Genomic DNA, 72089 nt, shown 5'->3' on the forward strand with positions numbered 1-72089 from the left:
AACGCCGGCCAAACTTAAAACTGCCGAAGAAAACCGTGGCGGTTGAAACGTCAAATTATCATGAAAGTGTGACTCATTAAATCAGTATTAACTGTATTCATTTACTGAATTTCGAATACTGTTTTAGAAACCTCGTCTGCCAGTGAACGTTCCTTGTATTTGTGTCATCAGTCTTGTTACGGGTTTCATGCAGCCCGGCACGACACCCTCTGGTTTGCCACCCAATTTATCTCAGAGCAGCAATTACATTCAAAGTCCTGAATTATGTGTTATATGTATTCCAGTTTCTGCCCTCAGTTTTTCCCAACTATGGCTCCCTCCACTATCGTAGAAGTAATCGTCCTGTCTCTCGTTCTACGGAGCGATTTCTCACACATTCTTATTCTTGCCGATACTGCCGATACTTACCATATTTCTCAACATATTATCCTTCTATAGGATCGCTTCTCAAACGCTTTTTTTCTTATATTCCTGCTTTCCCACAGTCCATGATTCACTTGCGTACAATTCTATGGTCGAAATCTATAGTCCCAGGAGTCTCTTTCTCTAGGCTTATGTTTGATACTAGCAAAGCTCCGTAAGCGAGGAGTTCCCTCTATGGTGTACTAATCTCCATCCTAGATCCTCATTGCATCAGGCATTAAATCGCTTCCAAGGTAGCAGAATTCCTTCACTTTGTCTACTTCGTGGTCCCCAATTGGGACGTTAATTAAACAATTACTCTCATTTCTGCTACTGTCTATATTTTCGTCTTACTGTGGTTTACTCTCAGTATATATTCTCTGCTCATTAGCAGGTAATGTAATTTTTCCTCACTTTCGGTGACAGCAGCTTGTCATCACAGAATGTAACGGATAGAGCTTCACCATGAGCTGTATTCCTATTCCTGAACCTCCCTTTTATTTACGTCACTGCTTCTTCGATGTTCTGGTGGAACAGCAGTGGAGAAAGACTGTATCCTTGTGTTACACGCTTTTTAATCCCAGCAGTTCTGTCTTGGTTCTCCAACTCTATTATTTTCTCTTAGATCTTATACGAATTATGTATTACCCACTTTTCTATACAGCTTGTACAATGAGCAGTCGGAACATAGCGATCATCGACCTACTATCGATATAAACTCTTCTAGGCGATAGCAACGTCATACGGCGAGAAATGACTGCTACTCAGACATCAGCACGTTGCATGCAGTATCAGTGAGCGTGCTGTCAGCGGTTAGAATGTGAAGGCGAATGATCTGTCTTTCACCGCGGACAGATTGTGATGGCAGAGGCAGCACAAGAGCAATTTGGTACCTTTTTCATCAAGCCGATTGGAGGGCGCGAATTCGTCGTCTTCCAGGAAAAAGCTTCTTGACACCTGTACTGCGGAACGGAGACAAGTTGGTGGCAGCTCCAGTACGCTCTGGGGAACATCCATGGGTCCAGTGGAGCTCATGTAAGGCACATTGACGGCCAAAGAGGCTCGTACACTGGTTGCAGACCACGCACACCCCTTCATGACGATTATGTTTCCCAACAGCTGTGGCTTTTTCAAAAAGGTAACGCGCCATGTCACAAAGCCAGGACCGCGATGGAGTGCTTCGAGGACCACTGTGGTGAATTGTAATTAATGCGTTGGCGCCCCCCCCCCCCCCCCCACTCACCAGATCTGAACCCGATCGAACATATCTGGGAGACGAATGAACGTGGCGTCAGAATTCATCGGCCCCTCCACGGAATTTACTAGAATTAGGTGACTTGTATGTGCAGATGTGTTGATAACTCCCTTCAGCAACATACCAAGGCTCATTGCTTCCATGCCACGACGTGTCGTCTCTCTTATCCGTGCCGAAGGTAGACAAATCGGCTATTAAGTAGTTGGTCATAATGTTCTGCTGGCTGACCAGTGTGTATTTGGTCCTATGAATTTTAGACGGCTTACAGCATTTTACTTTTCAAAAGTTTTTTCTGCATCGACAAAAGCTATGAAAGTTCCTTTATTTTTCTCGGTTTTTGTATAATAGAACACAACGTCAGAATTGCGCCCCTGGTGCCTTATATTTCCTAAAGCCTAGCAGGTCATTATCTAAGAGATCTCCTATTCTAAATGAACAAATATGAATCTTTGTATCACTGGACATCGTTGGGTGATGGAGACACAGAGATCTCATTTATTTGTTAAAATTTATTAATTCTTCATCGCAGTAAAACTTCAAATTACGATTTGTTGGAAACTGGTTTCGGCTGACTGAAATCCTTCTTAAAAATGAACCTTACTGAGGACTCAGTGTCTACCCGTATGTACATTGCTGGCAACACTAAGCATATCTCACAGCATGCACACTAAAGAGCCAGTCCTTATGCTCACTTTTTGCCATAACTCTGAGATACACGTAAGTGACGATTGTGTTGTTGTCGGCTGCGTACGTGGTACAATTTGATCGGAATACAGATGTCAATGAAATTAGCGATCAAGACTTATCAAATTTTAACAAATAGGAATGTGGTAGGCGGGATCGAATCATACGGACGCCTGAGAAAGGCTCTAGTTGATTCTGCTAGTGAATGTGAGATACTCTCAAGGATCTTAACGTGTTGGGTGGCTTCTCTCAGCTACTGTGATTTGACTATTGCTTTACTGAGAACATTTCATTCCTAATTAGGACAAGAAAATGTATTGTGATTTAGTGCGGTGGACAATCCACTAACTATACAGCGGGGAGCTACTTGACTTAGGGCGATGTTGATCTTCATCATCCAATTTGGGGCCACTACTAGAGAACGGTCTGTAATCTCGCCATGCGGTAAGCATCTATGTTGCTCCTCCATGTTTCGCTAATGCCACCTGTTCCTATTGGTTCCATTTTCCCCCAGAATCTTCTTGTGACAAACTGCCATAAATACGAAGAACCTCGTCAAGTGGTTCTATGAATTCGATTTACATGAGCTGATTACCGTTGTTGTAGTCTTATTATAAAATTTATTTTCAGACTTTCTGTGTTATTTTATTTCTTTTGTTCTCTAAGTTTGTCTGTACCAGAAATAAACAATATAGTGTCATCACCGAAACTTAGTTGATTCAGATATGTTCCATTGGCATATATTCCATTGTAAGATGTCAGGCAAATCCAACACCTTCCATGAAAACCCTGACATGATAAGCAAATCCAGTAGTATGTCACATAGCTCCGAATAAATCGTGACATTAAATTAACCAAAGTAATACGAGTAACGAGTGAGCAAATGGAATACCACAGACTAACACAAGAATGCCTAAATGCATGTTATACCGTCCCACCGTGAGACAGACGCAGTTCCGAGGGGAGAAACGAGAACAGAAGCCGAGAGCAGAACCGTGTTAAGCTAGAGGGCCCTACGATAAGGGACGGACACCCACGTCGCCAGCTAACCGGCAGGACGACCCCCCAGCCCATGTTAAAAGCTAGAGCCCTCCAGAAGAACAGTATCGATCTTACGATAACACTAAAAGGGCCACACAAGCTGCAAGTTTTAGCGTGAGACTTTTTCGCGTCTCTGTTAAGTTGCAACCGTTAAAAACATTGCCCCCCCACGAAAAGTAACCACCAGGACCACCCCCCAGCCCATGGTAAAAGATAGAGCCCTCCAGAAGAACAGTATAGATCTTACGATAACAGTAAAAGGGCCACACCAGCTGCAAGTTTTAGCGTGAGACTTTTTCGCGTCTCTGTTACGTTGCAAACTTTAAAAACATTGCCCCACCATGAAAAGTATAACGTTTCTTGTTGAATAGACAGAATTTTTGTAGACGGAGCTTAAGGTTAACATTGCGACCCTGATTGGTCAGATGAAAACACAGCCAGACAGTTTTTTTTTAAACCAACTTTGGTTAATTGAAGTAAGGAGAAGTTACGAAAGAGTTGCTTCCGAGACGGCGAGGTGAGCGGAGCTGTGCTGCCCGCTGCCCCCTGACGAACACCGACAAGGTAATGAACGCATGTGATGCCGCATTTTTGAGCGCGTAAGGCTTCACTCAGAACTGCAGAAGTCTCATCTGTTACATCCCCTTTTTACGTAATACTAGTGTCGATCGTCAATTAAAGCTCATGGTATTCTCATTTGCTACGTAAGTTAAAATCTGAAACGCTATGATTTTTCTGTTATATAATTATTGAGAAGCTACATCAGCCACTGTAATTTACGACAAGTTAGATAAGTAATTAAAGATAATTGAGGGTCACTGTAGACCATTTTGGTAGTTTTGTCTTTTGTGAAACTTAATTTAAACCTAGATTATAGATGTGAAATGGCATAGGTCATCCTTCGATCCATTGTAGAACTTGGAAACCCATTCAGGGAATATTCGTTCACATGTTTGTTGAACGCAGTTGGTTTTTATCATCCTGTATTAAAACATTTCGTTTTATCAATAATACAATTTATAAACAATGTTTTGTGAATAGAATAAAATTTCCAATGGTAAACTTAACTGCTTTTTCGACGTTTTTTTACCAGCTAACTAAAAATAGGAAAGCCTTGAACCCCTTCCACTAAATTTGGTTAGTATTAAGATTCTTTTACAGGGAGTGCAGTGGAGCTGACGCTGAAATCATTAAGTATTTGGTTATATCATCGCTAGTCTCACTGAACTCTTCTGAACTCTACATGTCATGTGTGGTCTGGCGTCTCCTTACCAGCAACAGGTCCCAGGTTCAAACTAGTCAATTCCCTAAAAAAACATGCTCAGAGCGTCGTTCCGCGAAAGTGGTAGGGAGACACGACTTAGAACAAACAGACACCACGCAGAATGTTGGACCTTCTTAGCTTTCCAAGTTTAAGTATAAGGAAACTTACTTTGGGGCTGCTAAAAACAGATTAGTTGTTTCAGTGCCGTGCAAGTATGTGTGCCTTAACACACTGATCCCGAGCTGCCTTATGTTGCAGGTACGCCATCTAAGGGTCTCTCTTTTCTTTCTTTTAAGTCGTCTGTCTTCTGATTCTCCCGATGCGGCCCGCCACAAATAACTCCTACGTGTTAAGGTCTTCGTTTCAGAGTAGTATGTGGAGCGTTTCATAACGTGAGTAATAACTACTCGATTTCATTATTTTTGTGTCCTCCGAGACACATGGTGGTTTAAGGTGAAGAGATTTCACTCGTCGACATGCGTTAGACTACGCGTGTAGTTGCGTCGACTCTATTCTGTTTAGCAGTATCACCCATTGAAGAGGAGCATGTTCGCTCGCCACTTTTGTTCCACAATGATTTGTTATTGGGAAGTTTTGGCTGCCCATTTTTAGCTGTCTGGAAGTTTGGACAGTCACGTCAAAGAATAAGTTTGACATGGTTTTTATAACAATCCGAACTAAGAAAGAAAGCGTAACATAGTAATCTTTACGTCGTGTTGTAAGACTGACACGAAAGCGTACCAAATGTGGTAATTAATTTGTACCTATAACAAGATGAAAGTTTGAGCCGTGGATTTTCTTCTCTGCCTGTGTAGTTACAAAAGCATCCTTCTCCATCTAATTTCCACGCGAATGCGACTGATTGGTCTTCGACATGTGAATTCCTGTGGCCGGCCGCGGTGGTCTAGCGGTTCTAGGCGCGCAGTCCGGAACCGCGCGACTGCTACGGTCGCAGGTTCGAATCCTGCCTCGGGCATGGATGTGTGTGATGTCCTTAGGTTAGTTAGGTTTAAGTAGTTCTAAGTTCTAGGGGACTGATGACCACAGTAGTTAAGTCCAACAGTGCTCAGAGCCATTTGCACCATTTTGAATTCCTGTGTGTAAGAACTGCGCCAATATCATATTGTGAGTGGTTGACACCCATAAACAAAGATTCATCAAATGCGTAACTCGTAAGGGTCACCGAGCTGGTCTGATTGTTTAGCATCCTGATTTTTTCATTTAATGTATTTTCTAGTGTTTGACTGAATTTTCTCGCATTGAGAACTTAGAAAGAGCGATCTGTGCTTTACATTTCTAGCATTATTGAATTTTGGTTCACTATAGCCTTCAGACTCAAACTACGTCCGACCAGGCTTCGGAAGGCCCAACGGTAACGACCGACCGCCGTGTCATCCTCGACCCACAGGAGTTACTGGACGTGAATATGCACGGGCGTGTGGTCAGTACATTGCTTCCCCGGCCGTTGTCATCTGTTGTAAGCGGACAGCTGCTTGTCAATCAAATGGCTTCTTAAATCGCTTTACACGAGCTGAATGCACCCCGCTTGCCAACAGCGCTCCACAGACCCGGTCGGTTATCCATCCAAGTACTAGGCAAGCCCGACAGCGCTTCACTGCGCTAATGTGAACCGTGTTACCACTGCAGCAAGGCCGTTGGCTCAGTGTGGCCTGAGCAACTATGTGGTCTCAGCAGAGGAGAGAGCTGACGATCATTCTACCCTTTATATGCTCAATGTGTGTAGCCAGCAAGGAACGTGGGAGGCGAATCACTTATTGACAGGTGTTTAAGAAAAGGCCAAGACCGCAAGCACTCTCCCGCAGCCGCACCCAGTGTGCTACAACATGTCTCCTTCCTAGGACTGAAATGACAAAATTACGCTTATAAGGTGATCACCTCTCTTTCCCGCTAAGACAGCCTGGTGACCTTGCAAACCAACTGTGCCCCTCACTAGGCATAAACATACCTATAGTCCACGAAAAGCCTTATGTTCTGATTGAACGCTCCCTAAAGATACTGCCCCCCCCCCTTAATATGTCTAACCTCATCATTCTGAATCTGCATGACGTAGCCAATCTCGATGACGTTATGTGAAGAATTGTCAGTGAAACGGCAGGTTATGTAAAGGCTTCATCTTCTGGTCGGCTCGTCGGAATGAATTTGGTACGACAGAGTGTCAAGTTAAAAAAGAAAAAGTCAAGTATGTGATCGTACTGCATTATTGGCCAGGTGACACCCTCAGGGGATGTATGGCCGCCTGATGGAAATATCTTTATTTGACGACACTCCGGCGACTTAGCCGCCGAAGAAAATGGAGTGAGATGATCCAGACAACATAGCCAGTCCGCGAACGAAGAAAATCTCCGATCTGGCCAGGGATCGAACTTGGGAACCCGCGATCTAGAGGCAGCAATGTATCTGTTTCTTCGTCATGTTCCGTCATAAATTCTGTGCGGATGTCGGATGCCCCTCTGACATTGCATCTGTGGTAACTGCAGGCCTTCTGAGGTCGTTATTATAGAGCGTTGCAAGTCCACCGAGCGAACACACTGAGCACCCGTGCAGGCTGGAGCGGGAGCTGCCGACAAGTCGACAAAACTCGGGAGCTCTTTTAAATTTATGGCTCTGGCCAAGTTATCTATAACTTTCACAAAAAATAATATAAAATTCTGCCTTTACTAAACATTTCCCGATGACTTGGAAAGTATTTACATTATCGACCTGTAGTATTGTCCTTTGTTTTGTGAGTATTGAAGATTTCATTTGCAGTCTCACTATCAAACAAGAAGTTAACTGTCGCTTGTAGAAGTGTTAAGCGAAATGTGCCAACGGTTTTTGTGTTCGACAGCTTTGTCCGAGCTCTACTGCAATAGTTAAGTCATTTTCCGTATTAACTAGTTTGTAGTTGTACGAATTGTTGCTATTTACGATTCATCGAGAGATGAGACGCAGTTGCAAAACTCTGGCATTCAGGATACAGTCCAAATCCTCACCCTGATACAGGTACTGGTTATTCCCTAAATCACTTAACGTGGCTGATGGTGTTTTTCCTTTCAAAGGGTACTGCTGATGTTCTTCCCCAGTCGGACCTTGTGAAACTAATGATTTATGAATGCGACACTTTTAAACTTATGTCCTTGTGTAGCCCATCATTATAACTTCTTCTTGTTCTTCTTTACCGGTTCTCAGAAGAAAGGACATTCTACATTTTAAAATAATTTTAACGTCACATTTTCAATTCTGGCCCTTGCCAGTCTGCATTCCATTCCCGTTTTTAAATAAATGTTCAAATGTATATGAAATCTTATGGGACTTAACTGCTAAGGTCATCAGTCCCAAAGCTTACACACTACTTAACCTAAATTATGCTAAGGACAAAGACACACACCCATGCCCGAGGGAGGACTCGAACCTCCGCCGGGACCAGCCACACAGTCCATGACTGCAGCGCCTAAAACCGCTCGGCTAATCCCGCGCGGGATTCCCGTTTTTAACTGGCTTCTATTTATTAGCTCTTCGATATTTCTAACGCTATCCTCAAAACTGTTCTTGAATATCGTCAAGCGGTGAAAAGACATGTATTAAGGAAAGGAAGTACTCAAATTTGAGAAATGGAATACTTATGGGACAGATAAATTTCTGAATCTTTTCTATCCCTGACATCGTCAGCTGGTGAAAAGACATGCGCTGATAAAAGCAAGTATTCAAATTTGAGAAATGAAACTTATGCGAGAGCTAAATTTCTGAAGAGGTTCCAGACCGCTGCGATTCTTTTTACTTGCTGCAGTGAGATAAGGTGTTTTATAAAGTTTTTGACGTAAGTAAGTAGCGAACACCGAAATTCATCAACTTGCCTTGTGTACTAATGGTGTAGTCTGAGTAAGCAGTTGCAGCGAAAGTAGTACAGGTAAACCTTCGAAGTCAACACAGGTCCATGACGAAGAGCGTAGTGGTTGACCGTCCCTTACCAGTGTCGAACATGTGGAGCAGGTGCAGAGAAAATTTAATTTACAGTTAGAAGACCGAACAAACAGTCTACACAGATGTCTTGACCCTGGGAGATTGAACAGGTCATTCGTAATGAAAGACGCGGGGTACTTAATGCAGAAGTTGCGCTGATTTAAGAGAATACATTCCCAACGATGGCTAAGCTCACAACTCATTTTCTGCAAGTGTTAGCCTGGAAGAGACGTGTATCCATGGAACCTATAGTAGCAGTTTTGTTGCGATCCATTTATGTCTTTTCTTACGCTTGAAGGACGTCCTACCCGATCGATATTCTCACAATGACAAAGATCTGTCACCTTCTCGTGCTCGTCCTAGACGACAGATTCCTTTTCAGGAACAAAATTATTGATCCCTAAGTGTGATTACAGATTCATTTCCGTTATTGATTGTCTTTTAGCTTACAAGGTGATGAGGACGTCTGCTGATAAGGAATTCACAGAAAAAGATTAATACTTTTTCCTCTCTTAATTTTTTTTTCGTTCGCCAGTCAACGGTATTTACCGTTACGCAGTTTACGTGGTTTTGATTTCGAAGCAAAATGGATCCATCTTCAGGTACATTGATGCTGCAATCGATGGACATCCGCGACAAACAGAAACTAATACAGGGCATGAAGAAACTTCCGTGAAATAAGAACAAACTCAATGAGTCCGTCTCTGATACCCTCGATATCTGCAGAAGGTTAAGTCCTAACCTTCCTTCCTTCATACGGAATGAGAGCTCAGATGAAGACATCTCAGCAGTGAGAAACAAGACTCTCTCATACGAATCAGTCAACAATGTGCTATCGAGCACGAATAGACCAATTCAGTTGAGTTGTGCTACGGAATATGATCGGTGTATTCGGAGTTGAAGACAGAAGGAAGAAAGACTCGCGTAAGAGAAAATTTTGTTACTGTATTTAAAATCTTAATCAGAATTCTCATGCAATACGTAGCGCACAACAGTTTCGTCATGTTTCGGATGTACATCGGCTCCAGCATCATCGTGCCCGAAGATAGATACAAATTGCTTTGAAACCAATGCTACGTAAGCCGGAAAACAATGAAAATATGTACGAGTAGATAAATAAAAATGGGTGTAGAAATACTGACATGTTGATTGTGGTCTTATTTCCTGTATAGTCGTCTAGAATTCTTTGACTTGAGCTGTAACTCTAAATTATTTATGTATATTATGTGGGTGAGGCTGCGATCTGTGACTTTTTATGGGCAAATTTCCTTTATTCCACGTCTATGGTCACAAATTATTTGTCATCAGACTACTGGTTTCGGTCTACAATGACCGTCTACAGACAATTTTTATAAAAAAATGTCCTAATGTATTGGAGCCATAGTGGCATCGTCAAATGCTAAACACAAAATCATCGCCACCATCGTCAAATATTTATAAATAATAGTATGTACAAGCGCCATCTTGTCAGCAGCCCTACTGCTTGTTTTGAATACTTCTCGAGATTTTTTATAACTTGTCTTTATATGGTAGTATAGATTTACGCGGAGATTCTCCTGGAAACAGATCTTTGCGCTATATTCTAACAAACGCTTGTAGAGACAAAGGCTACATATTTTTAATATATATTAAGGTGTCCATATTTTCTAGACTCAAATTCGGGTCATTAACATATTTCCTAGGCCCAAATCCGGGACACATTAAAAATCTTGCAAAATAGGCCATATTTATTTATTCATTTATTATATGAGAAGAAGGTTTCAATTAAATGTAATAAATACAAAATATCAATTAAATATGTTACAAAAAAGCACATTTACATTTTATTAATACCTTCTAAGATGAATGAGTGTGATCAGGGCAACTGTATTTATCAGTGCTGTGAATTTTCTCTATCAAGTCTGTATTTTTCAACAATATATGAAAAAACTCGACACAACTTTCATCATAATTTATTCTACTTACTAACATTGCTTTCATGTTTCTACAGCCAACTGTGTTTTTTCACTTGTCCATATATTGTTCATGTGAGAAAATACCCTTTCAGTAGCAGCATTAGTGCCAGGAAGTCAGAAAAGAAATTCCACTAGCTTGCGTACATTTGAGAATGGCACATGATTCTGGCTGAAATGAGAAATCATCTCAACCCATCTTTAACCTGGAACAGTGTTGTTAGCAGTCCAATGATTTTCTTAGTGGTTACAAACTGTTTGACAGTGACATACTCATCATACATTACATTTTCTGCAAACTGAACATATGGCACAGTTTCGCTAACTAGAGAAGAAGTTCTTTCAATGTCATCCCATACAGGTATTTGATTCAAGGTAACCCAATTGTAGCAGTCCAAGTTCTGGAAACTTTTTTCAGTCCACTTTTGTAAGTAGGATAGAGCAGTTTCATAGAAAAATAATACAGCGCCATGAAAACTCTTTACCTCTGCTGGAAGCAGACCTACGCCGCGCGGGATTAGCCGAACGGTCAGGGGCGCTGCAGTCATGGACTGTGCGGCTGGTCCCGGCAGAGGTTCGAGTCCTCCCTCGGGCATGGGTGTGTGTGTGTTTGTCCTTAGGATAATTTAGGTTAAGTAGAGGATAAGCTTAGAGACTGATGACCTTGGCAGTTAAGTCCCATTTCACACACATTTGAACATTTTGGAAGCAGACCTACCTCTGTTTCAATAGTTTCAAGAATTGCTTTAACTCTTGAGGGAAGGAACTGGTCTTCAATTTTGGACTGCAATGTAGTTTTCAACTTAGTAATAAAATCAGCCACTTCAAATATAGTGACTGTCTGTCCTTCAACTTTTTTAACTGCTTCATGAAATGATGAAGCCTGACTGTGAACAAAGTATAGCCATACTTCAGACAAAGGGTTTTGAAAGAAGTTTTGAAGTAACAATGGACACTTTTTTCAGATTGGAAGTATGATTTTAGTGGTTTAAACATTTTGATGACTCGTTCAACAGCAGGCAACAGTGCTAACCATCTTGTTTGAGCATAACACAAAATCATTGCAAAATCTGTTTCAACAAAGCTGCAAAAGTCCTTCAGAGTTTCAACTCTCACAGTGTATGATTTTAAATACAGAAATATTTTGGAAACTACCATTTCTATATCTACAGGCAAAATATCAGTAGCTGTTCGAACAGTATTATGCAGTATATGAGCAGCACAACCAACCCCTATCAGTCTATGACCGAGTTCCACTTGTAGTTCAGTAAAAACATTATTCTGACCTTTTCTTTCAGCACCTCCAAAATCGAAATTAGTGTTATCAGCACACAGTCCAACAAATTTTTCTTCTAGGCTGTTTTTTTTCTGAGGGAGTCTGTTGAATAGCCACTCACAATAGTAGATGTTTCCCCAGGCAACGATTTTAATTATAATAATCTTACTTTTACACCAGTATTGTAATCAAAATATCTGACGAGGATAGGAAAGACCTTAACCTCTTTGTGGTTTGATGCATCAGTCAGAAGTGAAATAAATGTCACTTTTTCTAAATCACGTCGCAATATATCTAATGCATGAGGAGCTAACACATTCGCAATTATTGCCTCTGTTTTTGTACGTGCACAAGCAAATTTAGGCTCTAACGTTGCTTGAAGAAGCTTCTATGTACAGTCCATAGATCTGAAACTATGATTGTGCTGAACTGTATGATACACAAAAACGCACTCAGTTGCAACTAACCTCTCCTCTTGGCCAAAAAGTTTCTCGGATGTAAAAAATTACTTTAATGTTGCACTAAACGCTGCTGCAGAGACTGCTCTTTTATGTTTGTCACTTTTTAAATGTAGTTGAATATCACCACGTCCACTGTGACTTAGTGAGAAGCTAGGAGCACATGTGTTGCACCTCACTTTTCCTTTTGAGTCCGCAGAACTAATGTCACTGATGAATGGAAATTCTTTCTGCAGTTGTTCATTGAATTAGCACTTGCGCTTCTTTGAATTCATTCTTGCGAAGAAGTATTGTTATTGTTATTGACGAGGAAAAACAACTAAACTTATCAAACGTAATATACCAGAGCACGACGTAACACAAAATTCAATCTGAAATAATATGGCCCGCACAAATGAAAAATGGTAGTATTCTAGAGAGCAGCATACACTGCGTTGGCGATGCCAAAGTCAACGAGAGCGTATATTACTGTTCGTGTTACTTTGTATTTCGTCTGCATGTTTGCCATAAAACCTCCTCTGCCTCTTCCATGGCTATCAGAAAATATGCAGATATTTTCCTTCTTCTGTTTGAGTTACGGTTGGAACCGATTCGACCGCGAGAATGCGTTCGACTGCGACTTTTTCCAAGTTGCCGTGGTCTCTGACTGCCCATTAGCTGTTCGAGCTGCGACCAACACGGGTTTTCACAGTAGAAACAGTTTGATAACGGTTTCGACAATTTTTCGTACCCTCTTGTCAAACAATTTCCCACCATAACTAAAACTAATAATAAAATATACCGATACAGGTGAAATGAATGTCTAATTTGGGACAAATTGGGTCATGATTGTTAATTTCGGGACAAACAGGTGTCCCGAATTACCTTCTAAAAAATTCTGGACAGACCCACAAAAATTGGGACTGTCCCGAAAAAAAAAAAAAAAAACGTGACGGATGGTCACCTTATATGTACGGTATATAAGCGTATACTTAAAATCTATACATCTAAATGAAGATAATTCGTAGTTTAAGGTTGGTTCCCAAATCTCGAAAAGTCTGTGACTGAATTATTAAACGATTCTGTAATAAATGCTCGGACGGACATATGCTACATATTTTTAAATATGTATGTTATATAAGTACATGTGTGCCAAATAAAAGGGAAAGGTTATTAACAAAGGTCTCAAGACGTTCTTGACGAAATTGCTTCAGATTTTTACACGATATTCAATTAAACATACCGGGGGCCATATGCTACGTTTTTAAAAACAGGTGAGGCATATAAATCTATGTATACTACATAAAAGAGAAATATTGTAGCAAAATTCTCCGAAATTTCTTGAAGGATTTACTTCAGATTTTCACACGATACTCTAATAAAGTTTCGGACGGATGTAGGCTACTTATTTTTTAATATATACCATACGGAAATCTATACTAGTACATAGAAGCAAATCGTTTTAATACGAACCATAATCTCGAATAGTTCTTGATTGACTCGATTTACTTCAGATTTTTACTTGATGCCCTAATGATGAGCTAATAAACGTATGGACGGACACTGGTTGCATATTTTTTATATACATATAATAAATAAATATATATTTAATGTATAAAGGTGAAATGTCGTTAGCAAAAATCTGGAAAGGTTTTTGACAATTTTACTTCAAACTGTTACACACTTCTGTACTAACATTGAGACGGACATATGCTATACAGGTTTTGAATGTACAGTGTTCAGATTTTCTTTAAAACTGACTGCAGGAAAGAAAAAAGTGTCCTTTGAGAAAGTGCGAATTGTTTTCTTTGTTGCAGTCAATTTTAACTTAGATATCAGGGCATTTAATCTCTCTCGCTCTCTGTTCGTTTAATCGGTTTCGACTGTCCGTGACCCCATGAACCAAAGCACGCCAATTTCTTCTGTCCTGCGCTTTCTTCCGTAGGCTTTCCAGGTTAGAATACATTACTTCCGTGATGACGTTTATCTATCTCTTCCTCTGACGTCCTCTTCCTCTAGAGGGCGTGTAATACACTAGACAAATTGCTCTTTCCACATATATTTTTTCTCCTTATGTATGATTTTAAACAAAAATTGTATACACAACAGTAGGCTGTTTTGTTTCCTTCGTCGCAGTCAGTATTACAAAGAAAGAGGAATCTTGTATTTATGGATTTTTGACTTATGATTAGAATACTACTATGGAATGTGACTCTTCTGAAACTTTGCAATCCTACTCGTTCACAGATTTATTATAGTATGAGAAATACTGCATTTGAAGCTTATATCCTAAGAGATCTAGCAACAGGAGATTTCTCTTCTGTATCCCTTATTTTAATGATCCCAACAGATTTACCAATTCATTTTAAGTGACTTCATTTCATAATAAAGGTTTCGTTTGTCATAACAATAAAGAAGGCTCTAGATAGACGGAGAGTGGAACAGAAGATGGACAGAGAGGGGTGAATGGGACAAAATGGCCAGAGATAGGGGAAAGGAAGAGATGGACAGAGAGAGGGTGAGGAGAATATGGAGAGAGATTGGGGGATGATGATGTTTGGTTTGTGGGGCGCTCAACTGCGCGTGTATCAGCGCCCGTACAAATTCCCAATAATTACTCAATCTAATCTCGCCACTTTCATGAATGATGATGCAAACCACACCCAGTCCCTGGGAGGGAGTAAATCTCCAACCCGGCGGGAATCGAACCCGGGACCCGCAGAGGAGATTCGGGGAGGAGGAGATTGAGAGGGGGGAGAGGAGGAGATGGATAGAAGGTGAAGGAGAGGAGATAGACAAAGAGAGGGGGAGGAGAAGATGACAAGAGAGAGAGAGAACGAGATAGAGAGAGAGAGAGAGAGAGAGAGAGAGAGAGAGAGAGGGGGGGGGGGGTATACACAATTGTCGTACATATTTAGCAATTGCGAAGCATTGGCAGGTTCACTGGTGTAAGATATGGTCCAGATCGTGATTCATGTCTGGATAACTGTCGGTAAGAGCCATTCCGTGGAAGGTAAAGTTGCGCGTCCGTGCCTCCCTGTCTAGCCTGGATATTTTGGTGGTAAGAATGTTTCCGTGAATATTTTCTGACATGGCGACGACAGGTGTACGCTGCAAAATATTTGCTGGCTGGACGGTCGGTGTATCTGTCCGCTGCGCGCTCTGGTTGCTAACCGCGCTGTTTCCGGTGTGGGGAGCAAGTGGCGCCGTCCCATGGACGGCGGTCAGCGCGGCGCGGGCGCAATCAGAGTAATGTGGGCCGGCCTCGCGCGCCACCGCCCCCTGTGTACTCTGCAGTCCATCGCGGCGGTCCCCTGACACTGTTAACGTGTTGGATCGGCAAACTCGCTGCGGCCCCACCTCCTGGGACAGCCTGATCCCCCTCCTAATAACGCAGGTGTATCCGCCCGCGGCTAAGTAATGGTCTATATATACTGCAGCACAGATTAGCACACTGTACTATTCAGCGCTGTGGGGCTGCTGCGTTAGGATGTCACTGTTTCGTTCCAGTTCAGAACGTCTTCAGATATAGTATAGTTACAAAGCAACTCGTCACCTATACAGGGAAATTATAAAGTCCATGAAACACTTAAATTCGATACCAATAAATGGCCACGAACAACGTAACAACGAAACAGTGCGTGAAAGACAAAAGCTCAAAAATAAATAAATAAATAAATAAAAAATAAAAATAAAAAAATAAAAATTATTCTGTTTAAGACGGTTCCATGTGTCCACCCTTTTGTCAGGCGACACACATCCAATCAGTTGTCCAATTGTGCCCACACCCGCCCCAGCGTATCTGAAGTGACGTAAACGACAAACCGCAGCTATATGGTGCCGCAAGACCCCGATAAATGTGACTGACTTGGAACATAAGTGCTATATGTGGCGTAACCCCATAAAAAACCTCACAGGGCGTCAAGTGCGGCGACTGCGGTGGCCACTCGAGAGGCTCCGGGACAGAGGCCGTAAGACGGGCGGGCCATCCAGCAAAGTGTGAGTGGCCTCATTCGGGTAATCTCGTACACAACTGAGGAAACGTGGAACAGGGCCACCGACATGTGACTACTGACTCAAAAAAGTGTTCAAAATAATTGCCACTGACATATATTGTAGCCAGCAGTAGTCTAAGAAGATTAAGGATGTTGCAGGTAGCTAGTATCGAGTCGTAATTGGGTCGTTCAGTGTAAGTCTCAAATGGCTCTGAGCACTATGGGACTTAACTTCTGAGGTCATCAGTCCCCTAGAACTTAGAACTAGTTAAACCTAACTAACTTAAGGACATCACAAACATCCGTGCCCGAGGCAGGATTCGAACCTGCGACCGTAGCGGTCTTGCGGTTCCAGACTGCAGCGCCTTTAACCGCACGGCCACTTAGGCCGGCGTTCAGCGTGAGCCGTGACTTCCTGCGAAGTTACGCGTTTTGTGGCATCCTGGTTGGGTAGCGCCCTCTATTTAGGACGTCCGCGCCTCGCGAGGGGAGACTCGGTAGAGCACGGTGACAGAGACTCGGCCGCCGGCAGTGGCAGAGGGAAGAGAGCGCACGGAGCTCGCGAGTAGTCAGCTGGCGCTTGGTGTACTGCGAGAACGCACGGTGTTGACATTCCGGCGCCTGGGTATGGTGGCTAGCGTAACTGGAGAGCGGAAGCAGTCACCGGTCAACATACGGTCTGTTTAAGGGCCGTGTATGTCCCGAATCCTGAGGAGAGCACATGTTAACAGCGAGCTCCTGGACTAACTTTAAATAGCGAGCCATTTTGTAGTTGGACTTTTGCTGTGATCGCTCCGTGTAGCCACTTTGATTTTTGCTAGTCATTCCTCAAACCACTTGGACGTGGGTCCGGGATACTTGGTATTGCAAGTCCATGCAACTGCTCTGTGCCCTGGTTCCGTTGCATTTATCTTGAATTACAAGTGTGGTCGATATTCGGCGATTCTTTTCATTATTATTATTATTATTATTAATATGTTAAGTGGTCAATTTTATGAATCAAATTTTATTCTCTGCGTGAAACTTCAGCCGCTAATTTAAACTGGAATTGCAAACTTGTTCCTTGTTGGTAACTACAATAGCAACAATTTTGCGCCGTCAAACGGTGCTTTGGTATTTAAGATTCTGTGCGGATTGTCTGCTCATTATCACCATGAGCTAGATGTGGTTTATAAATTTATCAAGTGAAATTTCACGTCATTGGAGATTGTTTAATGAACTGTTGGTTTAATAGTAACTGTGGTTGTCACACTATAACGTTTATCATCTCCTCCTGCATTTGCCGCTACCCAGAGCTTGGCTGTTGGTTTTAGTATTTTAGTGAACTGAGTGCTAATACTGGGTTTGTGAGTTCAAGAAGCTGTTATTGGTGTACGCAGGTCCTCCTGCCTGTTGCTGTCACTGGAGCTCTCGAGCGCGGAATTCAGACACGAGGCCGATGTGAACGCCAAACGTCGAGAATGTGCTGATTGCTGTGTAGATCTTTCAGGCTACCATAACATCATATTGCCGAATGTTTTCCATAATAGTTAATTCACTTATTTATGTGATCTAGCTATCGTATATTTTTGAAATCTAATACACTCCTGGAAATGGAAAAAAAAAACACATTGACACCGGTGTGTCAGACCCACCATACTTGCTCCGGACACTGCGAGAGGGCTGTACAAGCAATGATCACACGCACGGCGCAGCGTACACACCAGGAACCGCGGTGTTGGCCGTCGAATGGCGCTAGCTGCGCAGCATTTGTGCACTGCCGCCGTCAGTGTCAGCCAGTTTGCCATGGCATACGGAGCTCCATCGCAGTCTTTAACACTGGTAGCATGCCGCGACAGCGTGGACGTGAACCGTATGTGCAGTTGACGGACTTTGAGCGAGGGCGTATAGTGGGCATGCGGGAGGCCGGGTGGACGTACCGCCGAATTGCTCAACACGTGGGGCGTGAAGTCTCCACAGTACATCGATGTTGTCGCCAGTGGTCGGCGGAAGGTGCACGTGCCCGTCGACCTGGGACCGGACCGCAGCGACGCACGGATGCACGCCAAGACCGTAGGATCCTACGCAGTGCCGTAGGGGACCGCACCGCCACTTCCCAGCAAATTAGGGACACTGTTGCTCCTGGGGTATCGGCGAGGACCATTCGCAACCGTCTCCATGAAGCTGGGCTACGGTCCCGCACACCGTTAGGCCGTCTTCCGCTCACGCCCCAACATCGTGCAGCCCGCCTCCAGTGGTGTCGCGACAGGCGTGAATGGAGGGACGAATGGAGACGTGTCGTCTTCAGCGATGAGAGTCGCTTCTGCCTTGGTGCCAATGATGGTCGTATGCGTGTTTGGCGCCGTGCAGGTGAGCGCCACAATTAGGACTGCATACGACCGAGGCACACAGGGCCAACACCCGGCATCATGGTGTGGGGAGCGATCTCCTACACTGGCCGTACACCATTGGTGATCGTCGAGGGGACACTGAATAGTGCACGGTACATCCAAACCGTCATCGAACCCATCGTTCTACCATTGCTAGACCGGCAAGGGAACTTGCTGTTCCAACAGGACAATGCACGTCCGCATGTATCCCGTGCCACCCAACGTGCTCTAGAAGGTGTAAGTCAACTACCCTGGCCAGCAAGATCTCCAGATCTGTCCCCCATTGAGCATGTTTGGGACTGGATGAAGCGTCGTCTCACGCGGTCTGCACGTCCAGCACGAACGCTGGTCCAACTGAGGCGCCAGGTGGAAATGGCATGGCAAGCCGTTCCACAGGACTACATCCAGCATCTCTACGATCGTCTCCATGGGAGAATAGCAGCCTGCATTGCTGCGAAAGGTGGATATACACTGTACTAGTGCCGACATTGTGCATGCTCTGTTGCCTGTGTCTATGTGCCTGTGGTTCTGTCAGTGTGATCATGTGATGTATCTGACCCCAGGAATGTGTCAATAAAGTTTCCCCTTCCTGGGACAATGAGTTCACGGTGTTCTTATTTCAATTTCCAGGAGTGAAGCTTTTACAAATTGTTATTTTTCATATCCGCAAGGCCTGATAATTGACTTAATTTCACATGTGCAATTATGTTACAGTTAAATTTTTTAAAGTAATTTTTTTAAAATTTAATTTAAAGTTGGGGCCATAAGGCTGTTTTTATTTTAAAAAAATTCGAATTATTATCATTGATTTTATACAACTGAATAATTGGTGAAGATCACCGCAATTTGCAAATGCTAATTAATCATTGTATTGTTATCAGTGCTCTGTTTTAATTAGCGTAGTGAAAGTAAATTTTTGTATCCTCAAGTGGGGTCAAAATTGGGCTCCAGCAGTCCATGTGCCCTGTTTACCAATCCTATCTATACCTTACCACAGTGTACGAGGGAATCGAATCAAACAAAGTTCTGAGAAAAATTTACATAAAGTTCTTGCTGAATAATTAATTACTGGAGAGAGTTACAGCAGTTTAATATGTCTGAACAGTAGAAGATATTTTGTATATTGTATTTCCATATCGAAGAAGGATAAATGTAAGTACTATTACAAATGGTTCAAATGGCTCTGAGCACTATGGGACTTAACATCTGTGGTCATCAGTCCCCTAGAACGTAGAACTACTTAAACCTAACTAACCTAAGGACATTACACACATCCATGCCCGAGGCAGGATTCGAACCTGCGACCGTAGCAGTCGCGCGGTTCCGGACTGCGCGCCTAAAACCGCTAGACCCACTATTACATGCAACTTTGAATACAAAAGCAAAATTTTGGACTTGAGTCTTTCGTAGACTGAATCTGTTGAACATGTATCTTCCTCGTTGCTTTAGTCTTCCGGTTTTATTAAAGAAACAGTGGGGGAAAATGCTTTTCTTGAATATATGATTAGAGTTTTATTCCCTCTGTCTGCTAGTAACAAATAGTTCCAAACAGGATGTTATGCAATTTAGATGCAAAGAAAAATGTATTCACTTTCATCCGCTTTCTCTTGCAAAGCTGAGGAAGCTTTTACGGCAGGATCACACCGTTGCTTTTCGAGAAAATAGTGGAGTGCAGGCAGAACGTACGACGTAAATCCTTCATGTCCTTTTTCTTCGCTTTTGTTATTGGTCGACGAGTGGTATAAAGAGGACCCTGCCGGATATTACAAAAGTATGTTGTGGGACGGTCGTGTTCTTTCTTAAGTCAACTTCGCCAAAGTGCACATCGAGGCTCAGAGTTTGCTTAAACATCGTCGTAAAAGGAGATTCTACTTCATAATGTAACCTGTTCATGGTCGATTTTCTTTTGTTGGAGAATAAGTATGAGAATTTCATTTCAGTGACCTCAGATCCCGTGGGTGACATTTCCTTTGCTTACTTAGCGATATTCGTGTAATCATTTGGTGTACTTGTATAAATGTGTGAAATTTTGTTACTGGCTTTCTCCACTAAACTAAATCATTAGGTAAGTAAGAATGTCCTGAGAATAAGACTTCGTGGCCAGTGGTTGGGACTTAACGCTGATTACTGACGCAACTTCTCGTGAGACAATGACATTATTATGTTCCTGTTTTGGCAGGTGCGAGAATCTGAATAAAAGGTTATTTTATTATGTGTAGAGGTTACACACCCTTACCAATCTAGGTCCAATCCTTAAGAACAATTTGAAGCAAATGCCTTTAAGATTCCTGAAACCAACTCTTTTCCAAGACCTCTTAATCGGACCTGACTGATCAACTCTGCGAAGGTACACATTTTGCCGGTTGTAATCTCTAAGTCCCCCTATGAACCCATGGACCTTGCCGTTGGTGGGGAGGCTTGCGTGCCTCATCGATACAGATAGCCGTACCGTAGGTGCAACCACAACGGAGGGGTATCTGTTGAGAGGCCAGACAAACGCGTGATTGCTGAAGAGGGGCAGCAGCCTTTTCAGTAATTGCAGGGGCAACAGTACGGATGATTGTCTGATCTGGCCTTGTAACACTAACCAAAACGGCCTTGCGGTGCTGGTACTGCGAACGACTGAAAGCAAGGGAAAACTACAGCCGTAATTTTTTCCAAGGGCATGCAGCTTTACTGTATGGTTAAATGATGATGGCGTCCTCTTGGGTAAAATATTCCGGAGGTAAAATAGTCCCCCATTAGGATCTCCGGGCGGGGACTACTCAGGAGGACGTCGTTAACAGCAGAAAGAAAACTGGCGTTCTACGGATCGGAGCATGGAATGGCAGATCCCTTAATCGGGCAGGTAGGTTAGAAAATTTAAAAAGGGAAATGGATAGGTTAAAATTAGATATAGTGAAAATTAGTGAATTTCCTTCGTAGGAGAAACAAGACTTCTGATCAGGTGAATACAGAATTATAAATACAAAATCAAATAGGGGTAATGCAGGAGTAGGTTTAATGATGAATAAATAAATAGGAGTGTGGGTAAGCTAGTAAAAACAGCATAGTGAACGAATTACTGTGGCCATGATAGAAACGAAGCACACCTACCACAGTAGTACAAGTTTATATGCCAACTAGCTCCGCAGATGACGAAGAGATTGATGAAACTTATGATGAGTTAAAAGAAATTATTCAGATAGTGAATACAGACGAAAATTTAATAGTCATGGGTGACTGGAATTCGATAGTAAGAAAAGGAAGAGAAGGAAACGTAGTAGGTGAATATGGAATGACGATAAGAAATGAAATACGAAGTCACCTGGTAGAACTCTGCACAGAGCAAAACTTAATCACAGCTAACACTTGGTTCAATAATCATGAAACAAGGTTCTATGCATGGAAGAGGCCTGGAGATTCTGGAAGTTCAGACAGATTATACAATGGTAAGACAGAGATTTAGCAACCGGATTTTAAACTGTAAGACATTTCCAGGGGCAGATGTGGACTCTGATCATAATCTATTGGTTACGAACTTTAGAGTAAAACTGAAGAAACCGCAAAAAGGTAGGAATTTAAGGAGAAGGGAATTTGATAAACTGACAGAAGAAGAGGTTGTAGAGAGTTTCAGGAAGACCATTAGGGAACGGATGACAAGAATGGGGGAAAGAAATACAGTAGAAGAAGAATGGGTAGCTTTGAAGGATGAGCTAGTGAATGCAGCAGAGGATCAAGTAGGAAAAAAGACGAGGTCTAGTAGAAATCCTTGGGTAACAGATGATATGCTGGATTTAATTGGTGAAAGGAGAAAATATTAAAATGCAGGAAATGAAGCACGCAAATAGGAATACAAACGTCTCAAAAATGAGATCGACGGGAAGTGCAAAATGGCTAAGCAGGGATGGCTAGAGGACAAATGTAAGAATGTAGAAGCACATCCCACAATAGGTAATATAGATACTGCCTACAGGAAAATTAAAGAGACCTTTGGAGAAAAGAGAACCACTTGTATGAATATCAAGAGCTCAGGTGGCAACCCAGTTCTAAGCAAAGAAGGGAATGCAGAAAGGTGGCAGGAGTATGTAGTGGTTCTATACAAGGGCGATGTGCTGGTGGACAATATTATGGAAATGGAAGAGGATGTAGATGAAGATGAAATGGGAGATATCATACTGCGTGAAGAGTTTGACGCAGCACTGAAAGACCTAAGTCGAAATAAGGCCCTGGGAGTAGACAACATTCCATTAGAACTACTGAGAACCTTGGGATAGCCAGCCCTGACAAAACTCTACCATTTGGTGAGCAAGATGTATGAGACAGGCGAAATTCCCTCAGACTTCAAGAAGAATATAATAATTCCAATCCCAAAGAAAGCAGGTGTTGACAGATGTAAAATTTCCGAACTATAAGTTTAATAAGTCACGGCTGCCAAGTACTAAAGCGCATTCTTTACAGTCGAATGGAAAAACTGGTAGAAGCCGACCTCGGGGAAGATCAGTTTGGATTCCGTAGAAATGTTGGAACACGTGAGGCAATACTGACCGTATGTTCCAACATTTCTACGGAATCCAAATGGATCTTCCCCGAGGTCGGCTTCTTTCAGTTTTCCATTCGTCTGTAAAAATGCGCCTTAGTATTTTGTAGCCGTGACTTATCTTAGAAGGCCGGCCGCTGGTGGCCGAGCGGTTCTGGCGCTACAGTCTGGAACCGCGCGACCGCTACGGTCGCAGGTTCGAATCCTGCCTCGGGCATGGATGTGTGTGATGTCTTTAGGTTAGTTAGGTTTAAGTAGTTCTAAGTTCTAGGGGACTTATGACCTCAGCAGTTGAGTCCCATAGTGCTCAGAGCCATTTGAACTTATCTTAGAAGATAGCTTAAGGAAAGGCAAACCTACATTTCTAGCATTTGTAACTTAGAGAAAGCTTTTGACAACATTGATTGGAATTCTTTTCTTCAAATTCTGGAGGTAGCATGGGTAAAACACATGGGGTGAAAGGCTATTTACAATTTGTACGGAAACCAGATGGCAGTTATAAGGGTCGAGGGGCATGAAAGGGAAGCAGTGGTTGGGAAGGGAGTGAGACAGGGTTGAAGCCTATCCCCGATGTTGTTCAATCTGTATATTGAGCAAGCAGTAAAGGAAACAAAAGAAAAATTCGGAGTAGGAATTAAAATCCATGGAGAAGAAATAAAAACTTTGAGTTCGCCGATGACATTGTAATTCTATTAGAGACAGCAAAGGACCTGGAAGAGCTGTTGAACGGAATGGACACTGTCATGAAAGGAGGATATAAGATGAACATCAACAAAAGCGAAACGAGGATAGTGGAATGTCGTCGAATTAGTCGGGTGATGCTGAGGGAATCAGATTAGGAAATGAGACACTTAGAGTAGTAGATGAGTTTTGCTATTTGGGGAGCAAAATAAATGATAATGGTCGAAATAGAGAAGATATAAAATGTAGACTGGCAATGGCAAGGAAAGCGTGTCTGAAGAAGAGAAATTTGTTAACATCGAGTATAGATTTAAGTGTCAGGAAGTCGTTTCTGAAAGTATTTGTATGGAGTGTAGCCATGTATGGAAGTGAAACATGGAGGATAAATAGTTTGGACAAGAAGAGAATAGAAGCTTTCGAAACGTGATGCTACAGAAGAATGCTGAAGATTAGATGGGTAGATCACATAACTAATGAAGAAGTATTGAATAGAATTGGCGAGAAGAGAAATTCGTTTTACAACTTGACTTGAAGAAGGGATAAGTTGGTAGGACATGTTCTGAGGCATCAAGGGATCACCAATTTAGTATTGGAGGGCGGCGTGGAGGGTAAAAGTCGTAGAGGGAGACCAAGAGATGAAAACAGTAAGCAGATTCAGAACGATGTTGGTTGCAGTAGGTACTGGGAAATGAAGAAGCTTGCACAGAATAGAGTAGCATGGAGAGCTGCATCAAACCACAACAACAACAACAATCACTAAGTTTTGAGACGGAATAAAATATGTTTCCTCTCTTCTTCTTCAAGTTGATTGTCCCGTTCCAAGTTGCAGCAGGGGGCGTTAGGATGAAGGCTTAAGATGGAACACTTATGCCCTCCATTGTAGTATACTCCTGCCCACAACTCCACTGCCGTTGGTTAGTACTCCTGTTTCACTCCTGCATTAAATGAAAAATGTGCTAACGTAGCATGCAATGACTGTGAAAGTTCCAGAAAATATTTTAATCAAAGTGAAGCAAGAGCTCGAGAGTGGTAAGCTCGTAGCCAAGAAAACAAATTTAAAATTCGATTAAGATATTTATTTTAACCCAGACACATGTCGCAAGAAATTTTGACATGTGATAATAACAAAATAGGTAAAATTATATGCCTTTCTCAAAATTAAAAAAAATTATTGCAGTAAGTTTACGTTTATTTACACCAAATCTTAGCTGATAGCACAATTAACCTAAAAGGAGAAATGACTCAACTTCTTGTATCTTAACTTGAATATTGACTGAATCAAAATTTATAGTGACTGAATTAAAATACAAAATAAATAATTCCTCCGAGTCGAAAGAGTTACATAACTTTAAGATAACAATTGTACTTCCTTTTTTCTACAGAATTACAGCTAATAAACAAACATCTGACAAATACGAGATATGTACTTTACAATATGGATGTTCTGCGAGTGATATATCTTTTAAAGTGAAAATAACTGTTGGAAAATCATTCTCGACAGAACAGATACGAATCGTTTCTTTCGCCACCACAAGAACCGGGGTGTGGCTGTAATCGGAGCAAGACCAGGAGTCAACTAGATGTCAGGGGACACAGTGTTCAATGTCTTAAAACGCAGCTCCTCATCAGTAATAACGGATAGCGTGCAGTCGCTTTGATACAATTGTAGTTTCGAAGTTTAACATGGTCCTTATGCCAGCAACGAATCAAATCCAGACTGATCAGGGCATGCATGGTAGAAAACAAAATTTCTTCTCAAGATGCCACATCCATTTAGTGCCCCACTACCAACGGCCACTGGTTGCCCATGCGCTGCAGTCTCTAGCCGTGCTGACTGTCAAAGCCTCCTCCTGGTGGAAGACTCAGACCGCACTGCACTCCTGTGGTCAGAGACCAAGCTCGATAGCCACCCTACCCAAAGATCTTTGGGACGGTGAGGTCGATTACTTCGGTACAACGGGATCGAAACGAGCCGACCACGACTGAATATTGTTATCATACATGTAAGCTTAGCAGCCCAGTGTGGATATTAATTTGCTAGTTAATTCTCACTTATTACAATTAAAAAGTAATTATTAGCGTTCCTGAGCTAGAATGTTGACATTTCGATGTGTTACCTTCCGTATCTTCAGACGAACCACTCATAAACGTCGGACAGCTTTAATTAGATCTCACACACCAACAAAACGAAGCATGAAAACTGTGACAGTGGGCATGTTTCCGACGTGTTGTGAATAAATGAGTGCTTGAGTGCTCTCCCCCCCCCCTCCCCGCTTGCTCAATGCAGTTGCCAAGCCTATAGCAGTATAGCAGTAGTTAACAGTATATGTACATGGATCATTTATGCTCTGAAAGCAGATTCATAAATAATACTTAAAAGTGATTAAGTCCAAAATGACCAAATATGGACTTGGTTCTCCTGTGTTCTGAACAACTTAACTGTTATTAAAGAATTGCACTAGCTGCGCTGTCCCCATTTTACTTAGTTTTACTTAGTATTAAAGTTAGACAATCCGGTCATTGCGCGTGCATATTCAAGCAGTCTGCTGGAGACAGTGTCACCGAATAGTTCCTCCTTTGGCTTCCTCATACCAAACAAAAGTAGCTTCTGCTCACCTACATTAAATTTATCACATCTGGAAAAGGCACATTTTAAATGGTAATGCGCATTTGAGCAAGTGGTGACCACAACTTACACTGCAACAATATTACAAGTTTTTCACACTGTTTCTGATCACCCTGTACATCTTCACTTGACATAGTGTCAAGCTTTCATGGAAGCAATTTTAATCCTGTGCTTTGTAACTTAAGGCAAATTTACGCAAAATCCGTGTATCTCTCTTGCATTTATTGATCTAGAATAAGCTTTCGAGAACATAAGTTTGAATCCTTGAAATAAAATCCACAGATGTAAAAGAAGTGTGATAAGATCTGTATTGTTTGCAATAGATATTAATGATATTGTGGATAACGTAACTCCATTGGGCTGTTTGCATATGATGCCTTTGTGTATACGAAGACAGCAACGTTAGAAGTCTGCAGCGAACTGCAGGAAGACCTGCAGGGGACTGATGAAAGGTACTGACTGATGGTTGACCCTGAACGTAAATGTAACATGTGGTGCAAACAAAGGAGATGATATCCACTACTGCACAATTACACTATTGGTGCAAATTATTGGAAACTAACTAGATTAAAATGTCTAGTCTAGAAGTAACCACAGGGAGCGACCTTAAATGGAATGACCACATTGTGCTGGTGTAAGCTGTCGCCAACATACCAGTCGGCAAAGATGAAGCGTGAAGATCGATTAGCAGGCGCTGCATCTAGCGAGGCCAGAGATACACCCACATGCAGCACGCCGCCAACGTCCTCTCGACAGCATGTATTTAGGCTGCCGCCACTGACCGGGAGCTCTCACACAGTCATCCAGTTTAGGTTCTGTCAGTTTACTTGCAGAGCGGGTTTAGTCTGTCACAGCCTACGATACTACATAGCGACCAGATTAGTGACTACAGTGGTACTAGTGTACCCCAACCAGAATTGCACTTCACTAGCAGTGAATAGTCTCTTTCAGATTCTGAAGGTGGCAGGGGTAAAATAAAGGGAGCGAAAGGCTATTTACAATTTGTACAGAAACCAGATGGCAGTTATAAGAGTCGAGGGACACGAAGGGGAAGCAGTGGTTGGGAAGGGAGTGAGACAGGTTTGTAGCCTATCCCTGATGTTATTCAAACTGTATATTGCGCAAGCAGTAAAGGAAACAAAAGAAAAATTCGGAGTAGGATTTAAAATCCATGGAGAAGAAATAAAAACTTTGAGGTTCGCCGATGACATTGTAATTCTCTCAGAGACAGCAAAGATCCTGGAAGAGCAGCTCAGCAGAATGGACAGTGACTTGAAAGGACATCTACATCTACATGGATACTCTGCAAATCACATTTGTGCCTGGCAGAGGGTTCATCGAACCACCTTCACAATTCTCTGTTATTCCAGTCTCGTACAGCGCGCGGAAAGAACGAACACCTATATCTTTCTGTACGAGCTCTGATTTCCCTTATTTTATCGTTGTGATCGTTCCTGCCCATGTAGGTCGGTGTCAACAAAATATTTTCGCATTCGGAGGAGAAAGTTGGTGATTAGAATATCGTGAGAAGATTCCGTCGCAACGAAAAACGCCTTTCTTTTAACGATTTCCAGCCCAATCCCTGTATCATTTCTGTGACACTCTCTCACAAATTTCGCGATAATACAAAACGTGCTGCCTTTCTTTGAACTTTCTCGACATCGTCCGTTAGTCCTCTCTGGTAAGGATCCCACACTGCGCGGCAGTATTCTAAAAGAGGACGGACAAGCGTAGTGTAGGCAGTCTCCTTAGTAGGTCTGTTACATTTTCTAAGTGTCGTGCTAATAATATACAGTCTTTAGTTAGCCTTCCCCACAACATTTTCTGTGTGTTCCTTCCAATTTAAGTTGTTCGTAATTGTAATATCTAGGTATTTATTGAACTCTGCCGATGATCTCAGCTTCAGATTCAGAGCTATGACACATTTACTATTTTGATTTTATTTACTGACGAGTCGACATTCACTAACCATGGAATATGTTAAATTGTATAACATGCAGTATTGGGCAACTTTAAAATCCATGTCGGCTGCGGCAAGTTGCACACCAAAAACCGTGGTCGGTGAATGTATGGTGTGGGACTCTAGAGGACAGAATTATAGGCCCCTATTTCATGGAAGGAAATCTTAATGGTAGGAAGTACACCACATTCCTGTAAAGAAACATCAGGTCCGTTATTGGAGGAAAGAGAATGTGGTATCAACACGATGGGTGTCCGGAACATTTTTCGCTGAAGGCTAGAAATGAGTTGCACAGACAGCTCCCAAATCGTTGGACTGGACGAGGAGGAGACGTTTCGTGGCGGGCTCGTTCGCCAGACTTGAAGCCTCTGGATTTTTTCTTGTGGGGATTCGTAAAAGACCTTGTTTATCAAGACGTTCCAACTTCATCTGACGATATGCGAGAGAGAACTGTCAGAGCATGTGCTTCAGTAAATGGTGATGTGATAAGGAATACCACTCAATCCATGATAAAAGGATTGCAGCACTTCACTGATACCAATGATCATCAGTTCGAACACCTTCTGTAAACGGATGTTCATCCCACCTTCAAAGACCTTACGGTTACACATCATTGGATTCGTCTCAATATAAGTACCAAATTACAGCAACCTATTAAAAAAAAGAGTTCATCTTCATATCTTTGAAGCGACCCCACCTAGCAACAAGAAACCAACATCATATTATGGTCCCCGTTGTCCCATGCAACTTTTGTGCCACAAACTTTTCAGCTCCTATCATACTTTCGGAGTTATTCTTGGTGGCAATAATTAGTGACTCACCCTGTGGATATAGAAGATAATGGGTAAAGTGCATAGGCCGACGTATAATCTATAACATCCAAGTGGAAAGACTAGAGACAACAGTTCGTGTAAAGAATGATGTAAGACCGAGTTGCAGCTTAGGAGCACTGTTTTTCAGCTAAAGAAAGTGAAAGAAAGTTTCAGAACTGTTATAGAAACACAAGGGGAACAAACACCAATGATTATCCTCGCAGACGACATAGCCCTTCTAGCTTATGTAGAAGCAAAGCAGAGCATGAGATCGCATTAGCGACTTTCTCCCCTGCAGATCCTAAATCCAGATAACATCTACCACACTCTACGTGACAGCAAGTACGGGAGAAAACACTGGTAGGTTGTCTTACTCTATACTTCGAGTACGGTACCGGTGCTTTGAGTGTGGTCCACTGGTCGTCTTATGACTCTCCTGACTATATAGTGAAGCTGGTGTCTGGTAGCCTCCTGGCACAAAATCACAGTTATTAAAATAAAATAAAAAAATATGGAATCTGCTGAGGTGCTGTCAGACACGCCCTTATTCGACACAGCGCTTATAAACTCTCCAACTGTAGGATGAGATCGCAGCAAGCGTGGTACACGCTGACGTAATAACGCAGCTATAGCGGACGCACTGAGGTTATTAGGAGAGGTACAACCAATATCAGTGACAAATGTTTATTATTCCAGTCTTTGATCACAATATAAAGTCCTTCGACGATGACCGGTTTCAGTCAGTAATGACCATCTTCAGATCTACAATGCAGAAAATATATACAACTAGTGGGCAGTCTATCTTTCAAAACAATACGGTATTTCACATCACGGTATACTCTCATACAATCTGCGAATGCACAGATAATATGTTAGTGATTGTTCTAGATTAGTGATTTACGGAGGAAGATCAGATATTGGATTGCATGGCGTACCCAGGAGAAGACAGAGTGTAATTTAAGAGAATCGTTCGAAAGAATCAGTGTGCAAAAAAGTGGAATACTGAAATACTGCGGAGTGATGAGATGCGTTTAAAGTTCTCTGACGCTGTAGATACTGCGGTAAGCAATACCATAGTATCAGTGGGGGTCCAGGATTTTGGTTTGGAAGGTGCTTTATCAAGGTAAACACCACACAAAATTTTATTTTGCTCATTTAAGCAAATTATTCGATGACTTCGACAGGTTGGTGGCTGCCAAATATATTGGTTGGTTGGTTGTTTTGGGGAAGGAGACCAGACAGCGTGGTCATCGGTCTCATCGGATTAGGGAAGGATGGGGAAGGAAGTCGGCCGTGCCCTTTCAGAGGAACCATCCCGGCATTTGCCTGGAGTGATTTAGGGAAATCACGGAAAACCTAAATCAGGATGGCCGGACGCGGGATTGAACCGTCGTCCTCCCGAATGCGAGTCCAGTGTCTAACCACTGCGCCACCTCGCTCGGTGCCAAATATATCTCGGCGAATATACAGGGCAGCCAAACCGCTAACTTGCCTTACATCATTGTCGTATAAAGCTACGATTTTATCAATTTAAACAAAAAGAAGTTGCACTCCTTGCCTCAAGTGGATACCAGACTTTGTAAAAGAACTTTTATATCTGGGAAAACCTCATTTGTGTATTGATGCGCCTCTGATACTGTTTGTGGGAGATGTTCCTGTTTCCTCAGAGTTCCTTCCAAAGAGGTATTTCTTCCGATAACGACAGAGGGTGAGGCAAGTCACTGCAACAGCCACGACCGATTTCAGATATTCTGATTTACGATGGCACTTGGTATGAGAGCGAACAGGTCGAGAACTGAGGAGTGCTCTGCTCTCGAAACGCAGCTCCTCAACAGTCCCAATACGAAGTCGATGAAAGGAAGGAACGTATTCTATCTCAAACAAAACACTGATATTATTCTCGAGCTCCAAAGATCTTAACAGGACAGAAAGAAGTGCTGCAACAAGCAAAAAGAGTATGTATGAGTTAAAAGTTTATTTTATCTGTACCATTCCTTAGCATCAGATGCTTCTAAATTTAGGCGATGAACTGAACGTGTAGCGGTTCTGGGTGCCTGCACTGGGATGCCCAAAGGTTCTTAAAAAGACACGACTCTTGGAAAATTTCTTCATCTTTAGATTATCTTTTCGTTTCAAGTGTACTTATTACACTGTGTACCATCTGATAGTATGGGTTAAAATATAATGCGTCAGCCTGAAGTTGCCTTGAGAGCGAAACAGTGCTGTGCTGAGCTGCACACCGCCGTCCTTGTTGACGGTGTTTTCAGATACTTTCATCCGGGAACACCACCAACAAGGAACAAGGACAGCTGTTTGCAACTAGGCACAGCTTAGGACCTGGTCATAGCAAGGTTGAAGAGCGAGGAAGAGAGCACCAGTGACGTCACAGTCAGCAGCGCGGCTATATAAACGGCAGTCATAATTTACTACCTCACAACAGCCGAGGAAAGCTCGGGTGAAAGCTCGTGAGATTTGAACCACCCGACGCGACTGGATGCCAGAGAAGATTTTATTAATTAAGTATTTAATTGTTTTAACCACAACAGAACTTCTTTATCAGTATATCTCATAAACTTACTCTAACATCACAATGGTTAAGAGAAGTTTTACAATAGGATCTACATCTATATCAACGTCTATCCTTCGCTGACCACCGTATGGTGTGCGCTGGATGGTTCTTAGTGTACTGCTGTCTCTTATTCCCTTTTCCTATCGCAAATCGCCCACCACTAGAACAGCAACAGCTTGTAAACCTCTGTGTGAGGGCGAATCAGCCTAATTTTACTTTACCATCTTTTCGTGAGATGTGCATAGAAGGAAGCAATACATTAGCTGACTCTCGTGGGAACGTACTGTGGGGCAGTGGGTGGAATGATAGTTAATGTTCCTATTACTCATTGAATGCTGTTGTTTGCCGTTCTCAACACAGGCTCTCTAACTACAATATTGGCAACCAGAATGTGATTAGCAAAACCTGAAGCCTGTAATTAGAATTCCTAGTGCCCACTTCATCTGAGAAATACATTTATAGCTACAGCTTATAGCTCTGAGGAATTAGGAGATAGTCTGGGATTCATAATCAAAAACCATTCTCTCTAAAATGTTCACTATATTCTGAAAGTCACAGACCAAAAAGAATCCACATAATCCAACTACCAGAGCAGTCCAGAGTCTAATGCGCTGATGCAACTATAACTGTTCAAATTAAATGTTTAAGTGAATGCTCGCCATAATTTGATGATAATGTTCATCAAACGCCATGCTAATAATGGTAGAATGTCTGTCCTGCGGCGGCACGGAAAATACGACATACGCAAACTAAAGATAGATCATTAACGTCATCCCAAAATTAACACTTCACTCGAAAACGATTTCATGGTTACGCGTATCCCGAGTAACTTATTACTGCATCCGAGGCTGTTTATATCAACGATACCGACGCGACGCGACTCCCGGCACAGGTGGTGCGCTAATCAGTGTCTGGAGAGAACTGGGGCCTTCCTTTTCTCGCACAGCGTTCTTACATATATAGCCACAGTGCGGACGGCTAAGGGAACGCCTGATCAAATCTGCTCTCCCAACTAGCCGCTGGCCTAGTAATGTACCACTTTAAGTTATCGAATAAATCATTACTTCCTTTGCTGATGGCCGATGAAGCTTTCAATTTAATTGTGCAATCAGCACACAAGTAAGTAATCATAGTAAAAGTCTGACGTGGCTAAGTCAAATATTTTGGGCGAGAGAATTAATTTAATTACACTAAACGCAGTAGACGAGCTCTCAACTTGCTCTTTGGAGATACGCTATCTCTGTAGTTGTATAGTTATTCAGTTGAAACTTCTCACATCTTTATGATTATAGAGGATCTCCCTTCTACTTAAATTTAAACATCCTAGCTTTATTTATTCGCCTACTTGATCTATCTTGCTTCCTTAATTTCTAAGACAAAAACCAGAAAATCATGAATTTCAACTAAAATTTTAATTTGTGAGATCCAGAATACTGTTTCTACTAAATTAATAAGCAAAAGGAATCTAAATATAAATTTTTAAGTTTCTAGCTCTTTTCTGTTGCGCCAATGATTTTTACAGAAAGACATCCAAATTTCGAAAATGGTTAAAGTTATTGAACTGATATCCAACACATATTGATTTTGTATTAGTCCTGACATGATAGAAACGTTTCAGGTTATTTACTTCATTTTAAAGTATTGCGCAATATTTATGACGTCAGAGCTAGTTACAGCGGACTAGGCTCGCACACAACGAAAAGACTGATGTGAATTTTATAAGGCGTGAGTATGCTGCTTCCCTACATCACCCTCTACTTAATTTTTTTGAATGTAAATGAAAAAAATGAATTACAAAAAGGGAAGCAAGAGTACAGCTTAACTCCCTATGAAAATTAAAACTGAAATGTAAACATATAGAAATATTAAAAGAAAACCTATTACTTACTTCAATTATTTAAATTGCTGGCATGTTCACTGCCTCTTAAGCAACATTATCACTCAAAATTTAAGCAAAATCAATGAAACACTTTGGCATACAAATTGCCTTAGACAAACAAACACATACAATATGTAAAATTATGAAAATCTTAAATCCACTAAATAGTCTGTAAATATTTTTACATACACAAATTCAAAGAAAATAACACAGTTATTCATGTTACATAAACAGATAATTATATCTTAGCAGTCTTTTATAAACCTGAAAGAAAATTTCACAAATCATGTCAATTTCATTTTTACACACGTGGTTGTAGCCGCTTTGGCTGGCGTTCTACACTTCCATTCACAAGGGTAGAGGAGGGGAAGTTGCTATGGTGTACGTCCTTCACGTTCACTCTAAATTACATGGGGAAAGGGGAGGGGTCACTGTGACTTGTGTCCAAGTCACTCCATGCTTTTACGCAGCTACCAGGCTGCCATTATCTGGTTTGCCCTGCAGAACAAACAAAAAGAGTGCCTCAGACTCTGTTCACTTAATATCTAAGGGTGGGTCACAATGAAATGGGGATATATACATTTTATCTTTCAATATGTTGCTGGAACAAAGTTAACAGAACTTTTTCAATTTTACTCTCGCGGTTACTTAACTGTCATAAAATCGGTAAACCAATGGCTCAAAACGCTGTTAGTCACGTACTAGAGAAAATTTATGCTAAAGGCTTACAATCATAAATCCTATTTAATCTCAATTTATTATTTCTGGACCGGAACACTGAACCAATGCTCGGTACATTCCTGACAAATCTGTATTTTATTTACTTAACTGACTCATCTTCGATTAACTTATTCTTAGAGATAGTATGAGTATATTTGATTAGCAGTTGTCTTCTCAGTCTCTTTGTACATGTGAGTAACTTGTGGTAATAGTACAGTTCTGAGTGTTCAAAACACACTAAGTTTAGTTGTTTACTAAATCCACTTATTGGTCCTCTGCTTCTGTGTCAGTTCCACATCTGCAATAATGTACTTACTTCATGGAAGTGTATTTATGCTGAGCTATAAATAATGTTTCACGTCTGCCACTGTGTTACTCAATTATGTTGCTAGTGTATGTACTTATTCAATACTCACTCTATTAACATTTAACACATAGGATAGCACATTTATTTAATACCTACAGTATACTGCAGCTGATGAGTTTGCTCACGTGGCTATCCATTTCCACTCGATCGGACGCTGAAACCACAGGTAGTCTCTCTCGACCTACCACTAAAGTGCATTAAGTAATTATGGACGAGCGTAATGCTAAATTCCTTAAACCTATAGGACAACATGAGCTGCTCTGTCTCATCTAACATAAGGGTACCTATGGTCGCATTCACGCCTCCAACTCATAACCTGTCACACACTACACCAAATAACAGCCAGCTCCAACCTTATAAATATTTCAAGGACGTGTCCTTCACGTCTCAACCACAAACACTGTTCAATTCTATTACACTGCCATTCCTTGCTACACAAGGTGAGTTCATGTTTACAACTTATCTGTCTATTTTTCATAACAATAAGCATTCTCTCTTACTATTTATTAGTTAGCTCTAATGCATGCACTAATTCGCATTGCCACTTCAGATCCTGCTTATAAACGAACTTGTATATCTTTTTTAAATATTGTTGTGGGACCATTTCCAATAAAACAACACTTTGTACTTACAATATTACCAGGGTTCTATACATAATTGTTACTCAAATACATTTGTATCTTAATTACGCCATACTTCTCTATTGTTTATGTCACTGTTAGGTTTGTCACATTAGGTATTTTCTTCACTTTTCTTCACTAATCGGTGGATAGAATGGTTACAGAACTCATGGCTTGATAGCCATGACAGAAAATTTTAGTATTGGAAAGAAGGAGTCGAAACTTTGGTAGATAGGAAAGATGAAGAATGAGTGAGACCTAAAAAGGAAAGAAGAACTCACACAGCTGGGACTGCACAGTTGCCACACTGTGTAGAGGTTACAGAACAACCTCCTCCCCACAGAAGTCATTGGTTTCAGAAAATTTTCGTGTTGGAAAGAAGGGGTCAAAATTTTAGGTGGATAGGAAAGCTGAAGAGAGAGTGAGATCTGAAATGTGAAGGAAGATCTCACACAGCTGAGACTGCACAGCTGCCACACTGTGTGGAGGTTACAGAACAACCTCCTCCCTACAGAATTCATATAGGCAGCTCCCAAGTTTCATCATTAGTTACTAGATGTTTATCAACAAAAGGTACCATAATTACTCCAGTTATCAGCAAGACCATTTTTAACTGGCTTCTTTCAAAGTCAACAACACTCTGATATTTCGACAAGAAATCTATGCCAATTAAAACCTCAGTACTGAGATTATTTACAATTAAGCATGGATGATTAATTAAATTACCATTAATGTTAAAGGGCAGCAAAGCTTCTTGTTTTACCGTTTTTGACACCTTGCCAGTAGCACCAATTATTCTTAGTCCTGATACCCTCATTACGGTAAGCTTGTCTTTACTAGGTAATGCATCAAAGAAGGACTGAGATATCGCACTCACCCCACTTCCACTGTCTAAGAGATAATGTACATTGATACTCAACATATTCACTATTATTATAGGGTGGCTTATTCTAGGTTGTACAGGTGGTTCCTCAAACTCATCCAATAGCTCCTTTTGGATTTGTCTCCAACTAAAGTGATCGACATCTGTCTTCATTACATTTAGGTCAAAGTGTGTAGGGGTTTCCTGAATTACATTTTCAGCTGCCTTTTCCAGTCGGTCTATTAATTTTAAATCGAAATACCGCACGACTTCATTACATTTAGTTTGCTGACGTGACCCAAAGTAGTCTGAGCGATTCTGCGCCTCCAGACCGGGCATAACACTAGTTACAGCTAAACCACTTTCATCATTATCGTCGGGTTCCTTCTCAAGTGACAACTGGTCACAGCTACTGGGTTCATCGACCCACAACAGGCTATTCTCTACAGTCTCACTTACTTCCTGTCCTAAATCTATTAGTACAGTATCAACATCCCGCACAGACACTTTAGATAAGAGCACATAATCCTTATCGTAAATATAAGCATGAATTTCTTCTGCTTCTTCACCTGACAATTCAGTATTTTGTAGCTCTTCCCTACCGTTACACTGCTGCGCCTTCTCTTTCTCTTCCCACTTAGAAAGCGTCTCTACCATGATATCTATTAAATACTGTGCGTGATCTAATATTTCTGCTGTATCCTTAGATGCTACCGACCCCTCATCCACATGTTCAGTCTGAGTATTCTGATCTGTCTTACCAATTACTCTAATTACTGGCTTAGGAAAAGTAACCGCCTGGTGAGCGCCAGTGTCCTCATAGACGGGAACTAGTTTTCCTGCCTCGGCCTACTACTGTTTCCTTTATTTCCAATATAGTTAACTGGCACAGCATTACTTTCCGTACTGTTGTTTACATGCATAATACTGTTTGGAACAAAATTATTATCACTTGGATGCCATTGTTGGTTCTGATAATCATTTCTCCAATTCCTACCTCTCTTAGGATGGCGAACACCTACTGTTCTGATGTTTACATTGCCATTTTGCTCGTTCCTAAAATTACTACTATTGTTACTACCATTTCTGTTATTACGTGTTTGCTCCTCATTGGCAGCAACACGCTCTACACGTTCCAAATACTCAATGAAACGATCAAGATTGTCTCTAGGGGAAGATATAATTCTAGTTTGCCAATACCATGGCAGTTTGGCTTCAAGACCTAGTATTATCATTTCAGGTTTCAGCTTTTCCGCCAAATGTGACAAACGTGAGATCCATGACCTAGCAAACTCTTTAATAGATTCCTTGCCTGCATTGAAGCGTTTTCCACTCCAAAATTCTCTCAACACTTTATTTTGCTTATTGCTAGACCAATACTCATTAATGAAAGCTGTTTTAAATTCCGCAAATGTTTTACACTTCAACATAATATCAGCTGACCAACGCATGGCGTAACCTGCTAAATGGCTTCTAATAAATGAGATTTTCTCTCGTTCAGACCAAGTTGGTCGAATCACATCCTCACAATCGTTCCACAAATCTAGCGGGTGGATATTTTTATCTGGATCGAACCGCAAGAAATGCCGGCATCCGATAAATGCGGCGTTTGCAGCTACAACTTGTTGTATACTACCTTTACCAGAAGTTACTGAAACTACTTTACTCTCAATGTTAGCAATTTTAGTACTAATATTTTCTATTCTCATTTCAATATTATCTACTCTTTGCACAATATGAGTAGTATCAGTTTTGATTGTATCTACTTCTGCTTGACGTATGTTTACCTTTATATTAACATCTTTAAACCTATCTGAGCACAGTTCAGATTCCGCCTCGATCTTTTCTGTTAACTTGTGCTCCAGCTTCGCATCTTCCATTTGGAAGTCTTTTCGAACCTCAGCAACTTCGGATTTTACTGTTTTATACATTTCAGAAAATTGTTGAGCAACCTTTTTCTTAATATCCTCATGATTGTAATCAGTTTTATAATTCAAACTGTCCAGATCCTCTTTCAACTTATTGCAACCATCCTTGAAGGTATTGTCCATTACTTCCAATCGTTTATTAAAATTAGTTTGGCTGGCCACAATCTCATACTTTAATTCAGCATTACTGCTTTTGACCTCAGTTATTTAAGACTTTAATTCATCTGTCATTTTAGCATTACTGGTAGCTATTGCTTGTATTATAACATTTAAATCAATAGTCCCAGTATCTTTGGGTTGCTCACTAGCTGGTTTTTTATCACGCTCAGGTGACGAAAAACTAGCTCCAATACCAGAATCATCAAAACGAAATGAAACATCTGATTGATCAGTCATATCTAACTTATCCTTTTTAAACTCTACCACCTCTGATAATTGTTTCGTTTTTAACTCATCAGATAAACTATCATCCAAAAAATTAACAATTTCTGATTTCTGATTTACTACAGGGGTCTCTATTATTGAATCATTGGCCCTTTTCACACTACTGTCAGGAGACAATACTTCATATTTCACTTTAACATTACTATTTTCATGCGTATTTACACTTGAACCGTTGTCTGGATTTACAGTTCCTTCAACAGACATAGGTCCTGATTTAGGTTTAACTTCTGTTCCTTTTTGCGGTTCCATCACCGACAGTCTTTTAGTGCAGGTTAGTAAAAGTTTTAAAGCTTTCCACTTAACTTAGTTCCTTCTGCACGACGTATGGCGTTGCCAGCGCGGCGTACCAGGATTACTGATGTGACGCGGCGCGTTGAACTGCAGACGGCACCTCGAGAACTGCTGTGTTGTGGGCGTAGCCCGCAACAGCAGACGCGGCTCCGGTCGCTCCAACGGATGACTGCGGTGCGGCGAGACTGACTCCTCGTGGTGCCAGCAGTCCAGCTAGACTCAGCGCCAGCTCCGGCAATCCAGATGCGTTGTTAATCCAATTGCGTCATCCACATGCACACGTAACACTGTCTATTACTGTTCCATTGCTCAGTTGCGTGTCGCATTTCACTTCCGAATCCGAATATTTAAAAATCGCTTTCACTTTTTCTCAGTTTGTTTCTCGGCCGATGCACCATATGTGGGGTGGTGGGTGGAATAATAGTTAATGTTCCTATTATTCATTTAATGCTGTTGTTTGCCGTCCTCAACACTGGCTCTCTAACTACAATATTGGCAACCAGAATGTGATTAGCAAAACCTGAAGCCTGTAATTAGAATTCCTAGTGCCTACTTCATCTGAGAAATACATTTATAGCTACATCTTATAGCTCTGAGGAATTAGGAGATTGTCTGGGATTCATAATCAAAAACCATTCTCTCTAAAATGTTCACTATATTCTGAAAGTCACAGACCAAAAAGAATCCACACAATCCAACTACCAGAGTAGTTTAGAGTCTAATGCGCTGATGCAACTATAACTGTTCAAATTAAATGTTTAAGTGAATGCTCGCCATAATTTGATGATAATGTTCATCAAACGCTACACTAATAATGGTAGAATGTCTGTCCTGCGGCGGCACGTGAAAATACGACATACGCAAACTAAAGATAGATCGCCTACTTAATCTATCTTGCTTCCTTAATTTCTTAGACAAAAACCAGAAAATCATGAATTTCAACTAAAATTATAATTTGTGAGATCCAGAATACTGTTTCTACTAAATTATTATGCAAAAGGAATCTAAATATAAATTTTTAAGTTTCTAGCTCTTTTCTGTTGCGTCAATGATTTTTACAGAAAAACATCCAAATTTCGAAAATGGTTAAAGTTATTGAACTGGTATCCAACACATATTGTTTTTGTATTACTCCTGACATGCTAGAAACGTTTCAGGTTATTTACTTCATTTTAAAGTATTGCGCAATATTTATGACGTCAGAGCTAGTAACATCAGATTAGGCTGGCACACAATGGAAAGACTGATGTGAATTTTATAAGGCGTGAGTATGCTGCTTCCCTACAGTACCCTCCAGGAATTTTAAAATTAAACCACTCCGTGACGTACGACGCCTTAGTTGCAACGTCTGCTACTAGAACTAGAACTGGCTGGGCATCGTAACGCTTTCGGGTTTACTTAATGAAACTGTAACATGTTTCTTTCCTCTATCGCTTCCTTCTGGTACGGATCCCACGGAGCACTGGCGAACGAAGGTTCTATAAGTTACTTCCTTTGCGAGTGAACTGAATTTCCTGAGGACTGTTCCAGTGATTCAAGGGTCAAGTTGAAATTTATTTTGCATGGGGACAACGTTCCATCCCTCTTCTCTCTCTGAACGTTAAACGTCCAATCGATCTTCATAACTCTATAGCTTATTACAGTTGAGTTGCCTCACATTGCTGCACGTTCTGTACAGTCCAGTTACGTTAAGGTGACTGTTGCCTATGTTCGAGGTCAAAGTGGCATAGCCTCTCACAAACGGCCGGTGGCAGCACTTGCACTGCAGTATATATAAAGAATGTAGGGGGAAAGTGGTAAACAGTGCACTATATTTCGTAATGCCGAAATGGAGCGATTTGTTGACGTCCAGAAATGCATGATCGTTTCCTTTCGTGCCAAAGGCGAAAACATTTCGGAAACGACTATGTTTGCAAATAGCTCGCATGCCTCTGTGATTAAAGTACACCAGGCATAGCAAAATGGCGCTATCCAAAACCAGTGCCGAGACAACTGTGGTACAACACGGGGCATAGATGGCAAGAGTGAACGTCGGCTATGAAGCAGTGTGCCACTGTTGATTAACCGACCGCCCACATAAACCGAGGCTCTAACAGCAGTGTTTGGTCCTCTACTGCAAGTGCCTTGTCATGCACTCGTGCTGACTGCTGTTCATCGGCAACGAAGGCTGGAATTTGCAAGCGGACGTCGACTGAGTACCAACAAGTGACCTTTTCAGAAGACAGACGGCTATTGGCGTGTATGTCGAGAAACGTCTGAGAGCAAATACCTTGCAACAATCATCGGAATGTTTCAGGTCGGAGGAGGTGGTGTTTTGATTAGGGGAATGTTTTCATGGAATTTAAGGGTGATTTTGTCGTCCTGGAAAGCACAGTGGATCAACACAAGTATGTATGTATCCTCGGGGACCTTGTCAACCCCTTCGTGGAGGCTATCTGTCTTAGGCACGATGGTAACCACCAAGAGGACAACGCAACGTGTCACACAGCTTGAAGTGTACATGCATGTTTCGAGGAGCACCAGGATGAATTTACCATACTCTCCTGGCCACCAAACCTCACAGATTTAAATCCAATCGAAATTCAGTGGAACGACCACGATAGGACTGTTCGCAACATGGATCATCAACAGAAAACCCTAGCTCAGGTGGCCATGGCACCAGAATCGGAATGGTTTCACATCCCCGTCGGCATATTTCAGAACATCGCTGACACTCTTTCTGCACGTGTCGTAGCTGCCCATGCTGCAAAAGTTGGTTATTGAGCGTTAACGACAGCTAGTAATATTAAAGTTACTGGGCAGCGTGTGTGTGATGGATCAGTTTTACTCCTAATTATTGGGCAAAGACTATTCCATCATCACCTCTGTGTCATCTACAAGCGAATAACAAACAACAAACTCCTTCACTGTTCGAAGTTTCGATCCGTCTGCTGAAATCTTCTACAGGATTCCACTGGTGTCCCTGGATGAGTGAACACAGTCAAAAACAGTGTCACGACCACTTGTACTGAAATTCTCCTTGAAAACTTCTAGGACTTGTAGAGAGGTTGATTGGACAATCTTATGAATTGGAACCCATGTCCGGAAATGTACCGTTCCCGTGCTACATCCGTTTGAAAACCTGTTTACTAGGTAGATATGCAACAGGGTTGTCATGGTGGTGGGTGCTTACCTCGGATCCTATTACTCTGACCCGGTTCGAGCCTCATTCACTTGTTTATGAGTGTTAAAGCAACATGGTTGAGTACACTTCTACGGAATATATCGACATGACCCTTCTCTATGACGAAGGTCGCGGTAGTGGTAGAGCTGTTCTTCGCCTTTATGAAGATCCTTATCCCAACGTTCGACTCCATTGCCCAACCTTATCGCAACAGTTACGTAACGGTTTCGAGAAAGGAGTACCTTCACCGTCAGCAGGCATGACTGTGCTCCAAGGAGACACTACACACCCGAAATGGAAGAGCTTGTACTACAAACAACGGTGTTTATGAAAGCTGATTAAGTTTTCAAGCCATGCGCCGAGCTTGACTGCTCGTGCCAGGCGAGTTGAGCGCGTTCTTTCTACATCTACATCTACATGGACACTCTACAAATCACATTTAAGTGCTTGGCAGAGGGTTCATCGAACCACCTTCACCATTCTCCTTTATTCCAATTCGTATAGCCCGTGGAAAGAACGAACACCTATATCTTTCCGTACGGTCTCTGATTTCTCTTATTTTATCGTGGTTATCGTCTCTGCCTATGTAGGTCGGTGTCAACAAAATATTTTCGCATTCGGAGGAGAAGGTTGGTGATTGGACTTTCGTGAGAAGACTCAGTCGCAACGAAAAACGTCTTTCTTTTAATGATGTCCAACCCAAACACTGTATCATTTCGGTGAGATTCTCCCCCATATTTCGCGATAATACGAAACGTGCTGCCCTTCTTTGAATTTTTTCGATGTCCTCTGTCAGTCCTCCCTGGTAAGGATCCCACACCGCGCAGCAGTATTCTAAAAGAGAACGAACAAGCGTAGTGTAGGCAGTCTCCTTAGTAGATCTGTTACATTTTCTAAGTGTCCTGCCAATACGAGGTGCATTCAAGTTCTAAGGCCTCCGATTTTTTTTCTAATTAACTACTCACCCGAAATCTATGAAACTGGCGTTACTTCTCGACGTAATCGCCCTGCAGACGTACACATTTTTCACAACGCTGACGCCATGATTCCATGACAGCGGCGAAGGCTTCTTTAGGAGTCTGTTTTGACCACCGGAAAATCGCTGAGGCAATAGCAGCACGGCTGGTGAATGTGCGGCCACGGAGAGTGTCTTTCATTGTTGGAAAAAGCCAAAAGTCACTAGGAGCCAGGTCAGGTGAGTAGGGAGCATGAGGAATCACTTCAAAGTTTTTATCACGAAGAAACTGTTGCGTAACGTTAGCTCGATGTGCGGGTGCGTTGTCTTGGTGAAACAGCACACGCGCAGCCCTTCCCGGACGTTTTTGTTGCAGTGCAGGAATGAATTTGTTCTTCAAAACATTTTCGTAGGATGCACCTGTTACCGTAGTGCCCTTTGGAACGCAATGGGTAAGGATTACGCCCTCGCTGTCCCAGAACATGGACACCATCATTTTTTCAGCACTGGCAGTTACCGGAAATTTTTTTGGTGGCGGTGAATCAGTGTGCTTCAATTGAGCTGACTGGCGCTTTGTTTCTGGATTGAAAATGGCATCCACGTCTCATCCATTGTCACAACTGACGAAAAGAAAGTCCCATTCATGCTGTCATTGCGCGTCAACATTGCTTGGCAACATGCCACACGGGCAGCCATGTGGTCGTCCGTCAGCATTTGTGGCACCCACCTGGATGACACTTTTCGCATTTTCAGGTCGCCATGCAGGATTGTGTGCACAGAACCCACAGAAATGCCAACTCTGGAGGCGATCTGTTGAACAGTCATTCGGCGATCCCCCAAAACAATTCTCTCCACTTTCTCGATCATGTCGACAGACCGGTTTGTGCGAGCCCGAGGATGTTCCGGTTTGTTGTCACACGATGTTCTGCCTTCATTAAACTGTCGCTCCCACGAACGCACTTTCGACACATCCATAACTCCATCATCACATGTCTCCTTCAACTGTCGATGAATTTCAATTGGTTTCACACCACGCAAATTCAGAAAACGAATGCTTGCATGCTGTTCAAGTAAGAAAAACGTCGCCATTTTAAGTATTTAAAACAGTTCTCATTCTCGCCGTTGGCAGTAAAATTCCATCTGCCGTATGGTGCTGCCATCTCTGGGACGTATTGACAATGAACGCGGCCTCATTTTAAAACAATGCGCATGTTTCTCTCTCTTTCCAGTCTCGAGAAAAAAAATCGGAGGCCTTAGAACTTGAATGCACCTCGTAAAACGTAGTCTTTCGTTAGCCTTCCCTACAATATTTTCTATGTGTTCCTTCCAATTTAAGTTGTTCCTAATTGTAATTCCTAGCTATTTAGTTGCATTTACTGCCTTTATGTTTGACTGATTTATCGTGTAACCGAATTTTAACGGGTTCCTTTTAGCACTCATGTGGATGACCTCACATTTTTCGTTATTTAAGGTCAACTTCCAATTTTCGCGCCATTCAGATATCTTTTCTAAATCACCCCGCAGTTTGTTTTGATCTTCTGATGACTGTACTAGTCGATAAACGACAGCGTCATCTGCAAACAACCTAAGACAGCTGCTCAGATTGTGTCCCAAATCGTTTATATAGATAAGGAACAGCAAAGGGCCTGTAACACTACTTTGGGGAACGCCAGAATTCACTTCTGTTTTACTCGATGACTTTCCGTCAATTACTACGAACTGTGGACAGGAAATCACAAATACAGTCACATAACTGAGACGATATTCCATAAGCACGCAATTTCAGTACAAGCGCCGGCCGCTGTGGCAGAGTGGTTCAGACGCTTCAGTCCGGAACCACGTGACTGCTACGGTCGCAGGTTCGAATCCTGCCTGGGATATGGATGTGTGTGATGCCCTTAGGTTAGTTAGATTTAAGTAGTTCTAGCTTCTAGGGGACTGATGGCCTCCGATGTTAAGTCCGATAGTGCTTAGAGCCATTTCAACCATCACTAAAAGCCGCTTGTGGGATATAGTGTCAAAAGCCTTCCGGAAATCCAGAAATACGGAATCGATTTGAAATCCCTTGTCAATAGCACTCAACAATTCATGCGAATAAAGAGCTAGTTATGTTTCACAAGAACGATATCTTCTAAACCCATGTTGACTATGAGTTAATAGACCGTTTTCTTCGAGGTAATTCATAATGTTAGAACACAATATATGCTCAAAAATACTGCTGAATATCGACGTTAATGGTATGGGCCTGTAATTTAGTGAATTACTCCTACTACCTTTCTTGGACATTGGTGTGACCTGTGCAACTTTCCAGTCTTGGGTACGGATCTTTCATCGAGTAAACGGTAGTATATCATTGTTAAGCATGGAGCTAATTCATCAGCATACTCCGAAAGGAACCTAATTGGTATACAGTCTGGACCGGAAGACTTACTTTTATTAAGTGATTTAAGACTTTCACCTCTCTAAGGATATTTACTTCTAAGTCATGCGTGTTGGCAGCTGATTTTGATTCGAATTCCGGAATATTTACTTCATCTTCTTTTGTGAAGGCATTTCGAAAGGATGTGTTTAGTAACTCTGCTCTGGCAGCACTGTCTTCGACAGTATCTCCATTGCTATCTCGCAGAGAAGGCATTGATTATTTCTTGCCGCTAACATACGTCACATACGACCAGAATCTCTTTGGATTTTCTGCCAGGTTTCGTTGTGGAAACTGTTATAAGCATCTCACTTTGAAGTCCGCGCTAAATTTCGGGCTTCCGTAAAAGATGGCCAATCTTGGGGATTTTCGTCTGTTTAAATTTGGCATGTTTGTTTCGTTGATTCTGCAACAGTGTTCTGATCCGTTTCGTGTACCAAGGAATATCAGCTCCGTCGTTTGTTAATTTATTTGGTATAAATGTCTCAATTGCTGCCGATACTATTTCATTGAATTCAAGCTACATCTTGTCTACACTTACATTATTAATTTATAAGGAGTGGAGGTTGTCTCTCAGGAAGGCGTCAAGTGAATTTAATAGGTATATTTTTCGTTTATTTGTGGTGGATATGTGTGTTACAATATTCAGTCTCGCAACGACAACCCTGTGTTCACTAATCCCTGTATTCGCGTCGATGCTCGTTATTAACTCAGAATTATCTGTTATAAGAGGTCTAATGTGTTTTGACAAACGTTTACTATTCGCGTGGGCTCAAGAACTAAATGCTGGAAATAATTTTCAGAGAATGCTTTTAGCACAATTTAGGGTGATGTTTCATGCGGTTAGAGGGCTGTGGTTTTCTCTCTGGTGGAAGAGAGGAAGTGAGTTGTGCCGAAAGGAAGGGTGGCAGTCGGGACTGGGGGGTTATGGTGGATGGTGTGTCTGGCGGAACGTAGGGGCTTCCGGGAGAGCAGTTGGTCAGCGTTGCCGGCGCAACGTTTTCCTGGTGTGAGCGTTGGCGGCCGGCGTTCCCCTTGCTGGGGGGTGCGATAGCTGACCTGCCGTGCTTGGCCAGCCTATTCCTGTCCTGACTGTATATGTTCGCGCAGTACCCGGATTTTGGTGCGGTTCAGCGAAGCTCGCTGCTGGTGTCCCCTTTTGCACCAGACGATCGGAGTACCCGGATTTTGGTGCGGTTCAGCGAAGCTCGCTGCTGGTGTCCCCTTCTGCACCAGACGATCGGAAAGCCGTCAACACAGGATTTTACCGGGCACCGAGTAAGCGCCTTCTTCGGGGTCCTTAGCCGCTGAAAGAGCCCGGTTCCGCTCTCTTATGTTTACAGCGAACGTCATTGGTATGTCCTCCAGAGACTTGTCTCCATCGCCTGCCGTTGGTTGTGTTTGAAGAAGCTTAGTGCTGACCTTCCGCTTAGTTTTTCAGTCTTCTTAGTTGTACTTCGCTCCCCCATTTCCCATTTAATGTGTTTTTGGAAGTGTTTGTGGAACGTGCATCTCCCGTGGGGAAATTGGCTTATGTCTAGAGTAAATTGTTTTTAAAAGATTCCTGGGCTCCGAATTGTAAGTAAAGTGCAGACAGTTGTTTTGTGATTTAATTTTAAGCCCTAGAGGCCTCTGCCCATTTCTAAATCACATTTGTCACTTTGTTGATCTTAAGAAATAATATTTTGTATGGTGATTAATGATTCTTGCCTATGTTAAAGTACATGTAAAACTGTGCAAAAAAAAAAAAAAATCTATGCATTTTCAGATATTACAAATCACTTAAATCACTTTCTGTTTTTGTTTGTCTCGTCACGTGAACAGTGCGAAGTTATTTTATTTAGATACTTTCGAACTAGTCTTTTTCTTAAATACAGTGGGCGTACAGTAAAGTCCATTCAGTTGTGATTACGATTTAATAGACACTTAATTTAAATGAGTCCTAAGTCCGTGTTGTAAGCGAAAATAAATAATTTTTACGTTTTATAAAACATCTGAAGTGCTAAATGGTAGGCCCAATTCACGCTGTTCATAAATAACGAACATTCGTGTAGCGTGAATCGTGTTAAGTCATTTAATTCTGTCTTTAAGCGTGTAATCTGTCTTGCAATGCGTGGTGTGTACACTGTGGGATGGTCTTTCACTGGGGTGATTGTAGTGGGGAATTGAATGGGGAACTCAATGAGGCTCTCCACGCAACTGTAGGCTCTGCTAAAAAGACAAGAGAATCGCTGAACAGGAGGCAAAGGTTTGTGCTCTTCAGGCTGAATTAGATCACGTGAAATTGGAACTAGATACATTGAAGCGGGGAAAAAGATCGTAGGAACTGGGTGAAGGTAACAAGCCATGGGTGAAAAGGGGAACAGCTCATCAAATTCTTCTACATTTGATCTATCAATATCGCATAAATTTGGCTTGTTACCTGAAGTAGGAGGGTAAGAGCCTCATAAAGCTGTAGGTTACAGTAGCGTGCAGTAGGCTTCTAGCCTGGAAACTCTGTGTAGGCCGGTACCAAAAGAGAGTAGGATGAAAAAGAGTCTTGGTGCTAGGTAGTAGCCATGGGAGGGGTGTAGGTCAGATGGTACAGGAAAAGTTAGGAGCAGGGTACCAGGTCACAAGTGCTGCGAAGCCATGTGCTAGCCTTAGCCAGGAGACAGAGGACATAGGAAAATTGTGCAAAGGTTGTGGAAAACAGGATCAGGTCATTATAGCAGGTGAAGCAGGAAATAACCTGGCTAAGAACAGTAATTACAGCGTTAGGGGTGACATGGAAAAAATAGGAGTATCAACTGCACACACACATGTGAGGTTCATGGATGTCTTGCAGCGCCATAACATTGCTGTGATCTGTGTTAACTCTTGAGTTGAGCGGGTTACTGCTGACTGAAATGAATTATCGTATGAGGCAGTACCCATTGCTACAATTGGGAGATGCGGTTAAACTAGACATGGGCTGCACCTGAATAGGAGAGGGGGAGATAGGTTGGCAGAACTTCTTGCAGGAAATATATATGGGGCCATCATCACACAATGCAAGATTCCTGTGGTTACTGGTGTCAGAGGGGCACCTTCTTTAAGTTAGAATCAAGTTTCAGGCACCCTGTTTTGAAAGAAATCACTGTAACAGAAGAGCCCCACAAGAATGCACAGACAAGCAAGGTTCACTTATTCCGTCAAAATATTTGAGGACTGAGTAATACGGTACAAGTACTCCTCGCTGGCTTGAAAAATTTAGAAGAAGAGATAGACATCCTGTGCCTGCCTGAGCACTACATAACCACAGAATTAGATTACAGTCTAGCAGCTTACTCTTGCAGAACTAATTGGGAAAAGGAGGAGATGTTTCATACATTAAGACAGAACAGAAGTTCAAAAGCATTGACACAAGTAGATTTTGTAGTCATCAGCGCATAAAAGTGTGTGCTTGTGGATTAATGCTGAAAAACAATTCACTTTTAATTGTAACAGTACGTAGATATCCACTAGGAAATTTTGAATTATTTATGAGGAACCTGGATTCCTTACTGTGCTGTCTTTGAGACATCAGCAAACAGTCTGTGGTGATTTGAATGTAGTTTTTCTAAAGGATTCAGATTGGAAAAATGATGTGGAAGCTTTATTTGCATCCTACAATTTTCTCACAGTAGTTAACTTTCCAACACAGGTGGATAAAGACAGTAGGTCCCTTATTGATAACGTTTTCTTTGATGAGGTACAAAGCAAGTAAATAACTGTTTACCCAGTAACAAATTCTCTCTCTGATAATGATGCACAGTTAGTCGGAATAAGTGACGTAGTGCCTTACAGTGTGAATACACAGTCAGAATTGTGAATGACAACAGGACAAATGTTTTTAAGAGTAGTTTTACAAGTAACAACCTAGGATGAAATTTATAAAGAACCTAATGCCAATATAAAATTTAATCTATTCTATGATAAAATCATATCAGTATTTGAAAATAGCTTTCTGCATAAGCCAATCAGAAGAGACATTAAATAGCCATGTAAAAAACCACGGAACACTAAGAGGATTACAGTATCTTGTCAAAGGAAAAGGGAAATGTATCTTTTGGCAAGATGAGGTAGAGAACCTGCAATTGTTGCACACTACAAAAACTATACAAAATTACTAGGAAAGATTATTAAAAAATCAAGAAACATGCACATAATGTCAGAAATTAGTAGTCTTACATCAGTGTTAAGGCAATATGGAATGCATTGAAGCAAGAGACAGGACAACCAACCACAGAAGAGGATAACATTACTACTGAATTGAATTGAAGGGTTATAAATGACAAGTCACAGGTAGCAAATGTAGTTAATAGTCATTTCTTAAATATAATAGAAAGCATAGGGACCAACAGTTCAACAGAAAGACCACACCAATATGTTGAAGAAGTAACTCTCATAAAATTTCACCATATGAATGTACCACCAACTTCTACTTCTGAAATTAAGAATAAAAGTTCTTGTGGTTTTGATGGTGTTTCCGATAGAGTACTAAAATTTGTTCCTGTGTAATACGTCTGGTAATGTCCAAAATATGTAATGCATCACTAACTCAAGACATTTTTCCAGAGAAACTAAAATATGCCATTGTTAAACCCCTCTTTAAGAAAGGTGATAAGAGAGACGTCAGTAACTACCGACCTATTTCACTGCTGACATCATTTTCCAAAATTTTTGAGAAGTTGCTGTATCTAGAATACTGTCTCACCTTGTCAACAATAATATCCTCAACAAATCCCAATTTGGCTTTCAGAAGGGTTGCTCTACTGAAAATGCCATTTACATGGTCACACAGCAGATATTACAAGCACTAAATAACAAAATAACACCGCTAGGTATTTTCTGTGACCTATGCAAGGCATTTGATTGTGTGAATCACAGTATACTCGTAGATATATTGATGTTTTATGGGATTGATGGTATAGCCAACCAATGGATCATGTCATATCTAAGCAAAAGAATGCAGAAAGTTGTATTTAGTTGTAATGCAATCAACAGAATCCAGGGAAATAATTCTGACTGGGGAAAAAAATCACTTTTGGGGTTCCCCAAGGCTCAACCTTAGGCCCACTACTGCTTCTCATAGAGGTAAATGGTCTACCGTCTAATGTATAACAACCAGGATTAGTTCTTTTTGTAGATGATACCAGTATAGTAATCACTCCCAATATACATACAGAAATGGAGGAAATGATGAACAAAGTTCCCAAAAGTACCATTGACATGTTTTCTGTGAATGGTCTCAGACTGTATTTCACAAAGGCACATCATATTCAGTTCTGCACCTCTAGGGGTACTGTACCAGTGATAAGTGTAACACACGGTGATGAAATAATACTTAGAGTGGGAACTTCAAAATTCTTAGGTGTCCATTTTAATGAGAATTTAAATCAGGAAAAACACATTTTGGAACTCCTAAAGCAACTTAGTTCAGCCACATTTGCACTTAGAAACATAGCAAATTTTGGGGAGAGAGAAATCAGTTAGTTGATATATTTTGTTTATTTTCATTCAGTAATATCATATGGAATAATTTTCTCGGCTAACTCATTTTTAAGAAAGAAGGTCTTCATTGCCCAAAAACATGCTGTAATAATAATATGTGGTGCTCACCTGCGATCATCTTGTAGACATCTGTTTAAGGAGTTGAGCATTCTGACTACTGTTTCACAGTATATTTATTCCCTCATGAAGTTTGTCGTAAATAATCCACTACAGTTCAAAAGGAACAATGAAGTACATAAGTACGATACTATAAGAAAAAATGACATTCAGTACTCAACATTAAGATTGTCGTTAGCGGAGAAAGGGATGCACAACGCTGCAACAAAAATTTTTGACCACTTACACAGCGGTATAAAATGTTTAAAAGACAGCAAGGTAAAATTTGAAAGTAAATTGAAAGCGTTTGGCTTTGATAACTCCTTCTATTCTTTGGAAGGCTTTCTATGTCTCTAATGTGTAAAGTGTGGTGGGTAGGAATTGCTATCTCAGTCTGTATACCTTGTTTTCCTTTTGGGAGGGGGTGGGGGGGTGGCAGTGGGAGGAGTAATTATAGGCTGATGTTTAGAGTACAAATAGATGTATACATTAATTTAAAATATGAATGTAAAACTACTCGTTCCACATCATGGCGATTTATCGTGCAAAATGAAAATGATCCATGGTACAGGAAAATAACTGACTAACTAAGTAACTTCACTGAAGATCACGCGACGAGATAACATTAATGGCGCATTAATCTTAACTTAATATTGGTTATTGAATTTCTTTTAAAACGGGGGTAAAGGCTTTAACTTTATTTAATCTGTTCACTACTTAAGAGAGCTTTGCTGTATGTTTTGTAGCGCACTAGCCATCCTCTCTCGACCTGTTATCGTCGGTGGGCTGGGTCCCGTGGTCTATGTCTGGGGTTTGTTGTATCATCTGTAGGTACATCTACATCTACATTGATACTCCGCAAGCCACCCAACGGTGTGTGGCGGAGGGCACTTTACGTGCCACTGTCATTACCTCCCTTTCCTGTTCCAGTCGCGTATGGTTCGCGGGAAAAACGACTGTCTGAAAGCCTCCGTGCGTGCTCTAATCTCTCTAATTTTACATTCGTGATCTCCTCTGGAGGTATAAGTAGGGGGAAGCAATATATTCGATACCTCATCCAGAAATGCACCCTTTCGAAACCTGGCGAGCAAGCTACACCGCGATGCAGAGCGCCTCTCTTGCAGAGTCTGCCACTTGAGTTTATTAAACATCTCCGTAACGCTATCACAGTTACCAAATAACCCTGTGACGAAACGCGCCGCTCTTCTTTGGATCTTCTCTATCTCCTCCGTCAGACCGATCTGGTACGGATCCCACACTGATGAGCAATACTCAAGTATAGGTCGAACGAGTGTTTTGTAAGCCACCTCCTTTGTTGATGGACTACATTTTCTAAGCACTCTCCCAATGAATCTCAACCTGGTACCCGCCTTACCAACAATTAATTTTATATGATCATTCCACTTCAAATCGTTCCGCACGCATACTCCCAGATATTTTACAGAAGTAACTGCTACCAGTGTTTGTTCCGCTATCATATAATCATACAATAAAGGATCCTTCTTTCTATGTATTCGCAATACATTACATTTGTCTATGTTAAGGGTCAGTTGCCACTCCCTGCACCAAGTGCCTATCCGCTTCAGATCTTCCTGCATTTCGCTACAATTTTCTAATGCTGCAACTTCTCTGTATACTACAGCATCATCCGCGAAAAGCCGCATGGAACTTCCGACAGTATCTACTAAGTCATTTACATATATTATGAAAAGCAATGGTCCCATAACACTCCCCTGTGGCACGCCAGAGGTTACTTTAACGTCTGTAGACGTCTCTCCATTGATAACAACATGCTGTGTTCTGTTTGCTAAAAACTCTTCAATCCAGCCACACAGCTGGTCTGATATTCCGTAGGCTCTTACTTTGTTTATCAGGCGACAGTGCGGAACTGTATCGAACGCCTTCCGGAAGTCAAGAAAAATAGCATCTACCTGGGAGCCTGTATCTAATATTTTCTGGGTCTCATGAACAAATAAGGCGAGTTGGGTCTCACACGATCGCTGTTTCCGGAATCCATGTTGATTCCTACATAGTAGATTCTGGGTTTCCAGAAATGACATGATACGCGAGCAAAAAACATGTTCTAAAATTCTACAAGAGATCGACGTAAGAGATATAGGTCTATAGTTTTGCGCATCTGCTCGACGACCCTTCTTGAAGACTGGGACTATTTGCGCTCTTTTCCAATCGTTTGGAACCCTCCGTTCCTCTAGAGACTTGCGGTACACGGCTGTTAGAAGGGGGGCAAGTTCTTTCGCGTACTCTGTGTAGAATCGAATTGGTATCCCGTCAGGTCCAGTGGACTTTCCTCTGTTGAGTGATTCCAGTTGCTTTTCTATTCCTTGGACACTTATTTCGATGTCAGCCATTTTTTCGTTTGTGCGAGGATTTAGACCTGACGTGGGGCCCGCTATATTACTCTATTGTAATTTTCAGGTTACAGTGTGCCTCGGCATGCCTTTAGACGTAAATTATTAATATGTTTTCATTGATTGATGATTTTTTGAAAAACTTTAGACAATAAGTAAACTGTTTCGCTTCTGGTATTTCTCGTTTAATACCTTTTCTTACGGGTGAAAGCTCAAGTTCAGTCATTAATGTAATTTATTTTTTAAAAAATAAGTTGTGCCTTGTGCCTCACTGCTTTTGAGAAAAAAGAAATTATTGTTGGTTAATAAATTATTTTAAAGAGTACTTGATTACAAATGATGTTCAAGAGCTTTCCCCACGTCTTCCTCTAGGACTAGGACCTCTTGGTCATGTCCTTCTAAGATACAAGGGCTTGTTGTCTGTACCAGTTTTCATTTCGTTTCTTTGTTTAACAATGAGTGGACTTGTAAAACAAGTGCGGTACTGCGTCACGCCTAATTGATTACTGTTAAAAGTGGTCGCCTTACAAATATGTTTTCAAGTGCTCAGAGCCATTTGAACCATGTACCAATTCAAAATATTATCTAGTCAGTCCCCTCTAAAAGTCCTAGCAATGTGTAAGAGAAATTTTAGAGCATCTTGTAAAAGACTATTTTCCCTGATTTTTTCCGAAGATGCGGAGTTATAACGTAAAATATATACGCTGCTATTGGTGGATCGTCGTTATTGGGCAAATTCTGAAACCAGGTATCGACAAAGAGGGGGTGGCTAAGTGTTTACTTATGTGATAGCAAAGGCCACGAAGACGGAAATTGCAGTCTCTGTATAAATTGTACTGAGTTTTCGATATTTCCACTGCTTCTCGAACTTTCCAAATATGAGTACTACTTTCCCTGGGTAGCATGCGTGTGTTCTTAAGATACGCAGCCGGCCGTTGTGACCGAGCGGTTCTAGGCGCTTCAGTCTGGAACCGCGCGACCGCATCGGTCACAGGTTCGAACCCTGCCTCGGGCATGGATGTGTGTGATGTCCTTAGGTTAGTTAGGTTTAAATAGTTCTAAGTCTAGGGGACTGATGACCTCAGATGTTAAGTCCCATAGTGCTCAGAGCCATTTGAACCATTTTTTAAGATACGTAGCTTTGTATTCCAGTCTGCATACCAGAAAGTGATTTATTTACTGCTCTTGTACCACCTGTCTGTCTTCACACACCCCCGATCCTGGATACGCAAAGAACCTTAATCACTGTCTAGGTGAAATCTCCTACTGTACAGGCCTGAATGAAATATCCCAGGGAATGCGCACTGGTGAATTATTATGATGGCCCTAGGTAAAATGGTCTGCATCTGACTGCACAAAATTGATATTCGTCACTCGAAATGTAAAAGTTTCACTTCTCTAAGAATAACTGTGAGGTCCAAAGGGTAACTTAAACTGTTCGAAATTATTATGAAGTGAAGTCAATTGCTTTAAAGATCACTAACCAATAAATTAAAGTCACAGTTCTTATTCAGCACATAATGTCTCCAAGCTACAAAGAAAAAGCAGTTACCAGCTCCATAAAGCAATTCAAGTACTAAGCCTCGTATATCTGAACTATCTCTTAAGCAATTCAGGTAATCCAAATTCAATATTTAAATCAATTAAAACTGACCTGGCGCTAAAGGAGTGATCTACGTCAGTACAGCAAGAAACAATGCAACGACTGAATATATATCTTGGTTTTAAATTTTTCTTGTTCAACAGACATTTCTCACGCAGCCGGGTGCCATGTAATTTCATCTTCCTTAGCTACAGTGGATACCGCCTGGCTCGACGCAAAATATGACACAGTTTGCCACAGTTTTCCATAAACATTAGCACGTAACAATTCTCCCATTTTTAGTTGCACTTGGTCGCTCAGTAATATTGTTTTACAAATTCTGTCTCTGTGGTGAAAGATTATCAGTATTACCTACTGACGGTCGTCATATGTGAACCGCCACTCTGGTCTCGTTCTTATTTGTGCTCTGGTACCGTTGATTTTACATTTTGTCTCAAACGTGTGTTTAGTTCGTTCACTTTAACGTGTTGTTTTACTGTCCGTCCAGTTTCATCGATACATGCTTTGTAGTAACCATACGTCACTTTACGTATTGCCGCAGTGTGGAGACGGTCAGTCACGTCCGTTGCAGGTTGTAAGATGTGTTCTTATCTTGTGTTGGGTGAGAAACGTGGTGCTTAAACCATTGTTTCGAAGCATTTTGCTAAAGTTATCGGCTACGGTAGACAGAAATGATAACCTTACAGAATGTGCAGGATGTTCCTCATTGTTTTTACTTGCGTTATTATCGCTTCGTTTGAAGAACCTATTTATGGGAAAGTCATCACAGCCGTTAGCTATCATCTTAAGGAAATCTGGCTCTGCTAGCAAGCTCTTACTGTCACTGATGAGCAGTGCAAGTGAAGACAGGGTTTTCAGATTATGGAATTTATACAGCTCTTCCCTGTTGTGTGACCGTAAAACAAATGTGTCATCCACAGACCAGAATCAGCAGGATGATTTTAATTCCACATTACTTAATGCCTTTTGTTAAAAATGCTCCACCAGGTGACAGATGAGGCCATATAAATCCTGTCACGTTGTTCACAAAATTCAACCATGTATTTAAAATAACTCGATTGTGAGCATAATTCGACTAGCTCATATATATCTGGAGCAATTTTACGTCTAATATTATCCATGGATCTCCGTAATTTGACATCCAAGCTCGCCAGTACGTCATGCATGGATGCATGTCTGCACGGCTGCATGGTGCGTAATATTTCTAAAACATGTTTGTAATTCTTCACAAGAGTTGGTTTTTCCAGCAAGATCATTTTCCCTGATAAATGCCCAGCTAATGTAGATTGGAGATTTAATGCCGTTCACTACAGATCTCAGCGTACATCTTTCTTAATAACTCTTGATGGAACATACATTCAGAGTAGATAGGTGAATGTAGCGTGAGGTTCTTGGTAATTGTGCTGTCCATTCTAGCATCTTCTCCTACGTTCTCTAAGGCAGCGTCCTACGTAAGTGTCAGAAACGACCTACAGCGAACGTCGTCTGCATATGCGACATTCCAGTGACAAGCGGCAGCATGGGGTAGTACATTCGTGTATCTTGCGTGAGAACGGCAATCTACCACCACAAAGTGGCTACTAGAGTCGACCTGCTGTTTCTGTAAACCGGGGTCCCAAAAACGTAGAAATCTCTCGATCGAGACTGACGCAACAAGTTAGCATTACTTAGGAAAGTAAGGAGACAAAAGAGCGCTGTGCATGGAATTAACGAAGGAAGAAGTGCACATGGAGAATTTCATAATTTGTATCATCAGCTACGGAGCTCACCCGACTAATTCTTTAAATATACGTGGATGAGCAAAGAGATTGTTTGGTTGGTTGGTTGGTTGGCAGGATGGGAGTAAACAGATAGGTCATCGGTCCCGTCGGATTAGGGATGGATGGGGAAGGAAATCAGCCGACCATTGTGAATTGAAACGGCAGTAGGATTCGTTATGAATAGGAAGGTAGAGCAGAGAGTGTGTTACTGTGAACAGTTCAGTGATAGGGTTGTTCTTATCAGAATCGACAGCAAACCAACACCGACAACGCTAGTTCAGGTATTTATGCCGACGTCGCAAGCTGAAGATGAAGAGATAGAAAAAAATGTATGAGGATATTGAAAAAGTAATACAGTACAGAAATCAATATGAAAATCTAATAGACATGGGGGAATGGAATGCGGTTGTAGGAGAAGGAGAAGAAGAAATGGTTGCGGGAGAAAATAGGCTTGGCAGTCGGACCAAGAGAGGGGAAATATTAACTGAGTTCTATAATAAATTTCAGCTAGTTATTGCAAATACTCTGTTCAAGAATAAAAAAAAAAATGTGTGTGAAATCTTATGGAGCTTAACTGCTAAGGTCATCACTCCCTTAGCTTACACACTACTGAACCTAATTCATCCGAAGGACAAACACACACACCCAAGCCCGAGGGAGGACTCGAACCTCCACCGGGACCAGCCGCACAGTTTATGACTGCAGCGCCTTAGACCGCTCGGCTAATCCCTCGCGGCTGTTCAAGAATCGCAAAAGGAGGAGGTGTATTTTGAAAATGGCGGGAGATATGTGAAAGTTTCAGTTAGATTATATGATGGTAACACAGGACCCCGAAACTAGATATTGAATTGTAAGATGTGTGCAGGGGCAGATATAGCCTCATCACAAAAACAACTAGTGATGAAGAATAGGCTGAAGTTCAAGAGGTTAGTCAGGAAGAATCAATACGAAAAGAAGTGAGATACGAAACTGCTAAGGAATGATGAGATAGCTTGAAGGACTTAAGGGCTAAAGATACTGAGATAAGGAATAGCTCAGTAGGCAGTACAGCTTAAGAGGAATTCACATCGCTGAAAAGTGCAATCATAGAAGTTGGAAAGAAAAAAATAGGCACAAAGAAGGTAACTATGAAGAAACAATGTGTAACAGAAGGAATACTTCAGTTGATCGATGAAAGAAGCAAGTACAAAAATCTTCAGGAATACAGAAATACAGGTCGCTGAGGAATGAAATAAATAGGTAGTGCAGGGAAGCTAAGTCGAAATGGCTGCATGAATTATGTGAAGAAATCGAAAAAGAAATGATTCTCTGAAGGACTGACTCAGATATAAGAAAGTCAAAACAACCTTCGGTGAAATTAAAAGCAAGAATGGTAACATTAAGAGTGCAACGGGAATTACGTTATTAAATGCAGAGGAGAGAGCGGATAGGCGGAAAGAGTTCAATTAAGGCCTGTAAGGGAGAGAAAATTTGATGTTATAGAAGGAGAAACAGTAGTCGATTTAGAAGAAATAGAGTATCCAGCATTAGTATCAGAATTTAATAGAGCTTTGGAGGACCTGAGATCAAATAAGGCAGAAGGGATAGATAACATTCCATCGTAATTTCTAAAATCGTTGGGTGAAGTGGCAACAAAATTGCTATTCACGTTGTTGTACAGAATGGATGAGTCTGACGACATACCATCTGACTTTCGGAAAAATATCATCTACAGCATTCCGAATACTGCAAGAACTGACAAGTGCGAGAATTGTCGCACAGTTAGCTTAACGTCTCATGCATCCAAGTTGCTGACAAGACCAGTATAAAGAAGAATGGAAAATAAATCTGACAGCGTATTAGATGACGATCAGTTTGGCTTTAGGAGTGGTAAAGGCACCAGAGAAGCTATTCTGACGTTGTGTTTGATAACAGAAGCAAGGTTAAAGTAAAATCAAGGCACGTTCGTAGGATTTGTCCACCCCGAAAAAGCGTTTGACAAAATTCTGAGAAAAACAGGGGTAAGCTATAGGCAACTCAGATGGTAGAGCACTTGCCCGCGAAAGGAAAAGGTCCCGAGTTCGAGTCTCGGTCGGGCACACAGTTTTAATCTGCCAGGAAGTTTCGATACTAATGTCATTGCTATACTGAGTGAAAAAGAAGAATAATTACATGATCTGCTGAATGGAATGAACAGTCTAATGAGTACAGAATATGGATTGAGAGTATATCGAAGAAGGATGAAGGTAATGAGAAGTAGCAGAAATGAGAACAGCTAGAAACTTAACAAAAGGATTTATGGTCACGAAGTAGATGAAGCTGAGTAATTCTATCACTTAGGCAGTGAAATAACCAATGACGGAGGGAGCTAGGAGGACATCAAAATGGGACTAGCACTGTCAAAAGGCAAAGAGAAGTCTACTAGTATCAAACATTGGCCTTAATTTAAGGAAGAAATTTCTGAGAATGTACTTTGGGAGCACAGAATTGTATGGTGGTGAAATTTGGGCTGTGGGAAAACCGGAACAGAAGACAATCTAAGCACCTGAGCTGTTGAGATGTGATGACACAGACGAATGATGAAAAGTAGGTGGACTGAGAATGTAAGGAATGAGGGGGTTCAGCACAGAATCGGAGAGGAAACGAGTATGTGGAAGACACTTACAAGGAGAAGGGACAGGATGGTAGGACAAGGCATCAAGGATTGACTTTTATGGTGATACTAGAGGGAGCTGTAGAGGGCAACAACTGTAGAGGAAGACAGGGACTGGAATACATCCTAAGGATAATTGAGGACGTAGGTTGCATTGCTACTCTGAGATGATGAGGTTGTCACAGTCAGAAGACTGATGACTGAAAAAAAAATTGAGGACTGCTGTTTTTGCTCCACTGTAATATTTGACAGAAACGTACCGAGGGTTAATCGTACGCCAAAATACGTCTGTGCTTTTATTTCACAAAAACCTCCTTTCGATGTATTGAACCGTTTATGAAAGACGATGATTTTTACGACCACTCGATTCCCGATGTCCAGGAAGGGATACGGAAGCGCCGTGAGCGACTCGTCCGCTGATCAACCAATATCTCGAGAATGAAAGTAGATATCATTCCGCTCTCAATTTTAAATGTATTTTTGATATGTTGGCTACGTCTCTTATCAGTAATGTACAATCCTGGAAATTGAAATAAGAACACCGTGAATTCATTGTCCCAGGAAGGGGAAACTTTATTGACACATTCCTGGGGTCAGATACATCACATGGTCACACTGACAGAACCACAGGCACATAGACACAGGCAACAGAGCATGCACAATGTCGGCACTAGTACAGTGTATATCCACCTTTCGCAGCAATGCAGGCTGCTATTCTCCCATGGAGACGATCGTAGAGATGCTGGATGTGGTCCTGTGGAACGGCTTGCCATGCCATTTCCACCTGGCGCCTCAGTTGGACCAGCGTTCGTGCTGGACGTGCAGACCGCGTGAGACGACGCTTCATCCAGTCCCAAACATGCTCAATGGGGGACAGATCCGGAGATCTTGCTGGCCAGGGTAGTTGACTTACACCTTCTAGAGCACGTTGGGTGGCACGGGATACATGCGGACGTGCATTGTCCTGTTGGAACAGCAAGTTCCCTTGCCGGTCTAGGAATGGTAGAACGATGGGTTCGATGACGGTTTGGATGTACCGTCCACTATTCAGTGTCCCCTCGACGATCACCAGTGGTGTACGGCCAGTGTAGGAGATCGCTCCCCACACCATGATGCCGGGTGTTGGCCCTGTGTGCCTCGGTCGTATGCAGTCCTGATTGTGGCGCTCACCTGCACGGCGCCAAACACGCATACGACCATCATTGGCACCAAGGCAGAAGCGACTCTCATCGCTGAAGACGACACGTCTCCATTCGTCCCTCCATTCACGCCTGTCGCGACACCACTGGAGGCGGGCTGCACGATGTTGGGGCGTGAGCGGAAGACGGCCTAACGGTGTGCGGGACCGTAGCCCAGATTCATGGAGACGGTTGCGAATAGTCCTCGCCGATACCCCAGGAGCAACAGTGTCCCTAATTTGCTGGGAAGTGGCGTTGCGGTCCCCTACGGCACTGCGTAGGATCCTACGGTCTTGGCGTGCATCCGTGCGTCGCTGCGGTCCGGTCCCAGGTCGACGGGCACGTGCACTTTCCGCCGACCACTGGCGACAACATCGATGTACTGTGGAGACCTCACGCCCCACGTGTTGAGCAATTCGGCGGTACGTCCACCCGGCCTCCCGCATGCCCACTATACGCCCTCGCTCAAAGTCCGTCAACTGCACATACGGTTCACGTCCACGCTGTCGCGGCATGCTACCAGTGTTAAAGACTGCGATGGAGCTCCGTACGCCACGGCAAACTGGCTGACACTGACGGCGGCGGAGCACAAATGCTGCGCAGCTAGCGCCATTCGACGGCCAACACCGCGGTTCCTGGTGTGTCCGCTGTGCCGTGCGTGTGATCATTGCTTGTACAGCCCTCTCGCAGTGTCCGGAGCAAGTATGGTGGGTCTGACACACCGGTGTCAATGTGTTCTTTTTTCCATTTCCAGGAGTGTATAACATAAAATGAACTTAAATTCGGGTGATAAGTATTTCTTTACAGCCGGCGAATCCGTTCCAGTGTGTTGCCGAGAAGACTACCGCGCGAACTCAGCGACGAGATCAGACACGTTTGAATTCATACGTCGCAAGTTGTAACAGAGGACAGGCAGCGCAACGGGTATCGCTCACCTGGGACACTTCCGTAGCCACACCTGCGGCTGTATTTTGTTGTCTGAAGCTGTTGTGTGCTGTCAGTCGCTTTCGCCGTTTAAGTACGACTCGGCTAAGGGATGTATGAAGTTGTTGCCCATGCCAGCGTTTTATGTAAGTGTGATGCTTCTCATGGCTCTCATCATGATAAAATATTCTGAATCGTTATCCGTGCCTTCACTGATCGACATTTCGATATCTCTGCTGGGATCTTCTTCATGATTCCAGTGGTGTCCCTGTATGGCTGAACTCTGACGAAAGTCAGTGTAATATTCACTTACAACGAGCTATCTTTCCGAAGAGGAATGTGATGCGTCCTAAGTTTTCAGAAGATTTTATCGTCATTGACGAGAGCCACGAAAGTTGCATACTTATATAATACAATTATCATTCTCAATACAATCAAAATTATTGAATTTTTCTCCGCTAACGAATCAATGAGGGAAATAGTCACATTTTAATAAGTACACTGTTTTCGTACTCACCGCCTTTGGTAATTTACATTTCATCTGCTCGTAATGTACCCCTACTGCAATTTCTTACAAATAATGTTAGTATTCTCATTAGTTAAGGTAAGCATCAGTATTACTGGAAGGGCTCACTGGAATTTTGTGTCAGAGGTGAATAACGAAATAATGTGTTATGCTCTGACACATTTTGTTGTTCCTGTGATACCGAAAAATATTAGTGCACGGGATGCAATTAATAACAGTTCAGCCGGCCGCGGTGGTCTAGCGGTTCGGGCGCTCAGTCCCGAACCGCACGACTGCTACGGTCGCAGGTTCGAATCCTGCCTCGGGCATGGATGTGTGTGATGTCCTTAGGTTAGTTAGGTTAAAGTAGTTCTAAGTTCTAGGGGACTGATGACCAGAGATGTTAAGTCCCATAGTGCTCAGAGCCATTTGAACCAATAACAGTTCATTTTATATGTTGTGATTAACGAAAATTTTTGACACTCCAATATGAAACAAATTTTCACTGGTCCCGGCAATTTTATTGCAACATCAGTTCAACATTTCTGTCCAGCTTTAATTATTCCATTTCGTGTCATTACGTTTTCATCGATTTCATCTCTATCAAATTATCATTCATTTCATTTCATTAATATGCTTCAATAAAAACGAGAAGAAAAAATAAAAATTTACAACAATGATGCTCTTTACGGGTTCGCATCCGCATTTCATCCTCCTGACGACACGATATTTGGATTATCCATGCGGTCGCCATCTTCAGGTAAGAATGCAGGGCGGCTTCTTTATATTCCGGGAACAGGACGCTACGCGTGCGCGCGGAGTAAGGCTGCCGGAGCAATAATTTGTGTCCCTTTAAATGACATTTTACGCCCATTATTGAGACAATGTTCGGCGACTGTAGACTTTTCAGGCTGGAGTAAACGTGTGTGACGTTTGTGTTCCACACATCAGTCGTGAATCGTATGAATAATCTGTCCAATATAAGCCTTTCCGCAATGATTATATTACAGGGCGTCCCATTTATCTTGACCACCCTAAATAACTGTTTCTCTAGATGAAAATTACAAAATGTTTCACGCAAATGTTCTTTAGCCTCAGGGGGACATCAATCAGCATGCCTTCGTTGTAGCTTTGTTTTTTACAAAGATATGAACAGTGGTATGACTTTTTTAAATGGCACCCTGTATTTTTTATTCAGTAATTCATTACCTCTCCTAAAGACCTGTTCAAAAATGTATCACAGTGTACCATTCACTGAAACACGACGTTATTAATTACATAACACAACATTGACGTTGATGCTCCCAGCGCTTAGTGCAGGTACTCGGGGTAATCGAACACATCCACGTGCTGACGTTGACAGAAGACAAATGTATACATAAGTGGAATGCACACCCGTCATTCCGTCAACGATCGAAGGTTGAAGATTTGTGTGAGTAGAATGTACATCAATGAAGAGAAGGTAGAAATGCTACTCATCTATGAGGAATGGAAGTTAGTAGAACAGTAATTGCAATACTGTTTTCTTACGTACGGGTACATTTAGTACAATAGTTCAGTCCTTTTAAATACTGTTGCGTAGAGTAGGCATACAGTAAAGGCTGTTCTTCCTACAAACTGCATCGACACAACGTTTCTTTTATTGTTGTTGTTGTTGTTGAAGGTAGACGAAATGCTACGCAAGCAGCGGAACTGTACAGAGAGCGATAACCTGACAAGAACCCACCTTCCCGACGGATGTTTTCTCATCTTGTTGCAACTCTTCAGGAAACGGGAAGTTCCAATCCATGACAACGCAAACGTCGTAGCACTCGCATAGACGAAGCTGCCGAAGTTACTGTTCTCGCTTCCGTTGCTATGAATCCACGTGTGAGCACACGACAGCTTGAACACGAGACTGGAACTCCTAACAACAGTGTACACCGTATTCTTACACGTCACCGGTTCCATCCTTACAATGTACACCTATATCAAGAATTGCATGGGAATGATTTCCAGAATCATGTACAGTTCTGTCAGTGGGCGCAGCAGCAAATCTCGCCAACCCAAACTTCTTCTCCAATGTTTTATTTACCGGTGAATGTTCCTTCTGAAACAAAAGACAGGGAAATACACGGAACATGCATTATTGGTCCAGTGACAACCCACGATGGCTTAGACAGGTGGAACATCAGCGTCAATGGAAAGTTAACGTCTGGTGTGGGACGCTTGGTACTACAGTTATGGACCCTTATTTCATCAATGGTGGTCTAAACGGCACAGCGTATGCCAACGTCCTCAGAAGAATTCTTCCTACTCTTCTGGATAAAGTGCCGCTAAGAACCAGAATACTTACGTGGTATCAACACGATGGATGTCCAGCACAAAACGCCTTGCGTGCACATCGTGTTCCGAATCGAAAGAAATGCCAGATGGATTGGTCGAGGAGGAACAGTTACCTGGCCTGCTAGATCTCCTGATTTAAATCCTCTGGACTTTTTTCTTCAGAGACGTCTTTAGACGTTGTCTATCGCGATATTCCAACAACTCCAGAGAACGTATCGTGCTTGCTTGTAATTCTCTTCAGCAGGCAACACTGGAAGCAGTAAATAATTCGTTCATTCAACGAGTGCACCAGTGTATCGGTTTCCAGGGTCACCACTTTGGGCAAAAAGTCAATTTTGTTTTATGTGTTGACTTGGTTTTCATTTGTTTTCTGACGACTCCAACAAGTGTACGAGTTTGTGATCCCGGGCTCAAAGTCAATGTTCGGTTATGTAATTAACAGCGTTGCGTTTCAGTGAATGGTACACTGTGATACATTTTTGAATAGGTCTTTAGGAGAGGAAATGAATTACCGAATAAAAAATACAGGGTGCCATTTAAAAAAGCCATACTGCTGTTCAAATCTTTGTAAAAAACAAAGCTACAACGAAGGCAATCATGCTGATTGGTATCTCCCTGACGGCTAAAAAGCATTTGCTTGAAATATTTTGTAATTTGCATCTGGACAAACAGTTATTTACGGTGGTCAAGATAAAAGGGACACTCTGTATATTGGAGATCCATGTGCACCGACGACCGGCTAGCAGCTGTGAATGGCTCTGTTGGAGGAATAGAACGCCCTGACAAAAGAGCTCCTTAAGAACCTCGTGGCCACCATTGCGATACAGCATGTTTTGCCGTCCCTGGTGATCACATACACAAGAACCACATCTCTCTATGTATGGAGCAAATTCTATCGAGCTATGTTACTTGGCGGTGACTATACTGTAGCATTTCTTTCTATGTATGGACCAAGTTTCATCGAGCTATGTTACTCGGCAGTCACATATAATGCGAAAGTTACTGTCGTCCTCAATTTTTACACACCAATGTTTTTACAATGAAACGCCTTGAGAGTGATTTATACTGTCTTATGTGATTTCAAAATGGCTCTGAGCACTATGGGACTTAACATCTGAGGTCAGCAGTCCCCTAGAACTCAGAACTACTTGAACCTATCTAACCTAAGGACATCACACACATCCATGACGGGGCAGGAACCAAACCTGGGACATAGCAGTCGTGCGGTTCCGGACTGAAGCGCCTAGAACCGCTAGGCCACCGCAGCCGGCTTACGTGATTTGATATTTTAACAAATTACCGGTATTACGTCGCAGTTATTCTGTATTCGTTCATTCTTAATTACTGTAGGTACTAGACGAGATTAAAATTCACTTGAAAGTTCACGCGTTTGTTTTTTAATTACTGCTTCTTTTCTGTGAGCTATGTCTTCTGCCTGGTTCGATGCGGCCCACCACGAATTGTCCACCTGTGCCAACCTATTCATCTCTCAGAACTGCAACCCATGTCCACAGTTATTTGCTGGATGTATTCCAATTTCTGTCTTCCTCTGCAGTTTTTACCCTCTACAGATCCCTCTAGTGCCGTGGCAGCTCTTCGCTGATGTCTTAACAGATGTCCTATTATCCTGTCAGTGTTTTCCATGCATTACATTGCTCGCCGATTCTTGCGGAGGTCCTCCTCATTCCTTACCTTATTAGTACACCGAATTTTCAACATTCTTCTCTAGCTCCACATCTTAGATCATTCTGTTCTCTTCTGTTCTTGTTTTCCCACGGTCCATGTCTGACTACTATATAGCGCTGAGCTTCAAACGCACGTCCCCAGAAATTTCTTCCTCAAATTAAGGTCTGTGTTTGATTCCATAGTCCGTGACAGTACTGATGGTCTTTGGACGGGTGATGCTCAGTAGAGGGCTGCCCAGTTAGCCAGTCACTCGGAACCTCCGTCACATTTCAGCGTTCTATTGCGTTTCACGTGCACGAAACTACGATTGACTGATTTCTTTTGTATTTTGTGATTTTTGTCGTAATAAGTGAGACACACAGACTGCGTCAAGTCCTTCATAAACAGGCAAGAGACTTTACTTTTAAAGCATTGTCGTTCCTCAAATATGGGGCATATTCAGACGAAGCGGTCTGCGATTTTGGCAAGGTGCAGGAATGCATTGCAGCGGCCTTTGGTGATGTTGGTATACTGTCAGATGAATTGTGCAGGAAGTCAAGCTGTCTCAACAGGCAACCGGAAATGTTGAGTTTTGTACTCCAGGAAAGAAATAAAGCACGCCATAGACGGTATCATTTATCGGAGACTTTGACCAAGATATTTTATGTCGAAAGGTTTTCGAATTTTGTGAAGGAGGTGAGTTCCTCATGACAACTACTGTTACGCGTGAAGCTGCTGAGTTTGAAGAAAGTGCAAAGTCAATGCAAAGGATATTGAAGAAATTCACATTTAAATGCGTAAAATGTAATGACAGGAGGAAATTTTTAATGGACCATAGCGATATTGCTCTTGCTAGGATGACATTTCTAAAAGCAATTGATGAAATCTGATCAAAAGGAAAACAAGCTATGTATCACTTGAACGAGACTTGGGTAAACCAAAACCACACTAGAAATTTTGTTTGGCAAGCAGAAGAGAGGCAAGGCTGCTTGAAAGTTCCAGTGGGAAAAGTAGGGCGTATTACAATATGCTAGGTCGCTTGGTCTGGTATCGTATTAGTGCCTCAAAGTAAATTTGTATTCTGATCAAAGTCGAAAACCAACTGCGACTATCATCGTGAAGTGAATGGAAAAACCTTTCGAGAATGGTTTCAAAATCAGCTATTATCCTGTTTGTATCCATGCTCTGTCAATTTTATGCACAATGCATGCTATCACTGTGTTATTGTTGACAAGCATCCCACTACAAACAGAAGAGAAACTTACGTTCGTTCATGGCTGCGAAGTGAGGAACTCGTGAAGGCTTCAAAAGGCAGCACTGCAAAAAGAAAAAAGAAATTTATTCCACAGTTCTACAACATGGTCATACGGCGATTCGAGTTCCTCCTTATCAATGCCATATAGAACTAGTGTGGCTGCAGGTGAAGAGATGATGTGGCAGATAAAAACGCTGTGTTTAAAGTACCTGACACTAAACGTTACAGACAAACTGCAAGCAGAAGATTACCGGAAAGAAGTTGTTAGAGATGAAATGGAGGATTCGTTAATCGCTAGTGTGGTACCCACGTCCAGCAACTCCAATTCCGAAGGTATCGACAGTGAAACGTTTGAGTAGAGGGGTATGTGAATAGAATGTAGGTTTATTTTGTATTTTTCATGGAACATATACTTTCATATCAAGCTGTCAGTGCAGTAGGAAGTAGTTCAGAGAATAGCTTGTTTTGTAGTGGAAATTTTATTTTACATATCTCGCTATTGTGACAAAAGTATAATGTAGTTTAACATGCTGTTCATCGTGCTGTGCATATCTCAGATATGTTTGTTTCGTCGTTTTTGCAATTTATTGTAGAATTTATCCTGCAGTATGAGAATCTGTATCGCCGTTTTTTCTACATGTCATTATGGCTGTGAAAGACTGAATGCATGTTCCATTATGTAATGTGTTCCTCATAAATTTATCACGAGACGGTTTCTAGCACACAATGAACCTAATCGTAACGAGTTAGGTTAAGCTTCCTCTTCAGTGACAGCTGCTGTCTATGCGCTTAAGCCGAGTGGGCAACGCAGCATTCCTTGTAAGCTGCATGACGAGAGGCCAAAAGCTGTAGCCCTCTACAATAGACTTCTCCTGGCCAGGAATTACAATTAACAAATTGCACAAAAAGTACTGGGTGTACAAGAACAGAAAACATAAATTACTAGTGTTACTTTACAACTTAATGCAGTGCCGGAAAAAAATAATAGTACACCTGGAAAGATGACGTCCTTTTCAATCCGATGACGACGTATGCCACCTGGTAGAAAGCAGATGTACTGATTATGGTTTCCTTGTCGTAAACCAACAGATAGCGTAGCGGCGTAGCTACCAGGTGTCTACCCTTCACAGAGAATGCTCACAGCCAGAAGGCTAAGTGTGGTGCAGACAATGCCACGGAGACGCACTCATGTTTCCTACAGCCAACCGTGGAAGTTATAAAAGGGTTAAATTGTGACCTTCGGATTGGTGGGGTGGTCCTTTTGGAAAACTGACACACAGGTTTGATGGGCTGCATGAGCTGTGCAACGATGCTGGTATCTGTGGTCACGTGAACATTCTCACATCTGTAGACGAGGTTCTAGAGGTCCACGCAGCACAGACGCCAGCCAGGATCGTCGTCTTACAAGGGCAGCAGTGGCAGATCGAGCAGCTACCGTAGCACAGGCGTGTCAACACAAACCAAACTTTTTTTTTCAGCAGTGAGACTGCGGGCATGCTCATCTCTGGCCTGTCTTCCACCACGCCACAGCATCGACGATCACGGCTCACTGGTGCTGTCAGAGGATGCTTGGAATGGCGCGCCGTGGTCTTTAGCGATGAAAGCAGATTCTGCCTGTAAACAAGTGATGGTCGTTTGCATGTACGACATAGATCTGGTGAGCGCTGTGTCGTAGAGTGCATTCGTCCGAGACATACTGGCCCCATCCGAGGCCTTATGGTCTGGAGTGCGATAAGCTACAACTCTCCTCTACCTATGGTGTTTCTGGAGGGGACGCTAAGCAGTGATATGTGTGTGCAGCATGTTGTTAGACCTATTCTGTTGCTGTTCTTGCAACAGTAGGGTGATGTCTTGTTTCACCAGAATAATGTTCTCCCATCTGCAGTCCATGAAACTCAACTTGCTCTGCAGGACATGCAGCAACTTCCCGGGCCAGTACAACCTCCGCAACCTCGTATTTGAGTCCAATCGAGCATGTGTGGGGTGTGGTGGGAGGAGAAGTGACTCGTGCGACTAGTCTTCCAACAATTCTTACAGAACTACGTGAAAAGGTCGATGAGGCGTGGCATGACATATTCCAAGACTGCATTCGCCATTTGTACGATCGACGAGATGCAGATTCAGCGCCAGCATGACCGCAATTTGGGTCTCTCAGCATGGATCGCTGCCCGGTGTCTCAGAATCGCTTGTGCTATTGATCTGTAAACGTAAACATTTCATGTACCGGTACTCTACATGCACTGTTGCAACAAAAAATCCTGAGTGAACTGGAAACCTCTAAAAGGATGTACTAATTTTTTTGCAGTAGTATAGAGGTTTCAGAGTTTAAAGGAAAAAAAATTGAATAGGATAGTCAGCGCTAAGATGGAATGAAACCAAAAGGATAATATGTGTCTATAAGAAAATAAACTATTGAATTTGACGAACCTGTGGGCAACTCGCGAAACGAGACGACGGCGGTAAAGTGGGAGGTCAGGAAACAGCTCGACGACATGGCCTCCGGCGTGACACGTGGTGAGCGCTCCGTGGAGGCCAGCGCCCACGCAGAGACAAATAAGATTCGCGCCATTAGTGGCGAGTCGCGGGCATCACTCAGCGCGGACAGGGATCCAGTGCGCAGGCGCCGCTGCCGCCATTAATCACGCCGGCGCCCACGCCAGGTCCCCCGAAAAAGTGCGCCGCAGACGGCAGATTAACTTGTCGCTCGCCTTCTGCCCGTCTGACACCAATTTGCTACCGTTTCCCGGAAAAAATATCCCTCCTCAGAGATCTTTTCATTAGATGAACGCCAGTTGTAGGTACTGCCATTCACGTCTTCATTGGAAACTCGTCCGCCATCAACGATGGAAGAGATATTCCAGAAGGCACATAGTTATTTACGTAGTACGCCGGTACTGTAAAATTTTACATGGCAGTTATTGAAGATCTGGTTTCCGAAAGGCTGTAAATGTTAGCATGAAGCTTGTCGGACAAGTGTTTGTTGGTGGCTACTATGCGTACCATCTACGTGAGTTACAAATCTGTTCCTCTGTATATGTGTGTGTGTTTTTTCCTTGGGAGTGAGGGGAGTGGTGGTACTAGCGGCAGGAGAGGAAACAAGAGGCGGTCAAAAAGATGTAACTTGCATGTGCTACAGGATAAACTAGAATAATTACTTGCTATTGGGCCACTACATAGGAGACCATTTAACTATGCAACACTAGGAATGACATGATATAACGAATTTTTGGTTGTTGTGCTTAAGAAGGGTATGACTGCAGGTGCAGGTTCTAGCTCGGATAACGATCTTATCAGATCAGATGTCAGGTCACACTTCTGGTGTCAGATTACCCACTTGCACTGCTTGGTGACCTGCCCCCCCCTCCTCCCCCCCTTGGGGAACCAGTGAAAACTAGTAAAGGTTACTCAGGAAACACGCACACAAGCCTTAGGCAATAGTGTACAATAATGACATAAATTGATCGTGACCACTTGATAAAAAATTGGTAGAACACTCCTCCCTATTCCTCTCAGCCAAAGAGAGCACAAGAAAATGCCGGGAAACCCCTCCATCCACTAGGACCAATGAGAATCAAGCACTCCTTCCCTCCCCATATGGTTCAAATGGCTCTGAGCACTATGGGACTTAACATTTGAGGTCATAAGTCCCCTGGAACTTAGAACTACTTAAACCTAACTAACCTAAGGACAACACACACATCCATGCCCGAGGCAGGATTTGAACCTGCGACCGTAGCGGTCGCGCGGTTCCAGATTGAAGCGCCTAGAACCGCTCGGCCACACCGGCCGGCCTCCCTTCCCCATCTTCATCTTTTGTAACCGGGAAACATGAGTGAGAGGCGTTTACTATGTAGCTGGGTAGCAAACGGAGAGTTTGTAGGCTGAGTCTATTTGGTAAAAAGTCAAGATATGCTTGTTAACAAGAATTTAACCTTCGTCATTAGAAGCACTAGAGGAGACACGCCCTGCTAGATATGTCACTCCTCTAATTCCTACCCAACGATATCAGCTTCAACGTTTTTCGTATTTCCTCCATATTTTACACAATTTACATATTTTTCTCACATTTATTAACATTTTTCCAAAATTTTAACCGCTTACATCGATATCGTGCCACGCCAAAATCATAACGCAGCATTTGTCCGATCTTCTGATCATTGCTAAGCCAACATATCATTACTGGAGTGTATGACATTATAGTATAGTTGTTACAAATGAACACTTCAGTAGAAATAATAATATCAATTCAATTGAGCCACCATCTCATTACCAGATTGTTTGTCACCATAGTAATAGTCTGATGCTTAAAACAAAAGATACTGTCTGTGTACCTGAAATACGCACCTTGAGAGCTCCCCAGTGAGAAATATACAGGGCTATTACAAATGATTGAAGCGATTTCATAAATTCACTGTAGCTCCATTCATTGACATATGGTCACGACACACTACAGATACGTAGAAAAGCTCATAAAGTTTTGTTCGGCTGAAGCCGCACTTCAGGTTTCTGCCGCCAGAGCGCTCGAGAGCGCAGTGAGACAAAATGGCGACAGGAGCCGAGAAAGCGTATGTCGTGCTTGAAATGCACTCACATCAGTCAGTCATAACAGTGCAACGAAAGTTCAGGACGAAGTTCAACAAAGATCCACCAACTGCTAACTCCATTCGGCGATGGAATGCGCAGTTTAAAGCTTCTGGATGTCTCTGTAAGGGGAAATCAACGGGTCGGCCTGCAGTGAGCGAATAAACGGTTGAACGCGTGCGGGCAAGTTTCACGCGTAGCCCGCGGAAGTCGACGAATAAAGCAAGCAGGG

The sequence above is a fragment of the Schistocerca piceifrons genome, chromosome 3, assembly GCF_021461385.2.
Source record: "Schistocerca piceifrons isolate TAMUIC-IGC-003096 chromosome 3, iqSchPice1.1, whole genome shotgun sequence".
NCBI lineage: Eukaryota > Metazoa > Arthropoda > Insecta > Orthoptera > Acrididae > Schistocerca > Schistocerca piceifrons.